Source organism: Miscanthus floridulus, chromosome 2, assembly GCF_019320115.1.
Source record: "Miscanthus floridulus cultivar M001 chromosome 2, ASM1932011v1, whole genome shotgun sequence".
Lineage (NCBI taxonomy): Eukaryota > Viridiplantae > Streptophyta > Magnoliopsida > Poales > Poaceae > Miscanthus > Miscanthus floridulus.
The window spans coordinates 2,897,698-2,967,270 of NC_089581.1; the positions used below are offsets into that span (position 1 = coordinate 2,897,698).

Below are 69,573 nucleotides of genomic sequence, written 5' to 3' on the forward strand. Positions count from 1 at the left end.
CTTCAAATGCAGGTATTGCTCCTGGAGGTCCAATTGTAGGAGCTACAGGTGCTGAAATCACACTGTTGGTCTCACAGTTGTCATCAGAATCATCATTAGAACTGCTACTCGAGGAACAACAGTGTGATTTCAGCACCTGTAGCTCCTGCAATTGGAGCTCCAGGAGTAATACCTGCACTTGAAGCCCCAAACACTATTCCTACACTTTGGAGCTCCAGGAGTAATACCTGCACTTGAAGCCCCAAACACTATTCCTACACTTGGAGCTCCAAGTGCAATACCTACACTTGAAGCCCCAAAGTCAAACATCCATGCTAGGCATCTGAGTCCTGTTTTCTACTTCCGATGTCACTAATACCAGTACGCATTATGAGCCTACAAGAAGCCATGATTCTATGGACCACTCCATGAATCAAGCTGATTAGGGGTCGCATATCCACCTATGGAGGATCACTGACCATGTTTCCATCCCAAGATCCCAGCTTTGACCATGACGATCCAATAAAAAGAACCATCATGGAAGCTTCCCTACATGGAAGCATCCCTACATGATCTTCTTTTGTTTATGTTATTCACCTCTCTTTAGGGGTCTGCTATGTTGTTCTGTTAGTTGCCTATCTCTGAATCAGAGATGCTGGTTGCCCGGTTGGTTAGGGTTCTGGTCCTAAACTTTCTGCTATCTTTCTAAACAATTTCATGCATTTTGTAATTTTCGTGTACAATTTTTTCTATCTATCGTCTAATAATAAAACTAGCGACAAAGCTTTTGCCATCCTCTATGCATGGGCGTGATCAGAGCAAAACAGACCTGAAAATAATCGGGCTGGCCCGAGCCAGCCCAAACAACTTTGGCCCGATCGAAGCCCTGCCCAGCACTTTTATTGAGATTAACTCCTCAGAAACATCCTATTGACTTCAGCACACCTGTCAAAAGGAGCACACCTTGTAAAAGCAGCACGTAGAGCAAAAGGAGCACCCCAGCAACATGCATGGGCGTGATTAGAGCAAAACAGGCCTGAAAACAATCAGGCTGGCCTGAGCCAGCCCAAACAACTTGGCTCGGTCGAAGCCCTGCCCAGTACTTTTATTGAGATCAACTCCTCAGAAACATCCTATTGACTTCAGCACACCTGTCAAAAGGAGCACACCTTGCAAAAGCAGCACGTAGAGCAAAAGGAGCACCCTGCAACATGCAGTTTTGATCTAGATGTTTCTTTTCTTCTATCTACATATATAAGCCATCACAAGTCACATAAGCTCACGGGTTCACGGCAGGATTTTACACAAATATAAGTTACATAGTTGCACACGTTGTTAGCATAGAAGGCCATAGTTCACATAGCAAGATAGCTAATTCATCTAGTCAAAGATGAGCCTAAGATTGATTCCTCCAGGTTATCCCTTTTTGATCAATTGAACAATTTCACCAGGCACGGCTATAGCGTTTTCCTCGTGCTTCATAACGTATGACAAAAGCCCTAACTTGTAAGCTCTAATGAATGCATCCTTCCACTACAAATTGAAACAAACAGAGAGAAATGATGTTATACAACATTTTTAGAACTCCATAGTAGGTTAAAAGGGAAGTTCTTTCAACAGACCTCATCATCCTAGGTGAACTTCTTAAAAAAAATTTCTTCAGAACTTTTGAAATTTTCAAGAAAAAACATGGATGCAAAGACACTGGCATTGTGCTTTTATAGAGGAAGGAGTATGTGCCAATGAGGTTTCAGGAAATTGTACTTCTTTATATCCGCATTTTTTAAGGCTTCGTTTAGTTTGTCTCTCAAAGACAAACAGAAACTTCTAATACTGCGGAAGGAATCAATGTGGCAAAAAACATGGATCGGTTCACATCTATAAGCACAAAACATACGATAATCCATTCACCGCAGAAGAAGATAGGACAGTATATCTATAAAAACACACATCTTGGTTTAGTTTTGGGGAATTAATAGTTCCAAAAAAACAAACATGTATTGATGCACAACTTATAATTCTTGGAGATAACTTGGTGGACCTGGTTTGGCAATTTGGCCGAATGGGGGGTGCATGCTCAATCTTTTTCTCCAAATCTTGGTTGTCCTACACTTAGGGGAAAACAATAAGTGCAAGATATTTTGCTATAGTTCTTAAATTTGCTAGCAAAGCAATGACCTTTTACCTTATCTAGTGGTGGGACAAAGGTTCTGGTGCTACCAGTCAAATCTTTCTTTAGGCATTGAATTAATAATATCATAAGATCCCTGGCACCCTCACCTCCCTAGAGGGACTGTTCTAATTGAGAACCAGTCATTGAGATCTCTCCAAATCTCAATATAACATGTTCCTTACTTTTCGAATTGAAAACATGACACATATCAATATAGCAAGTTTTACAAGAATATAATCATAAGGTTTCTAGAAACATACCATTCAATGACAAGCTTATAAACCTCTTCAAGTATTTCATCCTTAAGTCACACGCGTGCTTTAGTAGACAAGTTAGGAAGTGGTCATTGCCTCACGCAAGCTGATGGTACCATTTCTGAGGAAACTGGCTTCTGCCTCTTCCTCCTATTATAATATATATCAGCCTTTTGGCTAGTCCGCTCTTCTTTACCAGCATCCTTCAACTTGTTGCCTCGAGCCTCGGCATTTTCTCCACATGCAGCCTTCTTATAGTCATCTAGAACATTCACTGATGAGCTTCCTGTATCCCTCTCCATGCCTTGAGTTTGGGTGTCTTCCTGCTTGTGATCATCACCCAGAGTCTTTATATCCCGAGCTTCCTTATTGCCTACGATTCTCTCCATGAATGCAGATACAGACAAAGGGTTGTCACTCATTCTGAACAACGCATCCTCTTCCCTTTCCTCATGAAGAGCAATGTTGAAAACAACGTTGTTATATGAGAAACTATTTTCCAAGCACTCAACATCACCATCATTATATTTAGTTATGACCATATCTCTTTTGTTAAGACAGTGGCAGAGAAGGTCTATGGAAGTTTCTATGCGACATTTTTTCACCATATCCTGCAATTTTAATTCATAATTAATTCTATGGGATTTGCATGTAGGAATATAACTGTTATAATTGTTGAATTACCTTGTTAATTCCACATATCTGCTCTATGTCATCAAATCCTTTGATATACAGTAATACATGAAAACCACAATCATAGCTGAAAAAAAGCAACCACAAAAGTGAGGAAGCATTGCAACAATCAACTGTTGGATCTGATTACAGCGTCGAAGTACTACGGGTTCAACCACAAGAAAACACGTATTCTTCAGCTTTACCAAAATATTCTTTGTTGCTTCTGCTGCTGCTTTCTCACTTTTGTGGTTGATTTTTTTCAGCTGTGATTGCGGTTTCCATGTGTTACTGTATATCAAAGGATTTAATGACACAGAGCAGATATGTGGAATTAACAAGGTAATTCAACAATTATAACAACTATATTCCTACTTGCAAATCCCATAGAATTAATTATGAATTAAAATTGTAGGATATGGTGAAAAAATATCGCATAGAAACTTCCATGGACCTTCTCTGCCATTGTCTTAACAAAAGAGATACGGTCATAACTGAATATAATGATGATGATGTTGAGTGCTTGGAAAATAGTTTCTCATATAACAACGTTGTTTTCAACACTGCTCTTCATGAATAAAGGGAAGAGGATGCGTTGTTCGGAATGAGTGACAACCCTTTGTCTGTATCTGTATTCATGGAGGGAATCATAGGCAATAAGGAAGCTTAGGATATAAAGATTCCGGGTGATGATCACAAGTAGGAAGACACCTAAACTCGAGGCATGGAGAGGGCTACAGGAAGCTCATCAGTGAATGTTCTAGATGACTATAAGAAGGCTGCCTATGGAGAAAATGTTGAGGCTAGAGGCAACAAGTTGAAGGATGCTGGTAAAGAAGAGCAGACTAGCCATAAGGCTAATATATATTGTAATAGGAGAAAGAGGCAGAAGCCACTTTCCTCAGAAATGGTACCATCAGCTTGAGCGAGGCAACGACCACTTCCTAACTTGTCTACTAAAGCATGTGTGTGGCTTAAGGATGAAATACTTGAAGAGGTTTATAAGCTTGTCATTGAATGGTATATTTCTGGAAACCTTATGATTATATTATTGTAAAACTTGCTATACTAATATGTGTCATGTTTTCAATTCGAAAAGTAAGGAACATGTTATATTGAGATTTGAAGAGATCTCAATGACTGGTTCTCAATTAGAATAGTCCCTCTAGGGAGGTGAGGGTGCCAGAGATCTTATGATATTATTAATTCAATGCCTAAAGAAAGATTTGACTGCTAGCACCAGAACCTTTGTCCCACCACTAGACAAGGTAAAAGGACATTGCTTTGCCAGCAAATTTAAGAACTATAGCAAAATATCTTGTACTTATTGTTTTCCCCTAAGTGCAGGACAACCAAGATTTGGAGAAAAAATTTGAGGATGTACTCCCCATTCGGCCAAATCGCCAAACTAGGTCCACCAAGTTATCTCCAAGAATTGTAAGTTGTGCATCAATACATGTTTTTTTTGGAACTGTTAATTCCCCAAAACCAAACCAAGATGTGTGTTTTTACAGATATACTGCCCTGTCTTCTTCTGCGGTGAATGGATTATCATATGTTTTATGCTTACAGATGTGAACCAGATCCATCTTTTTTGCCACATTGATTCCTTCCGCAGTATTAGAAGTTTCTGTTTGTCTTTGAGAGACAAACTAAACGAACCTTAAAAAATGCGAATACAAAGAAGTACAATTTCCTAAAACCTCATTGGCACATACTCCTTCCTTTATAAAGCCCAATGCCAGTGTCTTTACATCCATGTTTTTTCTTGAAAAATTCAAAAATTCTGAAGAATAAAATTTCAAGAAGTTCACCTGGTATGATGAGGTCTATTGAAAGAACTTCCCTTTTAACCTGCTATGGAGTTCTAAAAATACTGTATAACATCATTGTTATTTGGTACATCATCTTTGTAAAGGTAGAAGGTTGCATAACTCAACTGGAAAATATGTAGGCCGCTTTGGCTTTCCCACATTGATACATGGAAGATCACCAGAGTATTGCAGCTCTATGCCATGGTTCTTTACAAAGTAATCAAAACAGTGATCTCTTTAGAGTCACCATCGTTACCATTTTTACGTTTTAGTGTGAATAATTGCTCATGGCAAGGTCTGTCGCTGAGACCAATAGTCTTTTGTTCTTGGTTCGCTGGACTTATTTTTATCCTTAAGTTCTTTAGTGCACGCTTGGCCTTTGCCCAATCAATCATGCTTGGATCACTAACTTTCTGGTTAGCAAGCAGAAAATCAATGACAGGACTAGGTTTCACTATCATTGTGGTGGACACATCAACATTGAGTGAAAGTCCACTCTGGGTTGCACGAAAACTTGAATGAAACCCTCTATAGCCCACTATGCCACCACCCAGGTCAACAAAGTTCTTAGGATCATTGTGGAAGAATGATTGCCTTACTAATAGGCAACCTTGCTTAGCTGAGTGTCGCCTCAGAATGATGTCAATTACTCGAATTGCTTCTTGAGTGTGCTCTGATTCTTGACCTCTCAAGGCCTATGAGGTTGCACTCATAGGAATCTTCGCCGCATATAGAGACTTTGACCTTATAAGTCTTTGTATTGTAAGGCCTTCTGACCCTTTTCCTATCACTTCCAGGTGGACTGTCATTGCCTGGACTGCCATTTGTAGGAGTCTTTCCGGTTGAAACATCTTCAACCACGACAGTGAACTCATTTTTAACTTGAGGAAGAGCACCAATTGTGAATAGGCTCTTCTCACCGTCATATGCAAAATCTTTATTTGCAAGTGAACAGGCTCTTCTAACCGTCATATGCAAAATCTTTATTTGCATGTTCAGCAGCATAAGTTTGCTGCAGTTTTTCGATCACTTTTCTTCCTGACCCTTTGCGATCAACCGGTGCATCATCTTCGTACTTCAAGTTGACATAGTAATGATAGAAATAATCTTCTACTTTTGTGAGAGAAACTTTGAAGTGATTTGTTAGTAGCTTTATCGGCTGCCCTTTCTAACAAAGCCATTTTTCTAGACTAGACTCCAAGGTTTCAATGGCATCTTTGTTTCTTCTAGGCAATAATCAACATGAACTTGGGATTTCATTTTTCATCAAGAAACTTGCAAACCTCGATGATTTGTTGTAGCTCAATGTTCAACACCTTTCGCTAACTCCACCCCTAAAGATGATGACTTGGTCGGGCTTTCTCTTCCCAGAGGTGGTGTAGAAGTCAATCAAACACTCCCGGATCAGACCATCATCTTCAGATTCCCGTGGCTTAAACAAAGAGTCAATCATTTCCATTTTAGGGGACTAGGTGCGAACAAAGGCTCTATATTTTGAGATAAGAGGCCATTCATGAGAACTAACAACAGCAGCTATGGACGATACATCAGAATGTCCAGGAGACCCATGGCTGACGTTATCTTCACCTTTCCATGCGTACTCTAACACCATTTTGATGACTTATCACGCGTTTTTGTGTTCTGAGTGCCACTCTACTTCACATCAAAAGTAGGTGCCAATTATTCAGTTCATTTACAAGATGCCATTTCATCATTGGTTCAGTTAGGATAAAGGATATAAATGATGTAGGCATAGAGGAGTGGCTGCTGGGTCTCCCTTGGTTGGAATAAACTCACGCGTGGTTAGGAGAGAATCTGCTAGCTGGATAATCCAAGCATGGTTAGGAGAAGCGTATCCAAACAGGGCAAAGGCTCCCGGCTGTGTGGGTAGTGAAAGCACGGAGAGAGACATGGCCCTATTTGTTTGAGGCTAATTAAGAAACATTCGATATGCCACTTACCATCCCCGTATGGACCGAACCTTGGACTTTTCGTGTGTGGCCACCTTGGGTGGGCCCCTTAGGCCCGTGGGCCACCTCGATGGGCTCGTGACCCATGGCCCGTTCCGTCCCGTCCGTGGCCCGTTTTTTGGCCGTTTTTGACTCGTTTTCGCGTCGCATTACCTGTTTTGGCCCGTTTTCATTGGTTTTGGCTTGTTTTCTTCGTGCCATTGACTTAGACCGACTTAGGCATTTCCAACCATGCCTTGGGGCCTCTCATCACCCGTTTGCACCTCCTGTCACCTGGTTTGGGCCTGTTTTGGCCTTGCATGGCCCGTACTTAGCCCATCACGAGCCGTTTTCGCCTCGCGTGAGACATTTTTGTCCCAATGTCATCTTTTCCTTCTCTCATGACCCATTTCTGTGACCTCATCAGGCATATCCATCATGCTTGATTTGAGTCCTAGCCATTCCTCGGCATCCATCCAACCAACCATGCTGGGAAATCAGAATCAAATGAGCTTACTTTTGCAAGGTTTTTGCTCAGAAACGCTGGTTTTCACCTCGATGGCGCACAAGGGTCATTGTTTTTCATGGATGGATGGAATCTTGGAGGCTAACCTTGGGTATAGATACATAACATCATTAGTCAAGCAAGGTAATGTTTGGTACTTCTGATATTTTGCATAACGTCATGTGACCAACAAGGTTATATGTGGCACCTCCGCTATATACAAATAACATACTTATCAAATGTCAGTAAGATGTATTACCATATTTTATCCAACAATAATCATGGTTATCCTTGGCTAACCAAACCCTCACTCCCTACTATACCTAAGGGGAATCCAGCCCTTCCAGATATTCTAGAAGTTTTTTGTATGGTTCCTTCAGGTGTTTCGGAGGACCTCGGGAAATCCATATGATATGTAGTTTTGCTTGGATTTTGCTCAGAAACTATGGTTTCTGCCTCGGAGGTGCACGAGAGTTGTTGTTTTTTCGTGGATGGGGCAAACCTTGGAGGTAGAGTCATTGTTTTTCGCCGATGGACCAAACCTTGGAGGCTGGCCTCGGGTATAGATATAGCACATTCAAATAATGGTAAACTTGCAGCCATGGATCCAAGACCATAGGAGGACGCACGTATGGATGGCCTCCTATGCCGGCAGGAACGATAGGATCTGCATCCGAATCTCCTCTAGAAGCTTGCTGAGATGGTCGATAGGGTAGATCATTGCCACTAGAGGTATGGGTGCATACAGATAGTAGTACTTATAATCATTCCTATGTATTAAAGTTACTTACATGTACCACGAGTCAACATTCGGTATGGCACTTACCATTCCTATATAAAAAAGTTATGAGAATGCACCGACGGTATCAATTTTAACCGTTCCCATGTACCAAAATTACTTTCAGGTACCGCAGCGCAAGATACAGTACCGGACTTACCATTCCTCTATATAAAGGTTATTAGATGGCACGAAGATAAAAGGTGTAACCGTAGGTCTCTAAAGCAGGTATTGGTGAATACGGACGGTTGTACTCATAACCGTTCCCATGTATGAAAGTTACTTACATGTACCACGAGTCAACATTTGGTATTCTACTTACCGTCACCATATAAAAATGTTATTAGGATGCACCGACGGTACCACGTCTAACGGTTAGCATGTACACAAATTACTTTTAGGTACCACAGCACAAGATACGGTACTGGACTTACCGTCAAATTATATAAAAGTTATGAGAAAACACCGGAGATATCATGTGTTACCGTGGATGTCTAAAGAAGGTATGGGTGCATACAGACGGTAGTACTTATAACCGTTGCGATGTATGAAAGTTACTTAAATATACCGCGAGTCAACATTCGGTATGCCACTTACCGTCCCCGTATGGACCGAACCTTGGACTTTTCGTGTGGGGCCACCTTGGGTGGGTCCCTTGGGCCTTGTGGGCCACCTCGATGGGCTCGGGACCCATGACTGGTTCCGTCCCGTCTGTGGCCTGTTTTTTGGCCGTTTTTGGCTCGTTTTCACCGTGCCCTTCACTTAGACTGACTTAGCCATTTTCATGCATGTTTAGTGGCCCGATTTGACTCGTTTCCACGTCGCATTACCTATTTTGGCCCATTTTCATCGGTTTTGGCTCGTTTTCTTCGTGCCATTGAATTATCATGAATGATCGAATCAGCGCGCAGAGCCCGCGTTAGCCTTTTATCTAAATGCACCCCTCCCGAAAGTCGGGTTTCTCTTGTATCTAGAGTGATGGCTTGCTTTGAGCACTCTAGGGCGTGCATGTTTGATATCCATCCTGAAGTCGGCTCAGCACGCAGGCCTAGCCTAGGCCAGCCACTACCTATCCCAAGTGGTGAAACTGCACTTGTTTGGTTTCCTATACAAACTGGACCAGGCCCATAGAAGATTGTGTTTGATTCAACAGTAGGGAGCCAAGCCCAACACCAACTAACTGCAATTATCATAGCGAGATCGTGTTTGATCTTAGTGAGGCCAGCAACTAGGGAGAAGAGCACACAAATGAAACAACATATATCATAGAGGTAATAGAAATTCATTGAACAAATAAATTAGTGTTGCATTACAAATAAAATACAGCTTACAACATACAATTAGTGTTGTTGAAATTAAGAGCCTCAAACACAATAATCAGTTAACCAAGTGAGCCATCTCATCCATCATCTAGTTTTAGTGTCATCATAGGCCTAAGTATGGCAGTTGCACTGCCCAGTCTTGCTCACCCTCATCCATGGTCCAAAACCACGATCACAAGTGTGATGATTACCAAATTTTTCCAACAAGTCTTACCATGAATAGGAAGAATGCCTTAACAACAATCTTCTTGGGGCAGCTTAAAGGAGAGGGGAGCTGCTTCTCCCAGAGATGCATTGAAATCTCTCACTGCCTCCTCATAATTCTTGTGCTTCAAAAAAAAACTAGCTTTAGAGAACCTAATAACTTGCCTAGGCTAGCCACTGCCTATCCCAAGTGGTGAAACTACACTTGTTTGGTTTCTTGTACAAACTGGACTAGGCCCATTGGAGATTGTGTTTGATTTAACAGTAGGGAGCCAAGCCCAACACCAACTAACTGCAACTATCATAGCGAGATCTTGTTTGATCTCAGCGATCCAGCAACTAGGGAGAAGAGCACACAAATGAAATAAAAGATAGTATGGCAGTTGCACTGCCTAGTCTTGCTCAGCCTCATCCACGGTCCAAACACCACGATCACAAGTGTGATGATTACCAAATTTTTCCAACAAGTCTTACCATGAACAGGAAGAATGCCTTGACAACAATCTTCTTGGGGTAGCTTAAAGGAGTAGGGAGCTGCTTCTCCTAGAGATGGATTTGCCGACCTAGGCAGACGACAACATAAGGCAACCCCACAAGCACCCTGGAGCCGACGAACCACACCCAGAGGATGTGCTCGACATAAATATGTTTTGTCCTCACAAATTCCCATGCAACAAGTAGCATCTCACAAGCACTTTTCAACATAGCAAGCAAAAGGTGCTCGCACAAATGAAGGGACACTGGCATCGGGAGTCGGCCGCACATCAGCGGGGGTCCTCCAAGCAGTCACAGGTCTAAAACAACTCATGTGCTAGCGTATCCATGATGGTTTAGCCATCCAAAGCATCCCTCCTCGCTAGGCATGGTGAGTCTACTTGCGAGGACAACAACTGAAAGTCCATAGAGCACGACAGAAACCAAAACTTATCCAACAACGGGCCAAAAGCATGCAACCAAAACTGTTCCAACAACACGTACTCCTCCCAAGCCAGTCAGGTGCCCACAGAAGCCCATAGAAGCAAGCCACCATAGGCTACTATGCAGCAAGAGAGACTGCGAGTCACCAAAATAGTTCCAACAACACGCTTGCCACCCTAGCCAGCAGCCACCTGCAGCAGCCCGCCAAACTAGGCCACCACAAGCTACCGGCTAGCCAAGGATGCCACGCATCATCAAAATAGTTCAAACAAAAAGCTACCCACCCTACCTAGCTAGCTGCCCATAGCAGCCTGCTAAAGCATGACACCACAGGCTACTGACCGACTAGGGAGGCCATGAGTAAACAACATGCTGGCTACCCTAGCTAGCTAGCTAGCTAGGGATGTCACGCTGAACTCCTAGTACAGTCACATAGCATGCAGCCACTAAAGGCCACACGTTGGCTAGCCATGGCCAGCCAGCAGTAAGCTGCAGCTAGCCAAAGCTGGCCATCGGCCAACCACGGAGGCCGAGGGGCATGACCGACATTATGGTAGAGCCTTATGAATGGGTCATCAAAAAACTAGTGGTTTCAAACCATTTTACCTAAGGTCTCTGCTAACCGAACCCTCTCCCCCTAATATACCTAAGGGGCATCCAGGCCCCCCAGGAGTTTTGGCAGTTTTCTATATGGTTCCTTCAGGCGTTTTGGAGGACCTTAGGAAATCCTTGTGATATGCAGTTTTGCCTGAGACCTCACAGCCGGTCCTCGTTAGAGCTGCAGCTTTGTCATAGGCTAGGACAACCCCTAAAGTTGTTGCTGCTTTTGCTGAAAGGAGGGAGTTTGACAAGATACTGATATACTCAAAGCAGGTTTGCTATTTGTTTATTTTGTTTTTTAGTTGTTAATTGTTATACCTCATTGGAGCTTTGAATTTTATTTCTACAACTTGGTTCCAGGTCGGGTACATGCTAGATTATCTCTTCCTTCTCTAGACCATCCTGCGTACAAATCCACAGGTGATTGATTGTTTAACAAAATCGGTCATTTATTAATATCGTGCCCATGTGGCCACACGCCACAACGAATGCCAACACTCCATTTCCGTATGATGTGTGGGGGGGGTTGGTTATTTCATTAAGGATAGAAGAATATCATTTACACGTGGCTGCACACCTAATGGAGCACATCAGTCAAATGGAGTAGCTCAGTGAAATGGAGGATGTGCTATTGAAATGGAGCACATCAACAAAATGGAGCATGTGCTGGTGAAATAGAGCACATCAGCAAAATGGAGCATCTGACTCTCTAATGGAGCACATCAGCAAAATGGAGCATGTGCCGATGAAATGGAGCAGCTCAATGAAATGCTCCATTTCATTGACTAGCACATGCTCCATTTCACTGAGCTGCTCCATTAGAGAGCCAGATGCTTCATTTTGTTGATGTGCTCCATTTTCCCGGCACATGCTTCATTTTACTGATGTGCTGCATTTCACCGTCACATGCTCCATTTCATTGAGCTGCTCCATTTCACAAACACCTGCTCCATTTTGCTGATGTGCTCCATTTCACCGGCACATGCTCCATTTCCTTGAGCTGCTCCATTAGAGAGCCACATGCTACATTTGACCGATGTGCTCCATTTGACCGGCACATGCTCCATTTCACTGAGCTGCTCTATTTCACTGGCACATGCTCCATTTTGCTGATGTGCTCCATTTCCTCGGCACATGCTCCATTTTGCTGAGGTGCTCCATTTGACTGGCACATGCTCCATTTCACTGAGCTGCTCCATTTCACCGACACATGCTCCATTTCCTTGAGCTGCTCCATTAGAGAGCCACATGCTTCATTTGACCGATGTGCTCCATTTGACCGGCACATGCTCCATTTCATTGAGCTGCTCCATTTGACCGGCACATGCTCCATTTTGCTGATGTGCTCCATTTCCCCGGCACATGCTCCATTTTGTTGAGGTGCTCCATTTGACCAGCACATGCTCCATTTGCTGATGTGCTGCATTTCACTATCACATCCTCCATTTCACTGAGCTGCTCCATTTCACATGCACATGCTCCATTTTCTTGAGCTGCTCCATTAGAGAGCCACATGCTCCATTTGACAGATGTGCTCCATTTGACCGGCACATGCTCCATTTTGTGGATGTGCTCCATTTCACCGGCACATGCTCCATTTCCTTGAGCTGCTCCATTATAGAGCCACATGCTCCATTTGACCGATGTGCTCCATTTCCCCATCACATGATCCATTTTGATGATGTGCTCCATTTCATCGGCACATGCTCTATTTCATTGAGCCGCTCCATTTCACAGGCACATGCTCCATTTCCTTGAGCAGCTCCATTAGAGAGCCATATGCTCCATTTGACCGATGTGCTCCATTTCACCGGCATATGCTACATTTTCCTGAGCTGCTCCATTTCACCGTCACCTGCTCCATTTCATTGAGCTGCTCTATTAGAGAGCCATCTGCTTCCTTTGTGGAGAGAAGCGAAAGTATCTCACCAAGGACAGCGTTGGGAGGCCACTGATGCGGTCAACGCCGTCATCATCGTTGCCGCCGCCACCAGCAGCATTAGGCAGTGGTGGTTCCTTGCTATGTGTTATAGGTATAGGATTCCCCGCCTCCGTGGTTTCCGTTGTCCGCGGCGGGGCTCATCGGCTACTAGGTCCTTGGATCTCCTCCTCTTGGCATTAGGCCCAGCAGCTCCATCTCCGCGGCCGGCACTTGGCGCCTTGTGGTGGAGGCAGCGCCGCAGCACAGTGAGGATCCATGGCAGTGGCAGTGGAGACTGTGGCGGCCGAGAGCAGTGAGAGGGTTAGGGTTTGGGTGCGTGCTAATGCTGTGGGTGCTCAGACCAGACGTTGACGGCGATAACCGATCCCCCAACTGCACAGTCACGCCAGCGCCCAGCCCAGTGGTTGGTAGCCTATGACTTGGCATGGCTCTGGCCACGGTCCGCCGTCACCTTGTGACTTAGCCAAATTCTTGGTTGGTTGCCTTGCCTTGTGTTGCAGACGAGCGCCGTACGCTGTTTGAAAGGGTCGGCCAGGGTCACGCGGGGTTCAAACCTGACCGAAGCTGGCCTTATTATCATCATCATCCAGAGATGTAGAGCTGCTACTGGAACAAGCATTTGGGGCTTCAAGCGAAGGTATTGCACCTGGAGCTCCAATTGTAGGAATAGTGTTTGGGGCTTCAAATGTAGGTATTGCTCCTAGAGGTCCAATTGCAGGAGCTACAGGTGCTGAAATCACACTGTTGGTCTCACAGTTGTCAACAGAATCATCATCAGAACTACTACTTGAGGAACAACAGTGTGATTTCAGCACCTGTAGCTCCTGCAATTGGAGCTCCAGGAGTAATACCTGCACTTGAAGCCCCAAACACTATGCCTACACTTGGAGCTCCAAGTGCAATACCTGCACTTGAAGCCCCAAAGTCAAACATCCATGCTAGGCATCTGAGTCCCGTTTTCTACTTCCGGTGTCACTAATACCAGTCCACATTATGAGCCTACATGAAGCCATGATTCTATGGACCACTCCACGAATCAAGCTGATTAGGGGTCGCATATCCACCTATGGAGGATCGCGGACCATGTTTCCATCCTAAGATCCCAGCTTTGACCATGACGATCCAATAAAAAGAACCGTCATGGAAGCATCCCTACATGATCAAAACAGCTCGATCTGGGAGGACTTATAGGGGAATGCGAGTTCCGATGGCTAGATCTCGGGGAAACTCCTGTTTCCGCTGCTCATGGCTTCCTTGCTCGGTCCCTGATCTAACGAGCATGGTGGCGGGGAGTTGGGGATGAGTGTGGCGACGGCAGGGAGTGGTGAACCTAGGCGGCGGAAGTCGGAGGCAGTGACCGGGATTTTTCCTAGAACAGAGCATGGGGATTAGAATGCAGAGAGAAGGTTCTGTTCGATCATAGGGTCAACGGGTCGCGACCCTGTGTGCCCCCGTATCATTTTGGTTCGGTACGTCGCGACCCGATGGCATATTTCAGGAGCGGGCTGTGTTAAAGAAAGGTTCGAACCGAACCCCGCAGGTCTAATACATACAACTCCTCCATCTTCTGATTAGATTTTTTTTATAAACCCTCTAGTTGAATGTCTATAGTAGGGTTGAAATCCATCATCCATGTCATCCCATCTCGAGATCCCCATTGTCCAAATAAACCTAGTCAAAGCTTCATGTTCGTTGCATTTTGATTACTCATTGAAATCTGTTTGTCCATGCCATTGGAAATTGTACCAAATGTTTTTCTTCCATAGCTTGTTGCTAGCGAGATGGTGCATTGCAATGCAAACAAGCTCCATGTAATGTACTTCTATTGATGTTTGAGTGCATTCACAATCAAACCAGCTAATTTTTTCAATATGCACTATAAGACAAACGATAAAAAGACAAATTAAAAGGCCGTTTCAATTAAGATAGATGTCAAGGAACCATTGATATCGCTACAAAAGTACATACATTTTATCATGTATCTGAAACAACTTTTAAAGTACACGATACATGAGCAAGAAAAAATCATTTACAAGTTGGTATAAAACATGCGCAAGGATTAAGAGAAACAGCATTTGTATTAAACAAAAAAAAAATGTTATGGGTAGATTGCCTACGTTGGATGAGCTTTCAACGGTTGAGATCAGCAAGAAGCGGCATCAGTCTAGTCAATGTCCCATTCGCACCAACCGCGGTTGCCCCCCCTGACCAGCCTTTGATCCCCCCGCCGCCCGCCGCCGCCGAAGCCCCAGACCATGGAGCACGCCTCCGCCTTCCTCGCGCGCGCGCTCACCACTCCGCTCCCGGCATCCGCCGCTCTCCCGCGGCGCCGCCCGGCCCGCGTGGCCGTCGCCGCCGCGGCGCCGGAGCGCAAGCCGCCGGGCGCGGTGGCGTCCACCACCAACTACGTCGTGCCGCTCGACTCCGCGCCGTCCGGGATCACGCGCCCGCTCGTCGAGATCCTCCGCGACCTCAACAAGCGCGTCCCTGACGCCATCGTGCGGCCCCCCTCCCGGCGCGCCTCCGCCTCCGACCCCGTCATCCCCTGGTGCGTGCGCCGCCCCACCTACCACGTTACTAGCTCTCTTGCTCTTCTCATGCTGGGTCTGGGCTAAAGCGTCGCAGATCTTAATCCTAGGTCAGAATTCAGGCGGATCTAGCAACCCAGGCGTGATGCTTGGAGCATACTCATATTTTATCTGACAACTCTTCCTTGTCCTGATTGTTCACAGGTACCATGCCAACAGGATGCTCAGCTTTTATGCTCCAGGTGAGGCTACAATCCAAACTCATGCTACTGATAATGCCCACTCACTATGATGTGCTCTTGTAACAGCTGAGGCTAGTTGCCATTTTTCTGCCTGTTATTTTTGAATTGTGCATGGTGCATCCCCATCCAAGCAGCTTGCTTTCATACACATACACCATTGAGCTTGAAACTTGAAAGGTTGTAAACTTGTAATGAAGCGTGAAGGGTGGATCGGTAAGTAGTAGTAGTATACATGTGCTGCATAGGATTATTGTCATTTGGGTGTCAGCAAAAATCCATTTATCATGAGGCGAATTTTCAACATTTCCTTTTCTTTCCCTTGTAAAACTGCTCCAGCCCCTTGCTCCACTGATCTTGTGTGCTGACTCTCGACTTGAAATGTGCTGGTTGTGCTTCATGTGCCAACTGTTTGCTTTTCATCATTTCACTGGGTTGTTCTCTTTATTCAGGTTGGTGTGGGGAAGTCCGTGATGTTATTTACACTGACAGTGGAAAGGTGACGGTCATATACCGTGTGACTGTACGCGGAACAGATGGAGAGGTACCTCCACTATCATCTTCAACTGTGATAACTGATTGATATTTGTCTCAGACCATTAGTTGAATGGATAACCAATCTCGCTGTTGCTTATAACTTTATTGTGTAAGAACATTTTAGTATTTTTTCCTTTCTTTTTTTGTGGATAGATGATAGTTGATAGGTGGGGTTGGGCCTGAAATCCATGGGACAGCTCAGGCAAGAGAGGCTCTTTTTTGTGCATTATAGATTTATAGATGTTAGGTTACCATGAATTCTGCTAGTGCTAGTTCATCAGTTTTGTCAAAACGATTCCAGTGGCAGACCATTCCAAATTCTTACTCGATCTTAGTTTGTTCAGGCTTTGCCTATTTTCCCGCCCAAGGCATAACTGCATTGCTGTGTCATTTTTTGGCCATTAGTAAGAAGTATTTTTTTTTTTGAAAGATCCGGTTGCCCGGCTTGATCATATTAATAAGCAAGGTAAGCAGAGGCAAGCGTCTTTTACATGCGCGAGGGGCGCAGCCTACGCAGTAGCACTGCGTAGGTGGAGAAAAACCAGAAAAGCGATTACTCACTAAACATTGAACTACCAGGTAGAGCTAGAACTTTTCCTCCTGCAGAGATCCAGAAGGAGCACGTATCTTTGATCTCTGTGAAGAGCGATTGCGTCGATCTTCTAGAATCTCTGAAAACCACAGCATTCCTCTGCTTCCAAAGACCCCAAAGCGTTAGGATTGCAAGTGTATGCGCCCTTTTAGTGCCTTGATTGGCAAGCCGGCAAAACCAGTCCTCCATGTCATGTTCAGGTAGCCAGTGAGAGGGGTGCAGGTTTAAACATCCAGCCCAAATCGCAACAAGGCTCCAGACTTCTTGTGAGTAGGGGCATTCCACAAAGAGATGCATAGCTGTCTCCAAGTTCCTTTCACAGAGTGCACAAAAGTAGTTGTTTTTACAGCCTCGTAGCTGCAAACGCGCCGCTGTCCAGAGCTTATTTGCAGCAGCAACCAGACAGAATGTGGTTTGGTACATGCATGTTAATCCATACCATTAAACAAGGAGAGCCTAAAATGGCATAAGGAACTCCCAGTCTGTTCAGTTAGCCTCATGGGTGCCAGTGAACTATATGATATATGATATGAGCAGAGGGCATAAGGTTATGTGATTCAGCACTGGATCATAACCCTTCATCCTGCCTCGGACACCTTGGCTTTAACATTGTACTGTCCATGCCCAGTTAGGTTCTAGGTTATGCAGTCCGTGTTCTGATGGCTTTAATTTGCACCATGGTTTTAACAATCTGCGCTGTGGGCCATGCCCGATTACATTTTAGGCTATGCAGTTCGTGTTCTGAAGGAGATGTTGAATTTGCAGGCGTCAAATGAAATGTATTACTGGCACACTAAAACCGCAGAGTTATTTGATAGACCTGTCTGGTGTTGTTTCCACTGATGCAGGTTCATAGGGAGGCTGCTGGAACAGCATCACTGAGCGATGCACGGTTCGACGATCCCGTGTCTGCGGCAGAAGAGGCCGCGTTCTGCAAAGCCTGCGCGAGGTTTGGTTTCGGCCTGTACCTGTACCATGAGGACGAGACGCCATAGAAGACCAACATTTCTCCACATCATCTACGCCGGCTCTGTTCAGATTTGCGCTTGAGAGGCTGTGGTGTACTGGTGTTGATCAGTCAGTCTATCAGATACCCATCCATACTGCACTGCACGTCAAGTTACCCCTTGTTGCTAGGGTCCTTGAGCTGTTGTAAACTTGTAATGTTGGTGCGATGTTGTTTGCTCATTTTCGTACAGTCCTGTATTGCAAAAATGTTGCCAGCTGCAGTTGGTGTGGATTATGGAATTATGAATATATGCGTGGTACCTTTTTTTTTCCTTATCTCAAGCATACATATTCACTCTGTCCAAGTTTATAGAAAAATACACGTAGCATCAAATTAGTTTCAATGAATCCGCCATAAAATCTATTACCTAATGATAAAGATGCAAAATTTCAATCTATTTTTTTTTGTCTGTCTATTTTTTTTGTCCGTCTCCCTCTAACTATCGGACAATAAAGAGTTTTTTTCCGGCTAGACTTATATATATAATTCGTGTTCACACAAGTTAGAATAGCTCTTTATCTAGCGCAATACGGAGTCCGATTTAAAAAAGGTATAGATCTCTCCAATCGTGAGTAACGTGAATAGAAATCCTAATTCAAATAGAAAAGAATAAAAATAAACTTCAGTGCTTCCTGTTTCGCAAATCTTGTCCGTTCCGCATTCAGATTCTACTGTGGACTTTTGTTTAAAGTTTCTCCACTTCTGAGTTTGGTTTTATTTCCTATTTTTGGTTTTCATGATTTTTTATTTCTTTTTTTTTTTGTTTCTGGTGGATTTTTAATTTTTAATTTATTTAATTGGCTAAGTCTGTTTGGGTTTCCGTTCCCGGTCTATTTTATGTTTCTTTTTTCTTGTTCTTGGGATCTTTATTTTTAGTTTCCATTTTTCTGTCCGTTAGGTCCGTTTATATTTTTTATATTATTTCAATAGTTGACTCTCTCATTGCAAATAAAGTTTGTAACCAATTCTTATTAAAAATCAAGATCAGGCAATGGTCCAACTAATCAATCCGTAAATTGAAATATTGGGTAGTTTGTTATCCAATGCAGTTTAAATAAACATGGCTGCGAGGTATACGCATGTTCCACTGCAATTCATGACAAGGGCTACCATATAGAAAATTGAGAGAGTTCTTGCATCGTAATCATCAGGGGACATATCAGTCCATCCCCCCCTTTTTTTTTTGTCCACTCCCCTAATTATCTGGACAGTGGAGAGTTCCTTCCGTCCCGCCTTTTTTTATTTCACACATGCGGACTTATGACCCATACACATATGAGTTAGAACAACTTGTGCCAAGCGGTGATGGAAGTAGGGTCCGACTCTAATACGTATGGAATTGCGCCCTCTATACTCATGTATGACCCGGACTTGTGACCGACGCTATAAAAGATAGAAGTACTTGTGTCTAGCATTGATATAGAGTCAGATTTCTATACACATTGGGTTCACACGGTCATGTTTGCTAGTATTTCTTATTTGGCAATCTAGACTAGATGCTGACATATGGTTTTCTAAAATCTTAGTCGAAGTTACTCAATGGCTTGACACAAGCTTTTTCTTTTCCTATAAAATCTCATATGTCATTTTCACACCGGCGAACCGGCTTGTAATCGTACCCCTAAACTTGCCATCGCACTAGTCGTCGTTGGCTGCGACTGACGGGCTGAGTGTGCATGCGGGCAGGCGAGAGACGCGGATACACACACAACGACTCGCGGGGACGCGGGCGGCCGAGACGAGGTCGGACACCCAAGAGATGCGCGGCCGCTCCGCTTCGCTGCCCAACCCCTTGTCTCCGGAGAAAATGGGAATTTTGCCCTTATGGGGAGTGGGCTTCGCTAAAATGCCCTTAAGTTTGTGGGCTTCGCCAGAATGCCCTTATGAAAGATGTGTTTCACGTTATTTTGCCATTTCATGTTTTTTCTAACTTTGTAAATTTCTGACGCCATCTTTTTGACCAGGCGTGATCGTTTTACCCCTGCCCGCAACTGGGGAAAGCGAGCAGATGCAATCGAACCGAATCGAGCAGAGAGAGAAGTGCGGGCGGTGGTGCTGCTTGCCGCCGGCCACAGAGAGAGACGATGGGAGACAGAGAGGGGCTTGAGCGGTGGAGCTACTCACCGTTGACCAGAGCACTTGGGCGAGCGGCCAGTCGCTGGACCTAGGCGTTTGGGCGAGTGCCCACCTGAACCGAGCGCTGCTCTGGCGCTGGGAGCACGCGGCTCCTGTTGCTCGGCCTCCCACGACGAACAAGCAGGAAGAAACGAAGAACAACAGGTGTTGCCTGCCTACTACATGTGAGTGATCGGGGCTTCTAGCTAAGGACGAGCGGCGCACTGCGCTGGCCCTGTTGTCCGACCCTGTGTGCAAGCAGAAGAACAAGAGACCGATGCCTTCAAGAACAGAAAAAGGGCGACAACAAAATCGACGAAATCCGACTCAAAACTCCATGATTCGCTCCCAAATTTTGCGAGAAATTCAACTACCTATGAACTCATCCCCAACAAATCATCTCTTGGGATTAACCCAAACTCCAAAAAAATCTAGAACAGGAAACCGCCGACCACAAAATCGATGAAAAACTAGACCAAATCAAAACAAATCGCGACCAAACTTTTCACAGGCCATCACAAGGGAGTTGGTGAGCATACTCTAAGAGATCATCGCCCAATTTCAACCCAAACTCCGAAAAAATTAGGTCACGACCAAGAACATGAAAAACTCCCCAAAAACGAAATTCGTTCAATTTCTTCGTGCTCGACTCGATTCAATCAAATTCACTTAAGGGGTAGCATCAACTCATGTCATAGCACGAATCTGAGAAAAAAAGAACGAACTAAATCGGTCTCAAAATGAAGAATCAAAGCAAGAATGGGGGAGGAAAAAACTAAGAAAAAAAGCTGCAAAAATAAAATCACAGACGCAATCCCTAGAATACGAATTGGTAGTGTCATTATCAATCAGTGTCGTCATTTCACAGATAAATACAGAGAAGGCAAACATTGGAACAACATGCATTCTAGGCGAAATCCTAGAACACAAATCGAAGTCATCGAAGGGACGAATCAGAGAGGCAAAAGCAAAATCCCAAAATACAAGAGGAAACGAGAGCACCTGAGACTGCTCTGTGCCAACTGTGGCACCGCCAAGACCCACCGGCACCGGGCACGAGCACCATGAGCGGCCACAGTAGGAGAGAGGAAGAGGGGGAAAGATGAGGACGACTGGCCTGCAAGGCCATGGCTCTGCCCTGCCCTGCGCCGACCGTGCCACGCCCCGGTGGTAGATCGAGATGGAGGGAGAAGGAGAGGGGAGGGGGGCCGCCCGCGCTGTGCCACCTCAGGAGAGAGAGGGAGAGGGAGAGAGAAAGGGGAGGTGACGGGAGTGAGAGAACGAGAGGGGGAGAGATGAGAGGACAGGGTCAATGAGCTCAGGGGCAAAAGGGTTGGTTCAGGCTAAAATTTTGGATGAAAAATATTAAAAATAGATTTAAATCTCGAAATAACATTATAACGTGTTGGACTTGTTTTATAAGGGCATTTTAGCGAAGCCTACAAATTTGATGGCATTTGGGCGAAGCCCACATGGCATGAGGGCAAATTTCCAATTTTCTCCTTGTCTCCGCGTTCGACATGGGCGACCCACTGGCGCTCAAGAGGCCCAAGCTTGAGAAGGACGACAACGGCTCCACCTACTACCCCCGCACCACCTCCAATGGCACGGGTGCCACCGCCACCAGTGTGGCGCCGCCGTGTGACGACGTGGAGGAGGGGGATGACATCTCGGAGGAGGCAGTTGTCGCCCTCGTCGCGCACCGCGAACGCGACTTCAAGCGCTGCAAGCTCAAGCTGCTCCACTACCAGCCCTTGGTACACGCTCGCTCGCTCCTCCTCGCGCTCGCCTTTCTGACATGGCGATGATGACAAGGTTGCGATCTTGGTTGGGTTTCTCAACTCCCGATGCCCGATGGCCACCGCAGTTGGACACCATGGAGATGAAGCTGGAGGAGGCGTAGTTGTGGCTCGCCAGGTTCCGAGATCGCAAGTCGGCGCTAAGCCGGTCGAAACCCAAGCTACCGACGCCGCCAATCCAGAGGGACCCCAAGCCATCCCCGCCACCGAACCAGAGGGATCTCAAGCCATCGCCGCAGCTGCCAATGCCAGAGAAGAAGGCTCCCTTGCCCGCGCCACAGCAGTTGGCGAGGCCACAGCTTGTCATCCCTAGGACCAGCAACCGATCGGCCCCGCGCCCTGAGCCCATGCCTGGGTTGAAGAAGGCTGCCGGCCCATCATTGTCTTCATTAGGGGTGCTGCCAGAGCGGTCAAGGAAAGAGGAGAAGAAGCCCAAGAGGAAGATTGGTACTGTCGGTATAGAAAGTGACCAACTAGTGAATATTTGTAGTTTTGATGTACGTTGTGATCGGAGGTGGCCTAGCACTCAATGACACAGGATTTAGACTGGTTCAGGCAATGTGCCCTACGTCCAGTGTGGGTCAGTCGATGACTTTATCCCCGAGCCTGGGTGCTCGAAGTCTATAGTAGGGTTACAAACGAGAAGGAGAAATAAGGGGTGTACGGGCGGTCCGGTCGGAAGGGCCAAGATCGACAAAAGTTATGCTATGAACGAAGTGTCCAACCCTAAACCTAAACTTGAAGAAGTCAACTTGGGTTAACTACCTTTTGTTTGGAGGGAGCACATCCCCTTTTATAGAAGAAGGGGATGGCTTTACAAGTGAGAGCGAGAGAGAGTACGGACATTTCTAAGCCTTGTTGCCCACGCCGATGGGGATGGGACAATGGTGGGCGCCCGCAATACTGTTGATGTCACTATAGAATGCTAGGTACATGTGGGAGGTTGAGCTGCTTTCTTTAAGACTGGAGGACGTCGGTACCTGTAAAAATGTTGTCTCACCGACTGGAGGCATGGTTTTACCATGTTCGCCTGGTACGGTGAATTCTGGTGCCCACACTACTGTCGATGCCCGGAGGCACGTGGGGGGTCTTACTGTATAGGTGTTTTCGACCGGCGCCTACAATACTATAGAGGTAAATGTCAGTGCCTATAATACTGTTTGTGGCAGGGTGGTTGTAAAATACTGCTCTGCAGGGTATGGTCCCTGGTGTCGTGGTTTGATTTGCGAGCCCTGTCTTACCTTCCTTAGTACGCGTACTGGTTCTTTTCGAGTGGGCGTCCCTGGTCAGATGGCCCCAGTCGGTACTGGCGTGCCAGTCAGAAAAAGCGATGGGCAGGGTTTTCTATGAACCTCGGTCGGAGACACGGGGTCAGAGTCAGAGGTAGTCCTTGGGTCAGGCTTTCCGGGTGGAGGCCATGCCAAGGCGGCCGGGGCTTGACGCTAGCGCTCCGATCGAAGAGGCCGTTCGGAGTTGGCCTGAGCCTGAGCTAGTGCTTCGATCGGAAAGATGGGCCGAAGGCGGCCAGGGCCTGAAGCGAGTGCTCCGGTCTGTTGAATTTAGACTCTCGGGCCGGTCCAGAAGAAAACAAGGCCGTCCTCCTAGGCCGAGCCCTAGCGTGGAAGCTGGTACCCGAGGGACCCTAGGTTTATGAACCCGATAGGAGCCCCCGGGCCCCAAGGCGATTCGGGCAGAATCATCCGAGGGATTTTTGTCTTGCCGGTGGGTGCCGTAGCCTCTGGGCAGAATCACGCGAGTTTAGGAGTCGCGGTCCCAGGAGCCGTAGCCGGATGTCGCCAATCCTATCAATGTGAGTTTAGGAGTCGCAGTCCCAAGAGCCGTAGACGGATGTCGCCGATCCTATCGATGTGAGTTTAGGAGTCATGGTCCCAAGAGCCGTAGTCGGATGTCGCCGATCCTGTCGACGCGAGTTTAGGAGTCGTGGTCCCAGGGTTTCTTTGGAGTGCAGTGAAGCTGTCCGAAGCCATTAAGAAGATGTTGTTAGTTTAGTTAAAGATCAGATGAGGCGGTGCTCGTGGGTCCTGGCATCGGTGCGCGCCGGGGACCGGGCGAGTCGTAGTCGTGGATCTGGCGAGTTTGAGGTCGCCGTCCTTGGCATTTTTCTTGAGCCCCCGAGCCCTATCGGGCCTTTCATAGGGGTCGATGTGAGTTTATGTGCATTACCCTATCTGGTTCCTCACAAACCAGGAGGGCTGAGTTTCATCTCCGATCCCGATCGCTCGGGCTCGAAAGATTAGCTCGATGAGTTGTTAACGGGTGTGATCGAGTGGAATCCAGGTCCGTTGTTTGTGATGGGGTCAGCATAGCCCTCTTGTGATATTCCACTACTCCTTTACCTGCAACCTGATAGATGCCTTGGCCGTTCCGGAGACCAACCTAGGTGGCCTTTCAGCCTTCCCTTCGATAGAGATTCTGTGGGCTTGGCGAGAGGTTCAGGATCGAACAAGAAGGTTGAGATGACCAGTCTGCTAGACCGGGCTAGGGCCGCACGGTGCTCATCTATGGTTTTCTTCCCTGGCTCTATTGGTTACTCATATCGAATGAGGCAACCGCCACTTCGTGACGCAACATGGAGTGTTTTGATGCATTTCGCTGCATGTGCGATGCTTAGTTCCCGAGCCCCCAGGTGGTTCATGCCCTAACCGTCCGGGGGGTTCAGGCGTATGGTATGAAATGCGCATATGGATGTATGAATGTTTTAAATTGAAATAGAGGGGCTTTGATAATGTTTTACCTTGATGACTGGAGTGACGAGGTTCGAAGAGCTTCAGTCGAAAACGTCCGACCGAGACCTACGCTTGTCAATTGTGGGTTAGCCCTTGTGCGAACAGTTTTGTATTTAATGAACATATGCTCACCTTGATGACCTGAGAGATAGGGTTCAGAGAGCTTCAGTCAGAAATGTCCGACCGGAACCCATGCTCGTCATTCGAGACGGAGTCGGCATGGCCCACATGGGGCACCCCTTTGCTTCCTACCTGTATCTTAGGTGTGGATACTGAGCGATTCGATTGACTCAGGGGGCCGGTTGGTCTCTCAATGGAGATTTTGTGTGGTGGTGCCTGTACGACTAGAGTGACGGGGTTTAGAGAGCTCCAGCCGAAAACGTCCGACCGGTACCTACGCTTGTCAATCATGGGTTAGCCCTCGTGTGAACAGTTTTGTATTAATGAACACATCCATGCTGTCCTTGTGACAGAAGCACGATATTCATTCCCTGTGTTTATCTTAGCATAACTTTTGTTTTTTATCCTTTCTTTCTCATACCTGCCCGTTTGTTCCATAGGCTGTGACCTTGTGAGCTCGAGGCGTGGCCCGCGAGGCTCGGCTGTTCGTAACCATAGGAAAAGGTAGGGTGCGTTTGGTTGGGAGTAAGAACAGAGTTACGTAAGGTAAACATAGGGAATGGAATGTGTTTCTGTCTGGGGACACAGTTGCTCTATCGTGCGATAGTAAAAAGAGAGGTAATATTTTAATATTGTACCCTTATGGAGCCCCCGAGCGACCCGGGCTGAAAGTGTTTTGGGCATGGGTGCTCTTACGGGAGCATGCTCTAACTAAAAAGTGGTTTAGACCAAATTTAGGGGGAAAACGATGTAGCTGTTCAATGTTCCAAGTGTTGTTGAGAAGGTTGCCATTGTTGTCCTCCAATCGGTAGGTGCCCGGTCGGACTACTTCGGTTACCGTATAGGGTCCTTTCCCATGGCAGAGAGAGCTTGTGTTTTTTCCTTCGTTGATTGGGTCCTCCGGAGTATGAGGTCGCCGATTTTGAGAATCCTTCCTCTTATCTTCCTTTCGTGGTACCTGCAGAGGGTTTGTTGGTAGCAAGCGGAGCGGATGATGGTTGCTTCACGGGCCTCTTCAAGTAGGTCGACTGCGTCTTGTTGGGCCTCTGTGGCTCGGTCGTGGTCAAAAGCCTTCACTCTTGGTGCGCCGTGGTCGAGGTCGGAGGGCAACACTGCCTTGGTTTCGTAAGCCAGGAAGAAGGGTGTGAATCCCATGGATCGGTTTGGGGTCATTCGTAGGCTCCAGAGGATCGCTGGGACCTCCGCAACCCATCGCCCGATGTATTTGTTGAGTCAGTCGAAGATGAGTGACTTAAGTCCTTAGAGGACCATGCCATTGGCGCGTTCGACCTGACCGTTAGTTCATGGATGTCCAATCGAGGCTCAGTCGATCCTGATGCCATATCCGTCGCTGAAGTTTAGGAACTTTTTCCTGGTGAAGTTAGTCCCATGGTCAGTGATGATACAGTTGGGAACACCGAATCGGTAAATGATGTCAAGGAAGAACTTGACTGCCTCTTCCGACCGGATGTTGGTAATGTGTTTGGCCTCTATCCACTTGGTGAATTTGTTGACCGCTACGAGTAGGTGAGTGAAGCCGACCGGGGCCTTTTTGAGGGGTCCTACCATGTTGAGGCCCTAGACCATGAATGGCCAGGTGATAGGGATGGTTTAGAGCTCTTGTGCCAGCAAATGGGTTTGCCGAGCGTAGAACTGGCATCCCTCACACCTACGAATGACTTCCTCTGCATCTCATAGCGCGGTGGGCCAGTAAAAACCTTAGCAAAAGGCTTTTTCGACCAGCGACCTTGGGGCCACGTGATGCCCTCAAATGCCGGCATGAACCTCGAGGAGGAGATCCTTCCCTTAGCTGGTGAGGATACACTTCATGAGTACCCCTGATGGACTCCGTTTATAGAGCTCGTCACCGAGTGCGACGAAGGTTTTGGCATGTTGAGCGATTCATCGGCCCTCCATCCTTTTGGGTGGGAGAACCTCTTCGAGGATGTAGGCGAGTATCGGTACTCACCAATCGGTTTGACCGGGCGCCAATACGGCGACGCTTGCGGGTGGTGTAGAGGTACTGGGGTTGGAGCCCCTAGGCGCTAGTTGGGCGTCAGGGTTAGAGCCCCCGAGCACTGGCTGGGCATCAAGGTGCGTCCGGGTTGGATCTTCCAAGAGGCGAGCTGACGGCTCATTGATGTCGTTGATGAAGACCCTACATGGAAATCGGCGGCATCGTTGTCCCTTCGAGGGATGTGATGCAGTTCGATCCCTTGGAATTTGTCCTCGAGCTTGTGCACCTCTTGGCAGTATGCCATCATGAGGGGGCTTTTGTAGGAGGACTCCTTCATGACCTGATCAACGACTAGTTCTAAGTTGCCACGGATGTAGAGTCGCGTAGCGCCGAGCTCGATGCGGAGTCCGTTGATAAGGGCCTCATATTCCGCGGCGTTGTTTGAAGCTGAGAAGTGGAGAAGGATGGCGTAACGGAGCCTACTCCCATCCGGGGAGATCAGAACCACTCCAGCTCCCGAGCCGGGTGCCATTATGGACCCGTCGAAGTACATTGTCCAGTATTCATGGGTGACGTCCGAAATTGGTAGCTGGACCTCCGTCCATTCGGTGACAAAATCCACGAGAGCCTGAGACTTAATAGCGGTGCGGGGGGGGTATATCTGATGTCATGGCCCATGAGTTCAAGAGCCCACTTGGAGATTTGTCTTGCGGTGTCGCGGTTGTGGATGATGTCTCTGAGTGGGTAAGAAGTGATGACCGTGACTTCATGGTCGGTGAAGTAGTGTAGGAGCTTCCTAGTTACCATTAGTACGACGTATAGGAGTTTCTGCACCTGGGGGTACCGGACCTTGGGGTCAGTAAGCATTTCTCCGGTGAAGTATACGGGTCGCTGTACTTTGAGCTGGTGTCCTAGTTCCTCCCTCTCTATGACTAGGGCGGCGCTCACCACATGGTTACTTGCCACGACGTAAAGGAGGAGGGGTTCTCCCCGCTCAGGAGCGATGAGGATTGGGGCCGACGTTAGGGATGTTTTGAGGCTTTCGAGAGCCTACTGGGCTTCCTCAGTCCAGACGAAGGCGTCTGCCCTTTTGAGGAGCTTGTAGAGCGGCATCCCCTGTTCACCGAGCTGAGAGATGAAGCAGCTTAGGGTAGCCAGGCAACCTGTGAGCCTCTGCATGCCCTTGATGTTGCGTATGGGGCCCATGCTGGAGATGTCCATGATCTTTTTAGGGTTGGCTTCGATGCCACGCTCGGATATGATGTATCCAAGCAGCTTCCCCTTTGGAACCCTGAAAACACATTTTTCAAGATTTAGCTTGATGTTGAACCTTCAGAGGTTTGCAAACATCGCGGTCAAGTTTGTGATCAGATCACAAGCTTGAGCCATTTTGACCACTATGTCATCAACATAGGCGGCGACCGTTGGTTTTGGCCGTTCGACCTGATCGGGTTGGTTGAGCGGGTCGATTTGGTTGGTGAAGCATTGCTGCATGCACCTTTGGTAGGTGGCGCTAGCATTCTTCAGGTCGAAAGGCATGGTTACGTAGTAGTACGAATCATACGGGGTGATGAATGAGGTTACGAGCTGATCGGACTCTTTCATCGCGATCTGATGATAGCCTGAGTAGGCATCCAGAAAGTAGAGGATTTCGCAACCCGAGGTGGAGTCAACTATCTAGTCTATGCGTGGTAATGGGAAATGATCCTTCGGGCATGCTTTGTTAAGTCTAGTATAATCGACGCACATTCTCCACTTCCCGGTCTTCTTTCTGACCAGGACAGGATTGGCGAGCCAGTCGGAATGGAAGACCTCCCTAATGAACCCGGCTACCAGGAGTTTGGCGATTTCCTCGCCTATGGCCCTGCGCCTTTCATCGTTGAAGCGACGCAAGCGTTGTTTGGCGGGCTTAGAACCCAGGGCAAGGCGTAGTGCGTGCTCGGCGACCTCCCAGGGCATATCCCTAGCATGTCAGATGGCTGCCATGCGAAGACATCGTGATTATCACGTAGGAAGTCGATGAGCTCGTATTCCTATTTAGTTGGGAGCTAGGTCCTAATTCGAACTGTCTTGGTTGGGTTGGTGGGGTCAATTCCCACCATCTTGGTTTCTTCGAGCGGGCAGAAGGCCGACGAGGAAGTTGGTTGGTTACAGTCCGGGGCTGCCGGAGCAGACGACTCCCCGAGCCGTGGGAGCTCGGATGAGTTGACGACCGCAGTAGCGAGCTTGTAGTGTTCGCGGTCGCACGAGAGGGCATGAGAGAATGCGCTACTCATAGTGATGACGCCGTTTGGTCCTGGCATCTTCAACTTAAGGTAGGTGTAGTTGGGGATTACCATGAATCTCGCGTAGCATGACCGCCCCAAGATGGCGTGGTAGGACCCTGGAAAGTCCACCACCTCAAAGGTGAGGACCTCCAAGCGGAAGTTGGCTCGGCTACCGAACATGATAGGTAGATCGATCTGCTCGAGCGGGTATGCGTGCGCTCCTGGGATTACCCCATGGAAGGGGAGCCCGCCGAGTAGAGTTTCGATCAGGGGATGCGCATGGCATCGAGGGTGTCGATGTACAGGATGTTGAGGCCACTGCCGCCGTCCATCAGCACCTTCGTAAGCCACTTCTTGCAGATGATGGGGTCGACGACGAGCAGATAGCGTCCTGGTCTTGCGACGTGGGAGGGATGGTCCCTCTGATCGTAGGTGACTAGAGACTCCGACCAGCTGAGGAAGGAGGGGATTGCTGATTTAGCGGCACATGCCTCTCGATAGCGAACCTTATGCTGTCGTTTGGTCTAGACGGCTTCGGATTCGCCGAAGATCATGATACATTCATCAGCGTTGGGGAAGTCGTCCGCGTCTTTGCCTGCCGTACTCCCCTTCTTGGGTGCTACCTCTTTGCCATCTCCCTCCTTTGGCCCACCGGCCTATCGGAGGAAACATTTGAGGAGCTCACACTCCTTGTAGGAGTGTTTGACAGGGTAGGCGTGGTTAGGGCATGGTCCATCCATGAGTTTGTTGAAGTGGTCAGGCAGTCCCTGATGGGGCTGCTTTACTGTGCGATCGGTTGCGGCGACCAGTGGGGCGTTGTCCGACCGACGCTGATCCTTTTTATTTTTCTTGCCCCTCTACGTGGAGGGGCCCTCGTCCGGGTCCGTGCGCTTGGCTTTGACCTTGTCCCGGCCTTCGCTCAAGATCGCTCCAACCGCTTCCTCGCTGGAAGCGTGGTTGGTGGCTACATCAAGTAGGTCACGGGTGGTATGGGGTTTCAAGCAGCCAAGCTTGTGGATAAGGGACTCGCAGTTCGTCCCAGAGAGGAACACGCTGATGACGTCTGCGTCGATGATGTCAGGGAGGGAGTTACATCGTTGGGAGAACCTACGGATGTAATCCTATAGGGGCTCGCTGGGCTCTTGCTGACAGCTCTTGAGGTCCCAGGAGTTCCCCGGTCGGACGTACGTCCCCTAGAAATTCCTGATGAAGACCCTCTTGAGGTCCGCCCAGTCGTGGATGCTGTCGTGCGTAAGGAATTCAAGCCATGCCCGAACATGTTCCCCCACGCAAATGGGAAGATATTGAATGATGAAGAAGTCATCATCCACTCCTCTGGCCCGACAGGCGAGCCGGAAGTCTTCGAGCCAAATGCCTGGGTGTCTCCCTAGTGTATTTGGTGATGTTGGTGGGCGGCTGGAAACGCTGCGGGAACAACGCTTTCCAGATGTGCCGGCTGAAGGCCTGAGGTCCTGGGCCCTCGGGGCTGGGGCTCTGGTTGTCCGGCCGACGACTGCGCCTGGGGCGCGTTTTGCCGGTTCCCTCGATGGTTTGGTCAGGATTCGTGGCACCTGCTGCCGTATGGTGGATATTATTATTGCATTGGGACCGATGCCGGTCGTCAATAGCGCTACGGGCGTCCTAGTGCAGATCAGGCCGCTCGTGTACCGATGGTGGGTGCGGTGGAGGCACCCGGTCGGACCGTGGCGCGACTACCGCACTCCGAGCCGGTGCTGGCGGCTGTAGCGGCGAACGAACGGAGCGATCCGTCTGGCGCATCCCCGTTCCCCTGGTGGGGAGAGAGGGCGTGCGTCGGGGTTGTGACGCGGAGCTTTCCGCCTGTTGGACGGCGGTGGCTTCTACTAAAACCCAGAGGTTCCGGTAGACTACCCGCTCCTAAGGGTCGACAGGCTCGGGAACACCGCGTAGAAGCATCGCTGTAGCAGCGAGGTTCTAGCTAGCCTGGGTGAATTATGGGACATCGTTTCCCTCATTCATGATGTCGCGTTGGACCTGACGGGCGCGGCCCCGGGTGCCACCCGCCAGGCCATGCGCGTGGGGCACGATGTGCTGGGCCGACTGAGCCAGCGCGGGCGGCGGCTGGCTCTACCGCCGTTGTCGCAATTCCTCGACGTGCGCTTGAGCGGACGCGAGGGCCTCCGCACATGGGTTCGGAGGGGTGTGAGTCTGTGCAGATTTCACAACCACCGGCGGCTGTCCCAGAGCATCCACCATGGCGCACTCCCGGGACGAACAATGGCGCAGTGCCATGTCACTGACGCTGGAATCGTCGCTCATGCCCTCACCATTTAAGGGTTCGTGGGAAGCGGCAGGAGCGCGACCTACCATTCCCATGAATTCGGACATGAGGGGGAAAGGCTCCAGCACCCTTCGGAGTCCCCGGGCGTATGTATCCGCAAAGGACGCGAGGCCGTAGGGGAACCGATTGTGCGGTGTTTGCGGCATGGATGACACAGTCTCTCTGGGTGCTCGATTGGGGATAGTAAATGAAGAGTAAGTAGTGGTACGCGTATTACTTACAACGAGGTTTGAGCAGAGAGTTTGCTCGGATAGAAGCGCAGATGCCGCGCCGTTGATGTCGCGCGTCCTGGAGTCGATGGAGGGCACCCCTTCGACGGGTGCCGGAATGTGCGCCTCCTCGCGGAGGTGGAGTACACCGAGCCGATCAGCGATGAAGTCCAGGCTTCCGAAGTGGAAGGCCTGGGAAGGCTTGAAGATGGGTGGAACCCACATCCCGGCGGGCGAGAGTGCGGGAAAATCCATCAAGCCGAAGCGAATCATATCGCCCGAGCCCGCCACGACGGGGGTGGTGGAGAAATGGGCCATCCAATTACCAAAAAAGAGTTGAACGTACAACATCTTCTCCACGGACGGCGCCAACTGTCGATACAGAAAGTGACCAACTAGTGAATATTTGTAGTTTTGTTGTACGTTGTGATCGGAGGTGGCCTAGCACTCAATGACATGGGATTTAGACTGGTTCAGGCAACGTGCCCTACGTCCAGTGTGGGTCGGTCTGTGACTTTATTCCCGAGCCTAGGTGCTCGAAGTCTGTAGTGGGGTTACAAACGAGAAGGAGAAATGAGGGGTGTACGGGCGGTCCGGTCGGAAGGGCTGAGATCGACAAGAGTTATGCTATGAACAAAGTGTCCAACCCTAAACCTGAACTTGAAGAAGTCTGACTTGGGTTAACTACCTTTTGTTTGGAGGGAGCACATCCCCTTTTATAGAAGAAGGGGATGGCTTTACAAGTGAGAGCGAGAGAGAGTACGGACGTTTCTAAGCCTTGCTGCCCACGCCGATGAGGATGGGACAATGGTGGGCGCCCGCAATACTGTTGATGTCACTGTAGAATGCCAGGTACATGTGGGAGGTTGAGCTGCTTTCTTCAAGACTGGAGGACGTCGGTACCTGTAAAAATGCTGTCTCGTCGACTGGAGGCATGGTTTTATCATGTTCGCCTGGTATGGTGAATTCCGGTGCCCACACTACTGTCGATGCCCGGAGGCACGTGGGGGGTCTTACCGTACGGGTGTTTTCGACCAGCGCTTACAATACTGTAGAGGTAAATGTCGGCGCCTACAATACTATTTGTGGCAGGGTTGTTGTAAAATACTGTTCCGCAGGGTATGGTCCCTGGTGCCGTGGTTTGACTTGCGAGCCCTGTCTTGCCTTCCTTAGTACGCCTACTGATGCTTTCCGAGCGGGCGTCCCCGGTCGGATGGCCCCAGTCGGTACCGGCGCGCCAGTCGGAAAATAGCGATGGGCAGGGTTTTCTATGAACCCGGTCGGAGACACGGGGTCGGAGTCGGAGGCAGTCCTCGGGTCAGGCTTTCCGGGTGGAGGCTGTGCCAAGGCGGCCGGGGCCTGACGCTAACGCTCCGATTGGAGAGGCCGTTCGGAGTTGGCCTGAGCCTGAGCTAGTGCTCTGGTCGGAAAGATGGGCCGAAGGCGGCCAGGGCCTGAAGCGAGTGCTCCGGTCTGTTGAATTTAGACTCTCGGGCCGGTCCAGAAGAAAAGAAAGCCGTCCTCCTGGGCCGAGCCTTGGCGTGGAAGTCGGTACCCGAGGGACCCCGGGTTTATGAACCCGACAGGTACTTACTAAAGATTTCTCCCCTTAGGAGAAGTAGTTTCAGCCGCGGTTTGATCATTGTTGATGTTTGATGTGCTATTTACATCTCTCAGCTGTGCTTATCTGGTTTTGCAGAACAGAAGGAGCATCAGAACTTGATCCCGAATGTCAAGAAATCATCTGCAACTGTGCTTAAATTTCAAGGTGGCAATTTGGTCTCGAGCCAACACAGGAGGAAGCTTAGGTGTCTTGAGCTATGCCCTGCTAATGATCAGCTCGTTGTTATCAGGTACTACAATTCATGGGATATAATAAATACCATTAAATAGGTACCATGAATGCACCAACTGTAGGCAAAAAAAGAGCATGACACACGTACACTGAGGAGCACGTACCATTAGTGTTCAGCTTTGGCATCATTGAAATCGTTTATCCACCAGAATTTTTAGGTGCCTGCAAAAATACACCCAAAAAAGGTTATGTACTGGCAGTCTACAAGCACCGCTCACAAAGCAAGCTTACTTCTAAGTTGGACTATTTGCTTGTACTTCTTTCTTGGACAAAGTTTTGTGAGCAGTAGTATAGGCTGCTGGTTTAGATTTATAAACTGGGATGATGGACTAAGTTCTCAACCACTGTTCCAATATACATGCTGTCAAATGAATGATTTTGTTTACTTTTTTATCTCAAATTGCATGTGAACAAAAAAAATAAAAAAAATAGAGTAAACATGATTTGATAAGTTTGCTTAATTTCCAAAACTTTAATCTTATGCTTTCTTGTGACGCAGTGCGCTGGATGGATTGGTTACTTTATGGCAAGTGGAGACAAGAGGGTATGCATAATGTTACTATGAATTGTCAACATGTTTTCCTTTTCATTTCCTGCTTTTTTTTACTAATCTTTCAATCATATTTAAGAGATATGTCTCTAGTTTCTGGAAAGTTGTAGTGAAATATGAACTAGGTAAAGTGTATGCCTACTTGCAAATGATCTCAGCTTAAGTGGTTATGGTTACATGGTGATGGAAGAAAGAAAAACTTATATCTGTCCAAGTGGAGACAAGAGGGTATGCATAATGTTACTATGAATTGTCAACATGTTTTCCTTTTCATTTCCTGCTTTATTTTACTAATCTTTCAATCATATTTAAGAGATATGTCGCTAGTTTCTGGAAAGTTGTAGTGAAATATGAACTAGGTAAAGTGTATGCCTACTTGCAAATGATCTCAGCTTAAGTGGTTATGGTTACATCGTGATGGAAGAAAGAAAAACTTATATCTGTCCAAGTGGAGACAAGAGGGTATGCATAATGTTACTATGAATTGTCAACATGTTTTCCTTTTCATTTCCTGCTTTATTTTACTAATCTTTCAATCATATTTAAGAGATATGTCGCTAGTTTCTGGAAAGTTGTAGTGAAATATGAACTAGGTAAAGTGTATGCCTACTTGCAAATGATCTCAGCTTAAGTGGTTATGGTTACATGGTTACCTAGATACATCGGCTTTACATTTCTTTGGATCTAATGGTTGGCTTTTACAAAGGCATGTTGGTTTTGTTTAATCAAAAACTTTTTACCTGTTCCGTTAGTCATGTGTGTGGTTGTAAGTTTTACTTCAGCCGAACTTTGTGCCCAGATTTGGAGTCTGTAATAATTGGTCTGATTCTATCCTAAACTTAAATTCATACTCTGTAAAAGCCTTAATGAGTGACTCAGTACTTAATGATAGTTTTGCTTGACAGATATTAGTTTTGTAGATTTATGCCAACAGGAGCCTTAGACAATGCTTTATTCTTGAAGGCTCACTCCCAAAATGATCATATATTGACACTAAGGAGACAATAAATGCATACGTGGGGTTGATATCAATTATGTAGATTTAAGTATTTACTTTATGAACCTCAAGCGTGGATTTTTGCAGTTAAGACTGAAGTGCCCACCTTAGGGCCTGTTTGGTTTCCATAAGTCAGGTGACTGAAAACTAGTAACTTATAAGTTATACCTGTTTGGTTGTAGATGACTTATAAGCTCATTAAAGGTATAGGCCCCACGCAGAAAAGGGTGACTTATAAGTTTTAAGCAGTGGTGAACCAACTTAAAACTTATAAGCAGGGGTGTCGGGTACCTTAGAATGAGGTACCCCAAGCAAAACATCAAATGGGTTGCCCCAGTCCCATCTAAAAAATAACGATGATAAAAGCAAAAAGGTAAGTCGTGGGCCCCTCCCCGTTGTGACCAGGCCCACTGGGTCCTCCTCCTCCTCGCCTCGAGCCCCGAGAAGGAGGTCTCGACATCCTGGCGAGGCTCCCCAGGGAAGGCCTCGGCAGGGAACGCCGTCTCCGCCTCGCCCGAGGCTCTCCACAGAAGGCCTCGGCAGGAGGCGCGTTCTCCGTATCGCGCGAGGCCTCTCGCGCAGAGCCTCGGCAAGGAGCCTGATCTCCGTCTCGCGCGAGGCCCCATTCTCCGTGTCGCTCGAGGCCGGCTCGCCCGCGGTCCATCGCCCCCCGCCTCGGCCGACCCTCCCGACAGCCGATCACGTCCCATTAATGCTTTCAACCACTCCCGTGATCTCAGCCGGACAGCGGCTCAACGTCACAGAAAGACCGACGCGACCCAAAGTCGCATCAGCACCATACCGGCCAGGACAGGGCATGGCGGGGATTACCGGCCACTGTGTCCAAACACTGTGACCACGATCAGCCACCGTCAGCGCCTGGGACAGGATATGGCGGGGATTACCGGCCACTGTGTCCAAACACTGTGACCACGATCAGCCGCCGTCAGCGCCTGGGATAGGATATGGTGGGGGTTACTGGCCACTGTGTCCTACCACTGTGTCCACGATCAGCCGCCCGCTCAAGGCCTCGGCGCTGTACACCAAGGCCTCGGCACTGTACATCAGGGCTTCGGCAATATTGGGGTCCGCGCCTGCCGAGACCCCCCACCGCAGTACCAGCCTCGGCCCCGACCAAGTTTCGGCCTCGTGCATAGTCCGTCCCTAGCGGCTTATGGTCGCCGCCACGTCCACTTCGAGGCATTCCTAGGGCTCCCACGACGCACAGGATCTGATGGGACGACCACGCCATCCCAGTACTCCAAGGATGGGCCACTCCGACGACCATGCCGCCACAGGAACAGGCCACAGGGCTTGGACATGCCGTCCCTGGCGGCACGACGCCGCATAGTAATACATGTACTGCCCTTGTCCCCCCTTCAACTATAAAAGGAGAGGACTTGGGCCACTTAGGGGTGAGGCCCAGAGAACACACACACACGCACACCTTCCAGCCGCTTGAGAGCAACGTCTCAGACGGCCCCACGACACCCTGTCAAGACCTGGGATAAGTTCCCTCTCTCCCTTAGCTTGTAACCCCCTACTGCGAGCACTTCGGTGCAAGGAATACAAGTTCTATCCCTTAGACTGGACGTAGGGCGCCGATTGCCTGAACCAGTATAAACCTTGTGTCTCTTTGCATCACCATCCGGAATCGGGAGCACGCAGAACAAATTCACTAGTCGGTTGAGGACCCCCCGGTCCGAAACACCGACAGTTGGCGCACCAGGTAGGGGACGTCTGCGTGTCAGTTTCGTCATCCTAGTAGGTTTCGGATGGCAGACCCCGTGCGACCATTGCGTCTCGACACCATAGTTTGGTTCGGGAGCCTAGAGTTCATGTCTCTAGGGCATGAGTACGACATGGTACTCCTCGCTCCTCGAGCCCCACCGCCCGACGATGAAGTTACGCACCGGTAGCCCAGGCGTAGGCGGCGCTCGGGCGGCCACTCTCGCCGCGCTCGCCAGGCACGACACGAGCAAGACCACCCCGACGCTACGCGAACCCGGGGCGGCACGCCACTCCCCGCCGATATCCTACGACCAGCTATTGGTACGGGGTCCCTGGCTGGGGACCTGTCTGGCCTGAGCTTGGACAAAGGGAAGTCACCGGTGGCTCGCGATGATGCCCAATCGTCAAGCTCCGCTCCACCACTCCCTGAAGAACCAACCCCGGCGGAGCAGAATCTGGCAACGACATCATCCCCATACCCCTTTGGGTTGAAAAATGCCGCCGCTTCTTACACCTACGCATACGCTGCTGCTCATGAGGGTCCCTTAGAATGCTGCCAGCACTTCGGTCTCGACCTAAGCACCCACGCTGACTCCTCGGGTGAGGACGAGGCATGGCCCGGAGTAGATTTCTCCGAGCTCCACGACCCTGGGACTTTGCGCCAGTTCTTGGCCGCAAGCGACTACTGCTTCAGTTACTCCGACTCCGACGATGAAGGCACTTACGACTCCACTCGCGAGTGTTTTCACGTCGGGCTTGGGATACCGAGGGTAGGCGAAGAGGATGAGGGGGCAGATAGCCGCTCCCCACTTCGTTCAAGGGCGGGCGCCGTCACGCCCCCACGCAATGCCCTGCCGACCACACGAAATGAGAACGTCGCTCTTGCACGACCTCAGCGCCCAGACCTAGAGCAACTCCGTGAGCTCCAGGCCAAGGTCGAGCAAGACCAACTCCTTCTGCAGCAGCTTCGAGACTCTCTCGAACAGGAACAGCGAGGCCGCAGCGAAGGTGGGGGAGCCCGACGAAGAGCTCGCGATGTGTATCATCGTCCGAGGCGACTCGCGGCTCGTCATAGACCAAGTGATAAAGGAGTCAAACTGCCTCGACCCTAAAATGGAGGCTTACTGCAAGATGGTGCGACGCCTAGAAGACAAGTTCGACGGTCTCAAACTAAATCACGTCACGCGAAAGTACAACGAGGCCGCCGACGAGCTGGCAAAGATGGCCTCAGCACGGGCCCCGGTCCCCCCGAATGTCTTCGCCAGAGACCTCCACAAACCGTCCATCGGCTGCACCTCGACAACAGAGGAGGGCCCACCTAGGGAACCCATGGCAAAGCCAAACACCCCCTCTGCTGCCGAGACCCCCTCGACCAAGCCTGAGGTCATGGAAGTCAACGCTGAGCCTCCATAGAATGATCAGGACGCGGATTGGCGAGTCCCGTTCCTCGATTGGCTTGACCGGGGGGAGCTTCCCGACGACCGAACTGAAGCACGATGGCTTGCGCGCCGAGCCAAGACCTACGCCCTCTACAATGGCGAATTATACAGGCGAAGTCCCTCAGGCGTCCTTCAATGATGCATCAGTTCCGAGGCGGGCCAAGCCCTGCTTTGGGACTTACACGTAGGCGCCTGCGGGCACCATGCGGCGCCTCGGACGCTCGTAGGGAACGCTTTCCGCCAAGGGTTCTACTGGCCGACGATGGTTGCCGACGCTACCAAGCTAATACGCTCCTGCGAAGGATGCCAGTACTACGCTCGGTAGACACATCTCTCGGCCCTGGCCTTGTAAACCATCCCCATCACATGGCCGTTCGCCGTGTGGGGGCTCGACATGGTCGGGCCTCTGCAAAAGGCCCCCAGGGGCTACACCCATCTACTGGTATCAATCGACAAGTTCTCCAAATGGATCGAGGCCTGTCCGATCAATCAAATCAAATCCGAGCAGGCAGTGCTGTTCTTCACTAACATTATCCACCGGTTCGGGGTCCCCAACACCATCATCACCAACAACGGGACGTAGTTCACCGGCAAAAAGTTCCTGACATTTTGCGATGACCACCACATCCGTGTGGCCTGGTCGGCCATAGGACACCCAAGGACCAACGGCCAAGTAGAGCGTGCCAACGGCATGATCCTACAAGGCCACAAGCCAAGAATTCACAACCGGTTGAAAAAGTATGGCAAGAAATGGCTCGCCGAGCTCCCATCGGTCATCTGGAGCCTGAGGAACACTCCGAGCCGAGCCACGGGGTTCACGCCTTTCTTCCTAGTCTATGGGGCCGAGGCCATCCTCCCCACCGACCTGGAATATGGTTCCCCAAGGCTGCAAGCCTATAACGAACAAAGCAACCGCACAACCCGAGAGGGCGCCCTCGATCAGCTGGAGGAAGCCCGAGACATCACGCTACTACACTCGGCCAAGTATCAGCAGAGCCTGCGGCGCTATCAGGCCCGACGCGTCCGAGGCCGAGACCTAAAGGCAGGCGACCTGGTGCTGAGGCTAGCACAGAGCAACAAGGGTCGCCACAAGCTGACCCCGCCATGGGAAGGACCGTACATCATTGCCCAAGTCCTGAAGCCCGGGACCTACAAGCTGGCCAATGAGAAGGGTGAAATCTTCACCAACGCTTGGAACATAGAACAACTACGTCGCTTTTATCCCTAAATTTCCAAGCGTTGTATATATCGTTTCTCGAAATGCAATTAAAAAGCGCTCTTTAGTTGGTCTTTACTTTTCGAGAAACCCCCCGAGCCCACAGTAGGTCTCGGCAGTACAATAAACACAATAAGGGAGACTCGGCTCTGCCTTAGCAGAACCAAGCCTCCCTCGGGGGCTAGATGGGGGACTTCCCCTAGGTCCCACGCACCATTTTTTAGTTGCTTTTCGAAAAAATTCCTACGCCAAGTCTCTAGCAGGCTCTGACGAATCATTTGTAGAGACTCCTCGGACCAAGGTCTGTTTCCTAAGCAAGAGGCCGGCTGAGTCGCGAGACGGCCTACGCCCCCAGGCTACGGCACTCCCTCACTACCTCTCGCTCAAAGGACGGCTTAGGCCCCAAAGGGGTGTTTTGCAAACGAAATCGGATCAGGAGCAACAGAGGGCAAAGGCTCGGAAACATGAGAAAAACAACTAAGAAACACAAATACGTCAGAAATAAAAGCCTCGATGGCCACAAACGTTATGATACAAAAATAACCCCTATTCTATCTTTACATAGCCCCCAGGGCCCAGATTAAGGCTCAGGGCCCCCAGCACCGGCAGAGGGTAGGGGAGGAACCACCTCATCTTCAAAGAGCATCGCTAGCGCCATGCCAGGGCCTTCCGCCGCCTCCAGTAGCTTCGCAACCGCCACGTGGGCCTCCTCGTCATCATCAGGCAGAACATAGCCATCACTGATGGCCGGGAGGTCGACGCCAAGGTAGTGAGAGGAGATGACGGCCATCGCCCGCTTGACACCCGTGTGTAGCGCCCCTTAGAGCCGCTCGCGCATCTGGCTGCTCAGCGCAATCAAGCGGCTCCCTAGGGAGCTGCCCAACTGAACCCCCTCGACTTCCAGGGCCTCGCAGGCAGAAAGGGCAGCACACTTTAGCGCCTCGTGCTCCCCGATCTCGGTCTCGAGCACCGTCTGCACCGCGCTAGAAGCCTCGGTGGCCCGAACGACCTCCGCCTCTGACTCTGCACCACAGAAAATGAAATAAGGTCGAGCCAGAGAAAGAACAACCTAAGTTAGGGACGGGAGCCCACGGAGCTCACCCTTGGCCTTCAGCTCCCAGCGTCGGGTCTCGGCCTGGCAGGCCTCGGCTTTCGCCTTCAACCGCTGGGCCTCGACTCGAGAGGCCTCGGCCACCCTAGAGGCTTCACTCCCCAGCTCTGTGTCGTACGAGGAAGTTAGGAAGCGAACATAAGGGGAAGAAAACAAAACAAGGGGACTCAAACTCACCCTCGACCGTCCCCCTCAAAACCACAGCCTCGATTTGCGAGGCCTTAGCCGCAGCAAGGGCCTCGTTCAGAGCGCCTTTGGTCAGCCGGTGCGCACTCTCCTCTGCCCCCAGCTACCCGGCGAGGGCCTTGCCCGAGGTCATCGCTTCTTCAGCCCGGGACCTGAAGGCATCCCGGTCGCTGACGGCGCGGGTAAGCTCCTCCTCCAGCTCCTTGATCCGCACCGCCAAGGGGGCGAGCTACATCTGGGCTGTGGCCGCCTCGACCTTCGCGTCGGCACAGCGAAGGCGGAGGTCCTCCACCTCTGCGCTTCGGGCCGACAGAAGCTCGTTAGCATCGGCAAGAAGGCCCCTCTGCCTCTGAAGCTGGTCCTAGATTCCCCTCTCCCACCGGAGGAAGACTGACTTCTTGAGGGACCGGGTCTCGAGCTCCTGAGGAGGCAGAGCAGAGGTCGTCGATTGCGACAAAACCAAGGAAAGAACAACATCGCGCAAGAAAGGAAAACACGAACCTGAGTGACTCCGGGCAGTTCATCGGCCACCACGGATAGCGCCGTCCGTAGCGACCGTTCCGCCAGCTCGCGGTACTGCTCGAAGGTACTCCAGCGCCCGCCCTCGGCCGTGTCCTCGAGGGCAAACAAAGGCTCCCCCTCAGGGTCGTCCCGGCTCCGCCACAGTACCCGCGGGTGATCCCACCCGCGGGGCTCGGGTCGTACCCGCACAAGGGCTGAGCTTCCCTCGTCTAAGAGCGGCGCCGACTGCTCCACGGCGTCGGTCTCCTCGGCGCCAACCACCTCCCGTGCCCGGGAAGTATCATCGGAGGAGATCGGATAGACCTCCGTCTCCTAGGCACTCTCCCGCAACAACGGCGGGCCCTGAGCCAAGGGCACGGCCGAGGCCTCCGCCGCCGACATCTCCGCCTCCTGCATAGACGGCCTCGCTGCCATCACGACGGCCGTGGTGACCTCGGGGGCTCCGGCCTCTGCAGTCACGGCCTCGGCGGTCTCGGGGGCTCCAGCCTCCGTCATTATGGCCTCGGTAGGCGCAAAAGCGCCGGCCGCGGACACTGCGGTCTCGGCGGTCATGGGCGCCGGGGCCCCCATCGCCTCAGCCCCGGAGGCCCCGGGAGCCTTGGCAACAAAGGGCACGATGGCCCCATCTGACCGTGTAGGGGCCGTCTCGACAACCCTTCCTTGGGCAGCCGGTTCCTGTGGGTCGACCCTCGCCGACGCCGCGCCACGTTGGATGGCGGCTTGTGCCTCCGCCACCCAGTGGGCAGAGGAGCCGGGGCTCGCCTTAAGCGCTTTAAGGGGCGCCAAGGGGAGGTCGTTCGCAGGCCGCTTCTGACTAAAGAAAATCAACCTACAGGGTCAGCACGAGACCAAAAAAGCGAATGGAAGACACCATAACCCCGCCAAAAACACACTTACTTTGAACGGGGTAGCCCCAGCTTCGCTACAGCAAACCTCCTCCACAACGGCGGAGGCGGCGGCAGTGGCGTCGCATCCGTATCCACCGGCGCCGGTCGGTCCTCGGTGGACCCCGACGCCCCTTCGATCCTCTGCGGGGCCGGTGGCGTCGCCTCCACCGCCACCGGCTCCGCCGCGACCGCCGAGCTTATCGGGCTAACGGCGCGTTTGCCTAACGCCCGCGCCTCGGGCGTGTCGGCCACGGCCCCGGAGGGGGCCACCGCCGGCCCCGGGTCCGCTTCCTCTCCCCTTCCCGGGGGTGCCGGGCTGCTTACCGATGCCCCGGGCGCCACCTCCTCGACGTCCGGAAGGTGGTCTAGGGGGCCTCGCCCCACCTCGCCCTTGTCATTCCTGTCCGAGGCCTCCGTCGACAACGACGTCGATGGGGACTCCTCCAACGGGAGACCTTCCTTCCGTTGCTGACGGTGGCGCTTATCCAACACCTCGCGCGCAAGGATGTGCTTCGTGCGCTTCGCCGCCTTAGCATCCTTCCGCTTCTTCTGCGCGTCGGTGTGAGCGCGGTTAATCGCCCGCTGCCCCGCATCCTCGGGAACGGGCGGCGGGGAGGAGTGCACGTCCCTCATCCCCTGAACAAACCACAAACGCGCATAAGGAAACAAGGGATAAAGGGAGATTGAGGAGGCTCAAAGGCTGCAGCGGCACTCGACTTACCAGCGAAAGAAACCCCCGCGACGGTCGCATCGCGAAGGGGGTCAGGTTGCCGCCCCTCAACTTCACATCTACCATCTCCCCCACCCGACGGTGAATTTCCTCGTCGGAGAGGGCGGAGGAAGACATCCGGGTGCCTTCGACGGGCTCACCCGGCCTCATCTCGAACAGCTGCCGCCATCGAGCCATCAGCGGCAGCACCCTTCGGCGGTGGAAGGCAGCCACGACCACAGCGACGGTGAGGCCATGGTTCCGCAACCTCGCCAGCCCCTCCAGGAGCGGCTCTAGCTTGGGCTGGTCGACCTTCAGGACGCCCCATTTCCATTTCTTCGGGCAACTCCCCACAATCCGCCCAGTATAAGGGGGAAGTCCCCCGTCGTCGTTGCGGAGATAGAACCAACTCGTGTACCACCGGCGGTTGGAGGACACGAGTTGGGCCGGGATGTAGAGGTGCAGGCGGTCCTGACGCACTTGGAGAGTGCAGCCTCCGGCCCTCGATGCCTTCCTCTTGCCTGACGTGCCCGTCGGCTTGGTAGTATGCCCCGCCCAGAACAGGTGGAGCCACAAATCCCAATGGGGAGCGATCCCCAAATACCCCTCGCAGACGGCCACAAAGATAGCCGCCTGAGCGATGGAGTTAGGATTAAAATTGTGGAGCTCCACTCCATAGTAATGCAGGAGTGCCCGCATGAACCGGTCCGCCGGAATGCCGAGGCCACGCTCATGGAAGGAGACGAAGCTCACGACGTAGCCATCGCGGGGCCTCGGCTCCAGCTCGCCGTATGGAGCAATCCACTCCGGCATGCTAGGGTCTGTCACCGGGCGGAGGAGTCCACCGTCGACAAGCGACTGGAGCATCTCCTCAGTGACATCCGATGGATCCTAGGGGTCCGCCTCGACAACGACGACGTTGCCGGCCATGAATGCGATGGAGGAATCAGGCACGGCGGTGAGTTTTTCTCTCCCCCTCCACGCTCTCACTTTTTTCTCGCTTTCTCCCTAGACTCGCTCTTCTCTCTTCTTCTTCCCGGCACCCGCTGCTCTGGCGATGGCTCGACGGAGGTGGCAGGCAAGGTAAGATAAGGAGGGGCGAGACTCTTCGGGTATTTATGCAGGGAGGAGGTGAAACGAACGGGCGATGAAATCAGGGAGGTTTTCCCCATCCGGCGTGGTTAACCACGAGCCGATTTCGGCAGCCCATGCGCCCACGTCTCCCGCATTAAATGCGTGAACAGTTACGTCCCGTCCATCACGTCGCGCTCGCCCACTACGGCAGCAGGCGTCATTTCGCCTCCCCGTGAAACCACCTCAAAAGGCATGCCACCCACGGCCGAGCCAATAGGGAGGACATTTCCCGCGGCATGTTCCTTTCATAGGAAGGAATCGGGCTCTGAGCCCGTTACGATCCAGGGGTTCGAAGGCTGGACCCCAAAGGGTTTCGACAGCCGCCCCACGATAACAGAGTCAGGGGCAACTGCGGGTGAGCCTATACGGGGCCGAGACCCAAGCGAGCAAAACGCCTGGGACGCCCAAAATTGTGTCCAAGACCAGCAGGAAAGTATCCGAATGGGATCCCACCGTAGGGAGGCACCGAGCCACCGAGGCCCAACGAACGGCCTCGGCACCCACTAGAGAAATCCTCTGGTACTCTTGGAGTGTGTCTTTGGACCGCTAGCCATCCCCTAATGAATGGGGTTTGGACCTCCACTCGGACTACCCGATAACAGCTCACCGGAAGTGCCACCACTCGTGCCCATCGAGGGTAGCGAGGCACGTTCCACCCCTCCTTCCGAGCAAAAAGGAAGCGCGAGGGTCGCATAAAAAGTCAGGGGAACCCCTGACGGCCTTCTTGCCCTATGCGGAGGCTAGGGGGCTCCTCCTGCAAATATGCCGAGACCTCACGACCCGGGCTCGCGCCCAAAGGGGCCTTGGCAAACAAACCCTCACGCGCGAGGGGCGTATAAAAAGTCAGGAGAACTCCCGACGGCCCTCCCACGCAGAGGCTAGGGGCTCTTCCTGCAACCTTGCCGAGACCAGAATGGGCTCGGCAAACTAACCCTCCGTCCGAACGAAAAGGACACGTGAAGACCAGATAAAAGGGCCAGAACACCCAAGGCAAAGACAAACAGTCCAAAACCGCGCTAGAGGTTTCGCTACAAACACGATAAAAGGGCGCCGAGCTCGTTACGGTCCAGGGGTTCAAAGGCTAGGCCTCCAAAAGGTTTTGACAGCCGCCCCAGGGCAACAGAGTCAGGGACGACATTGGGGCGAGCCTACGAATGGCCCAGACCCGAGCGAACGGTCGCTCAGGGTGTCCTAAGTCGTGTCCGAGACCGGTGGGGAAGTATCCGAATGGGATCCCACCGTAGGGAGGCACCAAGCCACCGAGGCACGTGAACGGCCTCGGCACCCACTAGAGAAACCTCCTGGTACTCTTAGAGTGCGTCCCTGGACCACTAGCCGTCCCCCAGCGAACGGGGCTCGGGCCTCCACTCGGACTACCCGCTAACAGCTCACCGGAAGTGTCCACACTCGTGCCCATCGAGGGTAGCATGGCACGTTTCACCCCTCCTTCTGAGCGAAAGGAAGCGTGAGGATCATACCCAAAGTCAGGGGGCCCCTGACGAACCTCTTGCTCCGCGCAGAGGCTAGAGGCCTTTTTCCCTACAGCCTCGCCGAGACCCCCGCAACCCGAACTTGCGCTTGGGGGCTTGGCAAATGCAATAAGAACTACTCGTTTAGACACGGAAATGAAGAAAGCCCCTAGAGGAGTAACTCCACTCCCCCAGGGGCTCGGGGGCTACATCCGGCGGGTGCGCTCGCGCGCACCCACCAGAACCTCAAAAAACAAGCCCCAATTCCTACGGGGCAGGTATGAACCAAGCCTCGGCAAACCCTCAGGGGGAGTGCGCGCACTCCCCCCGAGGCTCGGGAGCTACTGTCGGGTACCTTAGAATGGGGTACCCCAAGCAAAACATCAAATGGGTTGCCCCAGTCCCATCTAAAAAATAACGATGATAAAAGCAAAAAGGTAAGTCGTGGGCCCCTCCCCATTGCGACCAGGCCCACTGGGTCCTCCTCCTCCTCGCCTCGAGCCCCAAGAAGGAGGTCTCGACATCCTGGCGAGGCTCCCCAGGGAAGGCCTCGGCAGGGAACGCCGTCTCCGCCTCGCCTGAGGCTCTCCACAGAAGGCCTCGGCAGGAGGCGCATTCTCCGTATCGCGCGAGGCCTCTCGCGCGGAGCCTCGGCAAGGACCCTGATCCTCGTCTCGCGCGAGGCCTCATTCTCCGTGTCGCTCGAGGCCGGCTCGCCCGCGGTCCGTCGCCCCCTGCCTCGGCCGACCCTCCCGACAGCCGGTCACGTCCCATTAATGCTTTCAACCACTCCCGTGATCTCAGCCGGACAGCGGCTCAACGTCACAGAAAGACCGACGCGACCCGAAGTCGCATCAGCACCATACCGGCCAGGACAGGGCACGGCGGGGATTACCGGCCACTGTGTCCAAACACTGTGACCACGATCAGCCGCCGTCAGCGCCTGGGACAGGATATGGCGGGGATTACCGGCCACTATGACCACGATCAGCCGCCGTCAGCGCCTGGGACAGGATATGGCGGGGGTTACTGGCCACTGTGTCCTACCACTGTGTCCACGATCAGCCGCCCACTCAAGGCCTCGGCGCTGTACACCAAGGCCTCGGCACTGTACATTAGGGCTTCGGCAATATTGGGGTCCGCGCCTGCCGAGACCCCCCACCGCAGTACCAGCCTCGGCCCCGACCAAGTTTCGGCCTCGTGCATAGTCCGTCCCCAGCGGCTTATGGTCGCCGCCACGTCCACTCCGAGGCATTCCTGGGGCTCCCACGACGCACAGGATCTGATGGGACGACCACGCCGTCCCAGTACTCCAAGGATGGGCCACTCCGACGACCACGCCGCCACAGGAACAGGCCACAGGGCTTGGACATGCCGTCCCTGGCGGCACGACGCCGCATAGTAATACATGTACTGCCCTTGTCCCCCCTTCAACTATAAAAGGAGAGGACTTGGGCCACTTAGGGGTGAGGCCCAGAGAACACACACGCACACCTTCCAGCCGCTTGAGAGCAACGTCTCAGACGGCCCCACGACACCCTGCCGAGACCTGGGATAAGTTCCCTCTCTCCCTTAGCTTGTAACCCCCTACTGCGAGCACTTCGGTGCAAGGAATACAAGTTATATCCCTCAGACTGGACGTAGGGCGCCGATTGCCTGAACCAGTATAAACCTTGTGTCTCTTTGCATCACCATCCGGAATCGGGAGCACGCAGAACAAATTCACTAGTCGGTTGAGGACCCCCCGGTCCGAAACACCGACAAGGGGTGACTTATAAATTGGTGGTGTTTGACAAAATAAGTCACTTATTTCACTTTTTAACTTATAAATAGGTGACTTATTTAGAACCAAACAGGCCCTTAGTATGTCTTACCTTGCCAAGTTCATTAGCACAAAATGACAAAAAACAAGTTCTGCTTTCTTTTATTGTTTGTCTCTTGTCTCTCTTCTCGCACTTAGTCGAGACATGGATACTAAACTCAGCACTTTTCTTGTCTCTCTTCTCGCGCAACCAAAATGTTGTAATGCTATGGCACAACTGAAAATCAGCACTTTTCTTGTGCGCTGGTATCCCCAGCAGGATTTTTACTCTGAAACCTTTAGTTGATTTATTTCCTTTTTAAAAAAAGTTCAGCACAGTTAGTAGCAAAAAAGGATGTGCCAACACTTTCCATTGTGCCATGGCCCATGGGGAACACCATTATGGTCAAACATCCGACAACTCTCCTTCAATACATGTTAGTAAAATTTTAGCATATTGTTTTAATGAAGACAGAACTTGGTATGGGCACACACATGATGGTTAATATACTGTTTTAACATCAGATAACATCAACCTTCTGAATCTTGTACAGTAGTTAACAGTCATGGGACTGGCTAGGCCCAACACGTGAGGCAAGCAGCATGGATGTCCATCCAAGCCATGCAGCAGCAGCTTGATCTTGTCTGCTAGGTTAGTTGGTTTCTTAGTGATTAGTTGCATTAGGAATACCCATCGGTTAGTTGTGAGGCTATTTGAAGGAACCATGTATTCATGAGGAGGCAGGACGGAATGCCATGTCAGATGATGTTTACATAGACGATCACTCAGCGCTGAGTCGGAGAATTTGTGAAATGTTTTGATTTATAGTTAATTTACATAGCCAGAGCATATTTGCAAGACATGCTCATATGAACAGAGCACAAATATGTAGTTATTAATTTACATAGCCAGTGTGTATTTTGAAGACATGCAGAGCACAACTACGACCTGAAAGGAACCCAATTGGAACACTATAAAATTTTACAAATCAACACCTTCATCTGACCGTTGAACCTTGACACGATCAAGACTGGATGTTGCAATTCGAGCCTTCATTATCTAAAGCTAAACACATCAGCTGCCATCAAGTATAAAAAACATGAGGTAACCTTATATTAGTTGGTGGATGGCAGGTACAAATGGAAGGCATGCTGCGATCGAACTTAATGGTCAGTTCAATTGGGTAGAGAGTAAAATGTTGAAGCCGGCATACTCATGTTCCCTATGTGCTTGCTATAGGCATGTGCATGTTGCATCTTGCATGTGACCACCATGGCAACCTCTGTACTAATGACATTTTACGGTTGCAATAAATAGGCGTTTAGGATGGCCATGACAGCAACAATGCATTACCTGCTTGTATTAATTATTTCATCAGGCTTGGATTCCCTGTTAGAACATCTGTGACTTGACATGTCCCTTTGAAGTTGATCGTCATCAAAGTAGCTATTGGCATGCGTACAAATGATTAGTTAAAACATTGCATAAGTTATTTTTGTGTCACGTATAAGGCCAATGAAAAAACAGAGGAGATTTTCGTAAAAAAAACACAGAGAAGATGCTTAGCTGTAGACGAAAGGAGAAGAATCAGCCATCACCATGCCACTCAACTGTAATACTGTATATTACAGATGGGACATGATGAGATCATCTATAACGTATGTAGCAGAAATAAAGTGGGAAAAAAACATCAGTGACAAAATTAGAAGTTAAATATTATACACATGGTGAACCCTTTAGGCAACAGGAGAACAGGTTCTGAAAAACACATCTCAGATACGTGCATTCCACAGAGCGTAACAAATGGTTGTTACTTGCCATATTGTCAGCTGTCTAACAGATTTTGTCAATCCCGCTATAGATCTCATAAACACACATATAGTGAAAAATAAGTGTTCGATCAAAAAAAAGTGAAAATTCAGTGTTCAGGCAGGTCAGTATTTTGAACCATATTAAGTAGTCCTTTGAAGGAATTGCTAATACAGTAATTCATTTTGAACCATGAAGCTACACAAGCAGATTAGAATGAAGACAACTGCACGGATAGGAGTTGATTAACATCACAACTAAGGGGAGAGAGAGAGAGAGAGACAGGAAGAAGCATACCAAATTTCTTGATGATCTGGGACTAAATTTCCAGAGTAGCGTATGGCAGGCCGGAGCGTTTGCAACTTTGCATTACAGCAGAGGCAAGCATCTCGACGCCATTAACCACATGCTTCGGCGGTGGAGCCGACGTGACGTGATTGGATCTATGGGCTCGGTTGCCGTTGGCCCTCAGCACACGCCACCAAAACTCACATCTTCTCGGTGTTGATGGCATCCATCTCGAGCAGGTCGTGTACGACGGCGGCCACAGCGGGCGGGAGCGGCAAGGAGGTGCTTGACGGACGCCACCCCTCATGGTACACCGCACCCCCATCCCCGTGCCGAGTGGTGGCCCCGACCACGAAGACGACGACGTCCATGTGCGGCGTGAGAATGAGGATTGGGAGGGCCACACCGGGTCTAAATCGATCGATAGGATCCGGCACATGTAGATGGTGGCGGAGATGGTCGAGGGCAGCGGCTGTCGACGTGAACCGAGCTGGCCCGTTTGGTAGAGCTGATAAACTGCTTATAGTCAGTCAAATGTTATGTTTTTCAGCAATTTATTCTAACCATACTTATTCCTATAGCTCATATTTATACGAAAAACAGAAACTGAATCAGACCATCTTATTTTGACCGTCGTTTTTACTCTATCTATGCAGCTAATGTGTGAGCTGTACGGGGCCCATGTGTGCTGAAAATTAGCGGAATCCTTACGCTACAGTGTGCAGGGGCGCTAGGAATCAGCGGAATCCATACGGCATAAGGATGTACATATTTCTTACAAGTTTCCACTAGAATTGCTTCCTCTTCATTATTTTTTTTAAACTAGAATTTGCTTCTTTAATCATACCAGATGAGGTGTTGCTTGCAAGCAAATGCCATCTGGGAGAGTGAGAGCAATAACACTTTCACCCTTTCTTTGTATTATTGTAGATATAAATAAAATAAAGAAAAATACTAACACTTTGGCGGTTTGGCCTGCTAAGCAACGTAACGTGTTCTCTCTAGTCTCTACCAGCAGCTGTTGGTGGCCCGTTGCTGTGACTTGATACACTTGTCCGGCACAAGGACGTCGAAGCCGCTGAGCGTCCACTCCGCCTCCTCGGCCTTGTCGCTGACGTATATCTCCGTGCCGACGTCGAGCGACGTCCACCGCCTCCTGGCCGGCGGCGTGCCAGGGTCCTGGTAGAAGTAGAGCGCGTGCGACATGGCGCCGACGTCGAGCTCCCACGCCCTGGGGTCGCCGACCCAGCCCTGCCCTTTCGCCGTCGGGTAGCCGAACTCGCCCCACACAGGGTGCGGCAGCAGCTGCAGGATCTCCTGCGCCTGCGGGTTGCTGTAGGGGTCGCAGTAGGTGGTGGGCTTCTCCGCGCGCGCCGCGTTCCCGGGGGAGCAGTACACGTGGTAGGCGCCGTAGGGGAAGCGGGCCCCGTCGGTGCGGTGCACGCGGCTGCCGTTCCGGAACGTGTGCCACGGCGGGCACTGGTCGATCCGCGACGGCGAGCACCACCCCGGCGTCGACGGGTTGATGATCATCTCGCTGTACCGGGTCACGTCCGTCGCCGTGTCGCCGTCGCAGGCGCGCCCGTCGTTCTTCCAGCAGCTGCCCATGTCCATCAGGTAGAACTGGCTGTTGCGCCCGCCGCCCTGCTTCACCTCCAGGGTCAACCGCACCTTGAAGTCCGGCGACACCGGCACCTGCTTGGTCATGCCTCTGGTGTCGTAGTGGTAGCCTCCGGAGAACCCCCTGGTGGCGTCGGAGCGCAAGTACAGCATCAGCCACGGGTACTTGCTGGACGTGCGCAGCTTGTGGTGGAACGCCCACCCGCCGCCGCCGGTCGCCGCCACCTCCTTCTCCCACGTCACGGAGTAGAACGACACGTCGTCGGCGCCGAGGCGGTTGCCGGCGTCCAGGTCGTAGGTGCCGAACAGGCCGCCACGGAGCCAGCGGCTGGCGTCGTCCAGCGCGGTGCGGTTGTGGAATACCAGCGGCTGGTTCATGCAGCCGGCTCCACCGGGGCACGGGAAGCGGGACGTCTGCGGGAACGGGCGCGCGGGGCGGCCGTTCTCGGGGCATATGGCGGCGGTGGTGTCGAGGTTGCCGTTCTTGAGCATGACCATCCAGAACTGCCACGGCGCCGGGGTGTCGGCCACCTGGCAGCGATCGCCGAGGTAGAGCTCTTTCGCCGGCGCGTAGAGGTCGGCGTCGGTGATGCGGGCCGCGCCCGGCGGGGACCCCGGGAACGGGTCGCCCGCGCCCAGGCTGTTGTCGGCGTCGCTCACCAGGTGCGCCACCGAGTACACTGGCTGCCCGTGCTCATCGGAGCTCGTCTCTGCGGAAGAAAGATTCACGCATGCAATCCATCGTCCTCAGAAAACCGAATCGAATCTTGGTGGCATGGCAACCGACCCACCGGCCACCCCGGGGATAAGCGCGGGATCGGCGATTCATTCTAATGTGTGCACGGGACGAGGGAGGGAGACGGACCGAGATCGAAGCAGTCGGCGCCGCGCGGGCTGCCCATGCCGGGGGCCTCCTGGCCGACCTCGTTGCAGAAGTTCCACGCCTCCCAGGCCACGCGGAGGCCGTCGCGCCGCATGCCGGGGTCCCCGACCGCGGAGACATAGCCGCCGCCGCCGTGAGTCCGGATGGCTCGTGCGGCCTGGCAGCAGCACGCGAGAAGGGCGACGAGGAGGAAGGTGGCCACTGCCGGTGCCGGGCACGCGGACATTTGGGGAGTGGAAGGAAAGGGAATCGTTGCTTGTTGGACTTGGACAGCAGCGGCAGCTGATGTGATCCGATGCGCAAGTGCCAGTGCCAGTGCCAGTGCCTGCCGCCTGCCGGCCGGTGGACGACGACAGCCTGCCGGACAGTGGTTGGTACTGGCGGTTGGCCCCGCGCCGCCGCGGAAAAAAATTCTGTGGGCGATGGGTCCAAAGCCCCGTCCGCTAGTGACTTGGGGTGAAGACAAGGCAAAGCTGAGGGGCCGGGCAAGTGTGACTGTACTGTACGAGTAGGAGTACGTGGGCCGGCCCGGGCCTGCTGGCCTGCTGGGCTGGGATACCCGACCGCGGACGCGGAGACACGGGCCCTTCTCAGTCCATCGAAGCATACAGTCGGAGCTCCCATTTCACAGTTCTCAATTCATTGAGCCAAGCAAGGTGAACAGAGGAATGCACTTCCATTCTCTGAAACTACCATTCACACACATCCTACTCGACACGGTAAGCAACTGTAATTGGATAAACAAATGTATTTTTTTTATTTAAATCATAGCTGCCTTCACATATATAGTCCACAAATACCAAACAAATGCTTTTTTTTTTACAAAGACATGGCCGCACTCGCACAGTCCAACAAATATCAAACAAGTGCAAATTCTTTTGACAGAGTCATTAGATTTGTTTGCCTCAACTCCAAAGAAACAATGCATGGTTGGAGCAGACTGGGCAATGTATAGACCTTTTACTGGAGTTGATCATAAACAGGAAGTAAGAAAACCCCTACAATTTTTAAATATAGACCTTGATTTGAGAGTCTAAAGATGCTTTACCTACCCGATGTGCCGTTAAGGAGTTTGTATGCACAGATGGGCTTTAAATAGAAATGCAGAAATATGTACATAGAAATGACTGCAAGAAGAAAAAAAAAGGCTTTCACAAAATTATCAGGTTGTAAATAGAATAGGAGGAACAAAACAAGCAGACGAAATGATGCGCAGCCCTCCGCGCGAGAGAGAAAGAGAGGGCTTCAATGCGGCAGCGATGCAGCTGAGCTGGTTGACGAAAACATTTTCACCTTTTGAGCTGCTGCGATTGGGACCACATCATTCTCTGATTCTCTCCCATTGTGCGTTGCCACAGCCACAGCCAGTCTGAAGACGCTTGAGCTGATTGCCTGATTATTGTGCCCCTGTTACCTGGAAGAAAACATTCAACTATATATAGGAGCATGCCATGCGCGCAATGTATTCGACAATGCCGTAGCCTTTATATGCTACTGCACTTTTGCAGTGGTTCGGCCGTTGTTGGGTGTTTTCCAGGCCACTTTTTAAGGCCAAAAAGACAATGGAGTTCTTCCATGTTTGGAGCTCTTTTCTTGAAAGATCCATGTTTGGAGCTCTTGCCGCACAGATTCTATCGGCCTACAGAGGAAAGGTAAATTTTTTTGTTATGCAGAGAATTATTATTGTTTTATTAATTAAGGGGCGGATCTAGCACTGAGGTGGGGATTACAGCATGCTTCACAATGGCGCCGCCACATTCTGCAGCCATCGGCTGGTTGGGAAAACCTGGGCACCGCTGAGAGTAAGGATCTTCTTGTGGCTGGCAGCTCGGCGCAGACATTGGACAGCAGATAGGCGTGCGAGACATGGGCTGGAAGCAAGAGAACAATGCTACCTCTGCGACCAAGCTCAAGAAACAATAGATCGGGCTTATTGACAGTACCCTTTATCCATTTCGTCACCCAGTAGCTACGACCGTTTCGCAGCCTGTCCATTCGCAAGGGAAATTTAGCACTACGTGCTACAAGCGCTTGGCCTTCATCTACCGCCTGGAACGCCTTCAACTCTGACCTAGTGGCGACGATTGCGTGGGCTAGCCAATGGTCAGCAACTGAAGGGGTTGGACTCGCTGTTCGCGTTGATCTCTAAGGAACGAAATGCGAGGTGTTTTCACAACTCATCCGCTTCGATCGCTGACCTGCTCCAGATCATCAAGATGGAGGTGGATCGCTGGATTGAAGCCGGGGCAGCCGGGCTTCAAATGCTCAAAGCAAGATAAGCTCTGCCTTCAGGTCTAGCGACTCTAGGTTGTTTCTTTTCATAATGTAGCCTCTATCACTCAGCCGACATTGCTGGCAATTCTTGTACCTTTGACTGCTCTTCTCCTTAATGAAAAATGATATGCAGAGCTCCTGCATATTCGAGAGAAAAAAAACACTGAGGAGAGAAAAAAAACCACTACTAAGCATGAAACTTCTCCTAAGCCCCTACACTGAGATGCTTTAACTACTCGATGAGTCGATAATGCAATAAGCTCATTTTAACTTATGTTTCTAGATCCGCTCTGATGTAACTCAAAATAACAATAAGTGGCTGTGTGCTCTTAGAAAAAAGTAAGTACTAGAAGAGTACAAGTACAATGCCATGATGAGAGGCTAAAAAAACGGCAGAAGCGCAGCGTTATTGGTTTTTAGTCGCAACAGCAGGGGAGGGAAGGTATTGCATCCGCACATTTGCTATCCCAAATCCCTTGACCCGGATTCCCCCATGCTTTGGTGGGCCCTCCATTGCATGCCATGCTGCAAGCTTGGCACCTCAAGTCCTCAACACATCTCTTTCTCTTTGGCCCACGCCACAGGGAGAGATGCTAAAGGTTTGTCAAAAGAAAATCCCAAAAGCTTCTCAATCTTTCAATTTAACTTGGTTTTTGGTTTTCTAGAGAGAGATAGCTAGTTGCTAAAAAAAACTACTGTCTCAGCCTCACCGATTTGATTATCTTTTCCTCCCGAAATCACACAAGATTGTTTCCTTTTTCCCCCTCTTGAATGAATGAACCGTGCGCAGCTTTGTTGTATTATACAGTAGATAGAAAAAAGTAGAAGGTCTCCATTTCAAAAGAGCAAACTTTTTCATTTCATTGACAACTTAAAAGAGCAAGATGTGCACCAACAAATCCTGAAAAAAAAAACGATTTTCTTTACCTGCAAAACCACCCTGAAAAAAAAATGCAAAAACACTGAAGACTTGCAATTGCAAGGAGATCTACCTGTGGTGGTGGTGCTTTTACCTCTTTTTTTTTGTTATTATCTGTGAAAGGAGATGCTCCTTGCAGCATCCATCATCCATGTGTACAAATTGCAATCACTCAACAAACGGTATATAAGCCAAATCACGGCGTGGGCGCCTCTGGTTGGTCGCCTTCTCTCCTCAGCTCAGCTCCTCTCTACAGCTGCCGCCAGAGGCACCCACCTTATCGTCATCCTCGCTCGCTCGCTCGGTTCATCGCCAGAGCTTCCTTCTTCCCCGCCCCCGTCGACATGGCTGCGCAAGGTCAGGGATTTGATTTGATTTGATTCTTCTCCATGCCATGCTTTCTCTTCTGTTCTGTTCATCTGTTCTTGGCGTGCGCGATTTGTGGCCATGAAATGAAGTAATCGAGAAGCTCAAGACGACTTGTGGTGGGGTTTGTGCAGAGGAGAAGACTGCTGCTGCTGTCACGACAGAGGAGCCTGCGCCGGCGGCGGAGCAGCAGCCTCAGCCTCAGCCTAAGCCAGCTGGGGCGGCGCGCAGGGCAGGGCCGTCGGTGCCGGCCAACCCCTTCGACTTCTCCACCATGATGAACCTTCTCAATGTACGCTGCTGAGTCGTCTTCCTCCTTTTGCTCATCAGATGCTTTTGCAAAACTCGAGATGTTCCATATGAAACTTGGTAGCAACAATTATACATATAACAAACTTAACTTAAAAAAAGGAATCAAATTTTGTGACATGTAGCCGAGTTTGATCTTATTATAGTTGAAAGAGGTTGATTAATTGGCCTACCGCCTACCTTGTGAATTTCCGACGATGGCCGGCCCTCGACATCTTTCTTGGTTGACAAATGTTGAGTTGTCGTCGGCAGGACCCTAGCATCAAGGGGATGGCAGAGCAGATTGCCAAGGACCCGGCGTTCACGGAGATGGCGGAGCAGCTACAGAAGACGGTGGTGTCCCCGCGGCAGCAGCAGCGGCAGCAGGCGCCGGCGGCGCAGCTGGACCCGCAGAAGTACGTGGCGACGATGCAGCAGCTGATGCAGAACCCGCAGTTCGTGGCCATGGCGGAGCGGCTGGGCAGCGCGCTGATGCAGGACCCGGCCGTGTCCACCATGCTGGGAGGCCTCACCAACCCGGCGCACAAGGAGCAGCTGGAGGCCCGCGTCGCGCGCATGAAGGATGACCCCGAGCTCAAGCCCATCCTCGACGAGATCGAGTCCGGCGGCCCCGCCGCCATGATGAAGTGAGCTGCTGTGGCTTGCTTTGTTCCTTGAACAAGCGATGATCGAGTACGGGAAGGAAGAACTTACCATGGTGGACGAATGATCGAATGCGTGTTTGATGGTTCAGGTACTGGAACGACCCCGAGGCTCTGCAGAAGTTCGGGCGCGCGATGGGCGTCGGCGGCGGCCCGTCCGGCGAGGCCGGCGGCGCGGAGCACGCCGAGGCGGAGGACGACGCCGGGGAGGAAGGTGAGTACGAGGACGAGTCCATTGTCCACCACACCGCGAGCGTCGGCGACGTCGAGGTCTGTGCCGCTGCCACTGCCACTGCCACGTGGTTAAGTACGATACGTTACGCCTTGCACATTTGATCACCTGACACCTGGTCGTCGGAGCTGCACGCAGGGCCTGAAGAAAGCGCTGGAGGAGGGCGCGGACAAGGACGAGGAGGACTCGGAAGGGCGGCGTGGCCTCCACTTCGCGTGCGGCTATGGCGAGCTCCAGTGCGCGCAGGCGCTCCTGGAGGCCGGCGCCGCCGTGGACGCCGTCGACAAGAACAAGAACACCGCGCTGCACTACGCCGCCGGATACGGCCGCAAGGACTGCGTCGCGCTCCTGCTCGAGAGCGGCGCCGCCGTGTAAGCCGCCCGCCCGCCCCGCCGATCTGCCATGCCGGCTCACCTGAAAGCTAAGCAGCCTGACTCTGAGACCTGCTGGTTTATTGAATTGCTCATGCAGGACGCTGCAGAACCTGGACGGGAAGACGCCCATCGACGTGGCCAAGCTCAACAACCAGGACGACGTCCTCAAGCTGCTGGAGAAGCACGCCTTCGTATAGACGCCACCGGCCGCCGGCCCGTCCTGCTCCTGTCGCCGCCGCCTCCACGTTGCTCTGCTTGCCATGCTTTGCTGATTTCTCTCCCGATCCACCTTCATCACTTAGTTGCATTGGGTGTGTCTGTATCGAGAGTATCGTCGGTCTCAGATTTTGCTTGCTGTGATCACGGTGCAATTATATTTTTATTTATCGGACTCCTCGTTCATCAGGATGTTTTCGTAATGAATAAGGAACAAATTTCCATTTCACCGTCCAATCCAATCTGTGTTTAGAGTTCCAGTTCAGAAAATTTCATTTTCAATTTAGAGATCGCTGCCAAATAGGACGAACACCCACACGCTCCACTCTGTTTCGCCACAGTGACACGAGGGGAAGGGGGCAGCGCCTCCAATTCGAAAGGACCCGTCCGCGACGTCGTATGGATGTCCTGCCAGCACTGGGAGGGAGACACACTAAGAAGATGCAGCATAAGGCGAAGAGGAGAGATGCAACCCTGATCTGCTTTTGAAACATCTAAATACAACAGTTGCAATGTACGTCTGAAGGCAGATAAAACATTTGAAACGTGCTTCTAAAACACTTGAAAAAAAACACCTGAAAACACTTAAAACCATTACAACCATATGCAACATCCAGATAAAACACATGCAACTTATGAGTGAAACATATGCAACATCCAGATAAGCACACTTACAACATGTGTCCGGAAAACACAGATGAAACATTGGTAACAGACCTTTGCAACATACGTGTACAACCATTGCAACATATGCAACATCCCGATCAACATCCATCTGAAACACTTGCAACATACCTCTGAAACACTCGAAACATATGCTTGTAACATGCGCTTTCAGTAAACCACGGCAGTCAGGCAGGCAGAGCACGACACAACGGAATCCTGGTTGTGCGGTCGCGATGGAGGAGGATGACAGCGGGCGGGCACTTGTGCGGCCCTTGGCGATAGGGCGCTCGCGGTGCCGGCGGTGGAGACGACGATAGCGAGCGGGTGGTGAGGTCGTGGGGGAGCATGCCGCGGCAGTGGTGGAGAGGAAGGCCGGCGGGAGACGGGGTAGAGAGGGAGACGAGCGGGAGCGGCGACGGAGCCGGTCACGGAGCGAATGCATCATTTTTTTTAATCTACTATTATTAGAGCGGAGCAGAGGGAGCGGATAGAAATGGCAACTTCTGCACGTCGGGTCCAACAACATGGCGTCCGCGCGGTGACGGACGTCAGGCTCCCAGCATTACCCGGCTGAATCCAATGCAATTTGGGTGGGGGAGGGCGTGTATGACGGTAATCTAAAGTGTTAGGGCCCCACGCCATTGCGAGCCTCACAGAATCAATCGGACGGTTGAGAATCGTCCCAAATTTGATCCTGGCTATATATTTGAATAACCCGAGGGACCGGCCGCAGAATTTCGCGCCACCGCGCCCGGCGGCGTCATCTTCCTCCCTCCCAATGCTTCGCCGGCGCCGGCGCGTCCTCCCTCTCCTCGTCCAGTGCTCGCAGCTCCGCCGCCACAGCACCATCCCGAGGCCCCGTCGGCCTCCGCAGCGACGCGCCCGCGGAGACATCCGTTACACCACCAGCGACGACACCCACGCCCTCGGCCTCGCGCGGCGGAGGCGCGACGCCACCGGCACCACTGCCCTCCGCTTCCACGGCACCGTCGCGGAGCCCGGTAACCCGCCGCGGCACCGCGCAGCCCACGACGACGTATGCTCGACGACCGGCCAAGGCCCCAGGCCGCAGCACGGCGCCGCGGCCACTCGTGCCGTGCTCGATGACTACGAGACGCCGGGCCGGGACGCCGCCGCCTACGCCGCCATGGTCGCCCTCCGACTCAGGGAGCGCGACCTGCCGCGTGCGGAGGCGCTCTTCGGCGCGGCGCCCTCGGCTGCTCGGGGGCTCTATCTGGACACCATCATGCTCGGCGGGTACGTCAAGGCCGGGCGCGTCGACCGCGCGCGCGAGCTGTTCGACGGGATACCGGTGAAGAACGTCGTCACTTGGACCTCCATGGTCTCCGGGTACTTCCGCGCCGGCCGCGTTCGCGAGGCGCGGGAGCTGTTTGACGTCATGCCTGATCGGAATGACTATTCGTGGACGACGGTGGTGCAGGGGTACACGAGCAATGGGATGCTCAGGGAAGCGAGGGAGATGTTTTATCGGATGCCTCACAGGAATGTGGTCGCTTGTACGGCCATGGTTAAGGCCTATGTTGACAGTGGTCAGATTCAGCAGGCGTGGGAATTGTTTGATATGATGCCGGAGAGGAATTCGTATTCCTGGAATGCCATGATTTCTGGTTTTCTCAGCATTGGGAAAGTGGCTGAAGCAGTTCAGTTGTTTGAGAGGATGCCACACAGACACAGGAATGCTGTTTCTTGGACTACAATGGTCACTGGCTTGGCAAAGAATGGTCTTGCTTGCAGGGCAAGAGAGTTCTTTGATTGGATGCCAGCGAAGGATACAGTGGCATGCAATGCGATGATCACCGTTTATGCCAACAATGGCCAGCTGAATGAGGTGCAGAGATTATTCGATTCAATGCTTGCAAAAGACCTGGTGACCTGGAGTACCATCATCGAGGCATATTCTAAGAACGAGTGTAAGCATGAAGCCTTAAACATGTTTCTTCTTATGCGCCGCTCAGCAGTATCTCCTAACATCAGAACACTAATCAGTATCCTGGTTATATCTGAGAGCACAGGTGAAGTTAAGCAAATTCACGGGTTGGTTATTACGCTTGGATTCCTGTCAGAAACTTCCTTAGGAAATGCTCTGCTCACAATGTATTCGAGAAGTGGGGATCTGATGTCTGCCTGGTTTGCCTTCCAAAGATTGGAAGAGAAGGATGCCATAACATGGACGTCGATAGTGCAAGCTTTTGCGAACCATGGCTGTGGTTACCATGCCTTACAGGGCTTTGCTCAGATGCTGAGACATGGGTATAAACCAAGTTCGACTACCTTCACTGCTGTGCTGTCTGCTTGTAGGCATGCTGGGTTGGTTGAGAAAGGTCGCAACATGTTCAAATCCATTTACCATGTTTATGGAGTAGAACCAACCATTGAGCACTACTCTTGCCTTGTGGACCTTCTAGGTCGAGCAGGATATGTAAGGGAAGCCAAGCAACTTGTTGATGGTATGCTGCCGGGTATGCGCGATGAGGCCATTCTTGCGACGCTCCTGGGAGCCTGTGTGATGCATAATGAGGTGGAGGTAGCAAGAGAAGTGGGTGAGGATCTTGTCAGATTTGACCCCTCTGGTTCCGGAGGCTATAGGCTCCTGGCCAATGTATTTGCATCACATGGAATGTGGGATGAAACAGCAAAGGTGTGGAAGGTCATGAGGGGCAGCAAGGCGAAGAGGACGACTGGTTTTAGTCAGATTGAGGTGAACATGAGGAATCATGTGTTCTACTCTAGGGATCAAGAGCATCCACAATGTGCTGAAATATATGAGATGCTGAATGACGCAGTTGTTCCTCAGATGAAGGGTTCATCATGCATGGGATTATGGGAACCGACTCTCTTGCCTGATCCACTGGTAGATCCACCGTCCCGGCGACCTTGGTTGCCTGGGCTTACTGGCAAAGTTCAAAAGAGATGTTTCTTTGTCGCAAAAGGGTAAACATGTTTTTTTGGGGGGGCTAAATACTTTTCGAGTCCAAAGATCTCCGCGGCTCTGAAAAGTTTATGGATCAGCCGAAACTGATGCAACCATTTACCAATCGTAGTGACCACAACAGGCCAGTGGTGTGGTACCTGTGTGTCATGGTCTGTACTCATTGTTGATATGTGTAAGAATCGGGTGGAAATTCCTTTTGGATATCAAAGGGCTCGGCAAGAAATTCAATTCTTCAAATACTGTCCCCCCTTGCTGAATTGTAATAATGCTGAGCATCTTCTTAGTATAGCAGCATTGCTTGTCCTGCTTTGGCATACAGTAATGATTAATGAAGAGATCTCCTTGACCTTGAAAGGAAACTGTTTATCCATTGTTCTCTCCTAGCCTACCACAACGACAAGTGGATGCAGCAGACGAGATATCCACCCTGTTCTACTCATCTACTTTTCAGCCGGCTCATGCTTATTTCGGCTTATTTTCCCTCATAGAAACACTATTGAATCAGCCGAAATACCACCAGCGGACCATCCAAGGGGATGTGGTGCAACAAATTTTTTTTGAGCAGCAAGGGCAAGTGCTCTGCCTTTTCATTTAGTAGAAAGGAGTGTCAAAATGTACAAGGAGTTAAAACTAAAAAGGGAATAAGAGCAACGAGAGAAGCAGACTAAAGAGGAAACCGAATAAAAGGAAGTTAGAGAAAAAGGCACAACGAAATCAAAGTCCACATCTACAGCTCACTCCTCCCATGCGTTCTGAACTGCCTCAAGGTCTTCTCTGATTGTCGCAAGCAGTTGTTCTGCAGTTCGCGCTGTGTACTCAAACACTCTTCGGCATCTTTCTTTCCGTAAGTTCCAGGCTCAACAATGTGGTGAGCGCGGCTTCCACGTGATGATAGAAGCCCCGTTCGCCTTACCCGGCCTTCTTTTTTTCAGCCGGAACAGTGTTTTTCTCCTACAATAATTTAGCCAGAACAGTATTTTTTTTAGCCAGTTTCAGCCAAAATTCATCAAACCGAACGGAGCCGGCCGATGATTGGTGCACTGCTTTAACCAACGCAATGTAAAACTGTAGCAGCTATGATTCACTAAAATGTTTATAAACTACATGGCTATTTGAGAGCCAATCACGATCAGGGACGGAGCCAGGATTTGACCATAGGGAGGGCCGTTTTGGTATACTAATGATAACCACATATGATAAAATATGTGTGCGCACATACACATATAGGTATATTGAGTTAGCAAGAGTATAAATAATAGCCAAATCAATATTTGATTTGCGATACAAAGAAGAGATGATACAACATTAATTAGTAATTTTTATTAGCTAATTAAGGGGTTATATAGTGGGTATTAGGAAGGTTTGGGGGGGGGGGGGTGTTTGCCCCCCTCTCCCTCCGTCCCTGATCATGATTAATATATCTATCAGGTGGGGGATTCTCTCCCCTCCCGTCGACTTATCAAAAAAAAAAGTTCCAGGCTGTGTAGATGATGATTGTTGCTCAACAATTTTAGCATGGACGAGGGTGTCAAATACAATAGAGATGCATTATGCATACTAGTGGACATGCACGGCACGTGTCTGTTAGAAAGATTTATTCACAATCAAGCAAATTATCATGTGCATGTAATATTCTATATATTGACCTTATGTCCATGTTAAGCCGCCTTCTACACTTAAACTATCATGTGCTACTACAAACAAGGAATATGACACAATACATCGAGTTGCCTAGCAAATGTATTAGTACAGATTGTGTTAAAACTTAGAAATCGGTATGCAAGTATACACATTGTAGTACATGTTATGATGGAAGTTCTGAACTAAAATAAGTATTAAATTAATGAAGATTGGTATTGACAGTTGGCCGATTTATTTTAGACTTCTGATGCAGCTATGTTCTGAAGCAACAGCCTACCAGCTTATGCCTTCTTAAGGGTCTAGGTGTCCCTTTTTTTTTTCTTCTATAAACAGCTTAGTTCATCTGGGCTGAGCTAATATGTAAAGAAACAGTAGCATGTTAAAACAAGCACAAAGCTTGGTCATGTCGAGACTAAAGCATTTTAGCCAACTATATTTTACAAAAAAAAAAAAGATCACACAAGAATGAATTGGAAATGAAAGAATGCCTTTATTGACCATCCCAATAAAATAATTTTATTTTCTCATGATTCCCCTGATAAGATCATGACAACACAAATTTTTTGAGATTTCTTGAGCAGGACAACCTTCTCGGTTATTTTGGGCCATGATATAGTCTGAATCTCAAGATCATTGGCCTCTAGCCTGCATGAAGGTAAACAGAGTAAGGGCAAAGTCATTGCGCTGAGCTAAACAGAAAAAAAAAAGATTAAGCATGAAAAACAAAAGCAGAAAAGTTACTTGTCATAATAGAACTAGCGAACATTGAGTGTACTTCTTAACTGTACAAAGAACTTGAGGAAGTTGGAGAAGTCTAGATGGGCTCTTACTTCCATAACTCGGCAATCTCCGGTAGTCGGACAACTCTATTTCAGGTGGAATATTCAAAGGACCTCCACGACAAGGCGGCGATGCGGGCTTGGTCGCGCCGCCGCCGCGCGGAGGGAAAGGCCGTCGCTTTAGTCCCCACGATGGGCTTCCTCCACGAGGGCTACCTCTCGCTCGTCTCCGCGGCCGTGGCGGCCTCCGCCGGCCCCGTAGCCGTCGTCGTCTCCATCTACGTTAACCCCAGCCAGTTCGCCCCCACTGAGGACCTCGCCACGTACCCCTCCGACTTCGCCGGCGACCTCCGCAAGCTGGCCGCCACCGGGGTCGTCGCCGCAGTCTTCTGCCCCCCGGACCTCTACGTCCGCGGTAGCGCTGACCGCCCCTCTGCGGCCAGGCGTGTCCGGGGGCGCGGTGTCGTGCCTGGAGGACTGCCGGTGGGCATGCACACGAGACGTGGGTTCAGGGTGGAGCAGCTGGAGAAGGGGCTGTGCGGGAGCAGCAGGCCCGTCTTCTTCCGCGGCGTGGCCACTGTGGTCGCCAAGCTGTTCAACATCGTGGAGCCGGACGTCGCTGTGTTCGGGAAAAAGGATTATCAACAGTGGTGCCTCATCTGCCGGATGGTAACAACTTTGACATCGATACACAAACATAATTTCTTCTGTTTACAATCAGCAATTGTCAAATTTCAATGGTTCAAGTACATATCTGCAGAAAAAGACAGCCATGGCAAATTGAAGCCAAATAGGCCTTAGACCATCAACCATTCAGACAATTACTTTTGCTCTAGACCTCTGGTTTATTGCTGCTTTCACCAAGCTGAAAACCTGGCACCAGTCCCCCTAAAAGAAACAAAAAATTGGCACCGGGTATCTCTTTAGAAGCCAACTTTGCTTGTTTTCTGTTTTCATGTTCACTTCCACTCTAGCCCCATGTAATGTGTCTTAGCTATTTATCTCAGATCAAGTTTATTTGATTTCTTTGTGTTACTGATACAAGCTCTTGCTGTTTTCAGGTTCGCGATCTCAATTTTGCTATACAGATAGTTGGTTCAGAAATAGTGCGTGAAGCTGATGGTCTTGCCATGAGCTCTCGCAATGTAAATCTGTCACACGAGAATAGGGAGAAGGTCTGTCTTTTACTGGAAGTTGCAATTTGTTTTTTGTAATGTACCTTTTTTTTACTATGTTGTACAACAATCACCAAAAAATAGAGAAGCGAGGTTTAAGCATTTTGTAGAAAAAAACTTATTGTCCAGTTTCTTCAGTGTTTAATTTAATCAGGTTGGATTCATGCAGCAACTTTCCTGCAGTAGCCATGGTTGTAAACTATACTCTGTTAAGTTAAGACGACTAGTAAATTGCCATTACCGTTTCGGTTCTGCTTCGCTGTCCTTGTGCAGACCCAAAAGCTATTGTCAGTTTATCATCACAACAATCTTAAGGTAGTTCATAGAATTAAATAATAAGGGAAGAATGGGAATTAATCTGAAAATGCAAATATGATGATTTTAGGTCCTTTCAAAAAAAACATGATGATTTTAGGCTAAAATGTGGTAGTCGACTGCATGTAAAATTTCTAGAAGAAACCATAATTTTCAAACTGTTACTTATTATGCTGATTTTCGCATGTACTAGATTACCCTTCCCTATGGTGTTGCTTCCAGGCTATAGATCAGAAGATAATGGTAGCTTTGTTGTTTCATTGTTACAACTTAACAATTTGATTTGTTTGTTAATAAAGTTTTGCTGCATATGGATTACCTTCGGAGGTAACTTTTGTAAACATCTTTGTTCCTTCTCACAATAAACCTAGCTGTTAACTGTGGTCATTCCTTTGTTAGGCGTTATCAATTAGTAGATCACTGGTGGATGCTAGAACCGCCGCCCTCAGTGGAAGCAATCATAGCCAACATATAAAAGATCAAATAGTGCAGACACTTGCTGAAGCTGGTGGCCAGGTTGACTATGTTGAGGTAATATGTTGTACTATGTCTCTGTGCTGCTCCTGAGCAATACTACGTTTCGTAGCTATTCCATTAGCGATTGAGTTTTCTGCTATCTCACCGATCATAGGTTTTTCATCGTACTGTGTTTCTTTTAGTAGTGTAGTGGTGCTGGGTTCCCCCTGGGGAGGGGAAACTGCTGAAATATGCATGACTGACATGTTGCAAATTTATTGCCTCCAAATGACAGGAGAATTCAGTACAACTAAACCTACCCTTTTTTTGTTATGATGAGAACCCAGTGCTTACCTGATATGATGACTACTTCTACCTGTTTTGATTAGGCTATTCTGTTAGGTAAAGCATATATCGATGATGATCAAGTGATTCCATATTTATTGATTCAATTCAAAGTCGACCTCTATTTGGTGTTAATGCAGATTGTGGAGCAAGAAAGCTTGGTGCCTGCGGAGAGGATGGACCGTCCTTGTGTAATTTGTGTCGCAGCATGGTTCGGAAAGGTCAGGCTAATTGACAATATCGAAATCCAGTCCACGTCCTCTGATGGATAACTCTGCTGTTTGTCTATCTGCTGAGCCTTGATGAATGGAGATGCAGACACGGATTCTTGTTATGTAACGAGTTATACCGACACGCTTTCTTGTCTCAAACACCTTATGCCTGAATGGCTAGAGTTCTCTGAATAACAAATACTGAGGCTGTGTTTGTGCACTGCTTGCTCTTCTACGCTGTAATGCATATGCTCATCTAGACTTTTACAACAGACTAGTGTATATTAGCCGGTGAACATTGTGGTCCATAATATCTCTCCTCAGCAAGCTCTAACAGCAAGTCCCATGAACGGATTTCTGTTGGAAATGATGGAGGTCCTGCCCCAGTGGAACCGTTGAGTGATGTTTTTGATGAGGCTAAGGAAAGGAAGCTATTGATGAATCAATAGAATCAGAAAATGGACCCCTGGCACATTTTGAGGCAGTTTCTTTATTGGAAATTTAGCCTGCCTTTTTCCTTCCGGTGATAAAATTTTGACTGTTTCATTACACATGCAAAATGGTTGCTGCAAACTACTGATGGAATTTTGTGGTGGACCCAAATACTACTAGCATTGAATCTGATCATGTTTTCTCTCATTGGATTATTGCTTTCCGATTCGCTCTGTTAAACACACCAAATCTAAAGCTCTGTTGCGCTGTCTACAAAACTTGGACGCTTGGCCTCTTCAGACTGCAGAGTTGAGCTGAGTACTTTTTTTTATTTGAGTGGAACTCCCCCTAATTTTTTACTATTTAACCTTTTTTTTAATAAAATTTACATTTGGCCCACTGAGAAACTTAAACTCATATTTGGACCCTAGGGGTCAACGCCATGAGTTCTGGCGCCGAGATAACACGTCTCGGCGCCACCACGTGGCCATAATACATGGCGCCGACTTCGACGCCACGGACTCTGGCGCCGACTTCAGATAATTAAAAAGCTAGCGTGTAGCAGTGCCCTTGCGTCAGTGCCCTTGCGTCAGGATGGAGCAGCCGCACCACGTGCGTGTCAAGGAGCTCAATGACCAGGTACGCAGCATGCTTCGATTCGCGCGGACGGCATCGCTTTGCAGTGCGCGCACAGAGGCGTGGGCGACGGAGTGGGCAGTGATGGGACTAAGGTGGGACGGCGTGCGGGGCTCATGCACTTGAAAGGAATAAAAAACAGCAGGCCATCGTTTCGTGCTTCACGCACTGTCAATCGTGCTCGTGTCATGCCTGTTTGATAGGAGTAGTAGGAGGAGGAGTACGTACACTGGCGGAGCCAAGGGGGGGCTGGCAGGGGCCATGCCCCCCCCCCCCCCCCCCCCCCCCAATATTTCACAATAAAAAAAAATTAGTAGTATGACTTAATAGTTTTTATTTATATTAAGAGAGAGATTATATAAAATTCTTGTCATATATACCTATTAATATCTTCTAGATAATATAATCATACAAAACACAACTAGATAATAAAATTATCGCAATGAAAAAGACCGAGTCGATACTCAAAAGTCATCATATACGTCTTGCTGTTAACGGGCATATCACTTACCACTGAAAAAATAACGTCTTAGATCCTAGAATACATATAAGAAATTGCGAGCACCCGTTCAAGTCAGTGAATTAATTTCGATAGTCATCACAAGGAACCTAAGGAGTTGAGTTACACTTAGTTTTTACATGTTAGCTCTTTTGGCCGGCCTCCCCCTAAGTATAATTCCTGGTGGCCGGCCTCCCCTAAGGATAATTCCTGGCTCCGCCACTGAGTACGTATCAGGCTATCAGCTTAGCTGCTGCAGTATTGGTTTTATAAAAGAAAAGTATTGGTTTGCTTACCTCGGCCGTGCGTGCTCAACATCACGTACGCTCTGGTTAATTTCCTCCATGGAGCTAGCTAGCTATAGGGGCTTAATTTGGTCGGGCCACGCTGTGTGCGTCCGATGCACCCTCTCTCTACTTACTCCTACCAGTGGTGTTAATAAGCATGCATGCAGCGAGACACGACGTCGTTCGAGCTGTGGATCATATATATCGGAAGGCTTCTTCGAACTGATGGGGTGTTTGGTTCTCTAGTAACTCCTACAATTTATGTTACATCAAATATTTAGATACTAATAAAGAGTATTAAATATAGATTAATTATAAAATCAATTATATAGATGGAGGCTAATTTGCGAGATTATTTTTTTAAACCTAATTAATCTGTTATTAGCACATGTTTACTCTAGCACCACGGTGTCAAATCATAGATTAATTAGGCTTAAAAGATTCATCTCGTAAATTAGTCGCAAGTTGTGTAATTAGTTTCGTAATTAGTCTATATTTAATAATCCATACATGTGTCTAAACATCCGATGTGACAGGAATTTTAAGAGCGTCAGTAGAAAACCAAACAGGGCCTGAGTTTGTTATTATTTCTTAATTATTGTCGTCGTTCTTTGATAAGCTGTGTGTGTTATTCTCATTACAGGTATGATAGATACAGCAAACCAATTATGTACTGTTCTCCATTTTATAAAAGGCGTGACTTCTCATCGCGTGTATAATTTTATAAAAAAAAGTATTGGAGTAGTTCTCTTATCATTTGTCTTCTTAGCCACGGGAGAAGGAGTGCATGCGCGCTGAACTACAGCTTAAAAGCACAACTGCTGGTGCCACCTGCCGCTATGCTGGCTGGTTTGGTGTGAGAGAAAAATACTGTTCCGGCTGGAAATTTACGATCGTTTACGACCAAGCAAACAGGCTGAGCTGATAGCCTGATACGTACTCCTCATACTACTACTCCTATCAAACAGGCACGACACTAGCACGATTAACAGTGCGTGAAGCATGAAACGATGGCCTGCTGTTTTTTATTCCTTTCAAGTGCCTGAGCCCCGCACGCCGTCCCGCCTCGTCCCATCGCTGCTCACTCCGTCGCCCACACCTCTGCGCGCGCACTGCAAAGCGATGCCGTCCGCGTGAATTGAAGCATGCTGCGTACCTGGTCACCGAGCTCCCTGACACGCACGTGGTGCGGCTGCTCCATCCTGACGCAAGGGCACTGCTACACGCTAGGTTTTTAATTATCTGAGGTCGGCGCCAGAGTCCGTGGCGCCGAGGTCGGCGTCATGTATTATGGCGCCGAGGTACCGGCCACGTAGGATTTTCTTCTGTGCACGGCCTGTTACCTCGGCGCCAAGATCTGTGGCGCCGAGACGTGTTATCTCGACGCCAGAACTCATGGCGCCGATCCCTAAGGTCCAAAGATGAGTTTAAGTTTTTCATGGAATATGTAAATTTTATTAAAAAAAAAGGTTAAATAATAAAAAATTAGGGGAAGTTGAGCTGAGTACTTGAGTCAGTGCAGTGCAGGCCTCCCGGTCCTCCACAGAGTTCCACAGGGCACCTCCCTCCACAGAAAGGCTGCGGGCTGGTACTAGGCCTTGGCCTGCTAGCAAAGCCCGCAGCAAAATGGAACGGAAGGCCTACCTACCCTGCTCCGCCTCCGCCCCGTGCTTGCGCCGCTGTGGCCGGCCTCCCGAGCTGGAAGGCACTATGGAGGTGCTGCCGGATGACGTCGTCGGAGAGATCCTCCTCCGCTTCCCACCGGCCGACCCCGCGAGCCTCGTCCGCGCCGCACTCGTCTGCAAGCCCTGGTACCGCATCGTCTCCGGCCCCAGCTTCCGCCGCCGATTCATGGAATTCCACCGCGTAGCTCCACTGCTCGGCTTCCTCTGCAACACCTCCAACCCCAACGCCCGATTCGTCCCCACCTCCTCCTTCCGCCCGCCAAACGCCGACGACCTGATCGCGCTCCATGACTGCGAGGGGGTGGTGGAGGAGGAGGTGGTCTGGGACTGGGACTGCGTCGCGCTCGACGCACGCCACGGCCTCGTCCTCCTCTACTTCGTCGTGGGTGAGGACCAGGACGACC

General features: G+C 50.4%; 6 protein-coding genes and 2 pseudogenes across 7 annotated transcripts in view; 6 read left to right on the top strand and 2 right to left on the bottom strand.

Annotated features, from left to right (window-relative positions):
• Positions 1 to 4,982: 4,982 nt before the first annotated feature.
• Positions 4,983 to 6,351, bottom strand: LOC136535967 (protein argonaute 4A-like; annotated as a pseudogene).
• Positions 6,352 to 15,292: 8,941 nt separating this feature from the next.
• Positions 15,293 to 18,312, top strand: LOC136537646 (DNA repair RAD52-like protein 2, chloroplastic). The gene is made up of 4 exons (XM_066529600.1): positions 15,293 to 15,658; positions 15,843 to 15,880; positions 16,330 to 16,421; positions 17,855 to 18,312. The coding sequence occupies exons 1-4, from the start codon at positions 15,366 to 15,368 to the stop codon at positions 17,999 to 18,001; spliced, it is 570 nt and encodes a 189-aa protein (XP_066385697.1). The 5' UTR covers positions 15,293 to 15,365; the 3' UTR covers positions 18,002 to 18,312.
• A 3,338-nt stretch (positions 18,313 to 21,650) lies between these two features.
• On the top strand, positions 21,651 to 33,999 carry LOC136535968 (uncharacterized). Its single transcript, XM_066528414.1, has 4 exons — positions 21,651 to 21,887; positions 22,034 to 22,376; positions 33,249 to 33,402; positions 33,904 to 33,999. Exons 1-4 carry the CDS (start codon positions 21,651 to 21,653, stop codon positions 33,956 to 33,958), a joined length of 789 nt encoding a protein of 262 aa, XP_066384511.1. The 3' UTR covers positions 33,959 to 33,999.
• Positions 34,000 to 50,011: 16,012 nt separating this feature from the next.
• On the bottom strand, positions 50,012 to 52,004 carry LOC136537647 (uncharacterized). The gene is made up of 2 exons (XM_066529601.1): positions 51,740 to 52,004; positions 50,012 to 51,584 (listed from the first exon to the last, which is right to left on the bottom strand). Exons 1-2 carry the CDS (start codon positions 51,981 to 51,983, stop codon positions 50,263 to 50,265), a joined length of 1,566 nt encoding a protein of 521 aa, XP_066385698.1. The 5' UTR covers positions 51,984 to 52,004; the 3' UTR covers positions 50,012 to 50,262.
• Positions 52,005 to 55,150: 3,146 nt separating this feature from the next.
• On the top strand, positions 55,151 to 57,325 carry LOC136537648 (ankyrin repeat domain-containing protein 2A-like). 2 transcript variants are annotated; one of them, XM_066529603.1, is made up of 6 exons: positions 55,151 to 55,307; positions 55,451 to 55,608; positions 55,878 to 56,251; positions 56,359 to 56,536; positions 56,637 to 56,869; positions 56,970 to 57,325. In XM_066529603.1, the coding sequence occupies exons 1-6, from the start codon at positions 55,295 to 55,297 to the stop codon at positions 57,067 to 57,069; spliced, it is 1,056 nt and encodes a 351-aa protein (XP_066385700.1). In that variant the 5' UTR covers positions 55,151 to 55,294; the 3' UTR covers positions 57,070 to 57,325. The 2 variants fall into 2 exon arrangements, with proteins under 2 accessions (XP_066385700.1, XP_066385699.1); XM_066529602.1 differs by having other exon boundaries at positions 55,169 to 55,307; positions 55,409 to 55,608.
• An 855-nt stretch (positions 57,326 to 58,180) lies between these two features.
• Positions 58,181 to 62,987, top strand: LOC136515060 (pentatricopeptide repeat-containing protein At2g35030, mitochondrial-like). The gene has a single exon (XM_066508747.1). It carries the CDS (start codon positions 58,533 to 58,535, stop codon positions 60,708 to 60,710), a length of 2,178 nt encoding a protein of 725 aa, XP_066364844.1. The 5' UTR covers positions 58,181 to 58,532; the 3' UTR covers positions 60,711 to 62,987.
• Positions 62,988 to 63,096: 109 nt separating this feature from the next.
• On the top strand, positions 63,097 to 66,391 carry LOC136515069 (pantoate--beta-alanine ligase-like; annotated as a pseudogene).
• Positions 66,392 to 69,045: 2,654 nt separating this feature from the next.
• Positions 69,046 to 69,573, top strand: part of LOC136537649 (uncharacterized) — a 2,215-nt gene continuing 1,687 nt past the window's right edge. The window contains exon 1 of the mRNA XM_066529604.1: positions 69,046 to 69,573. This exon is cut by the window's right edge and continues 753 nt beyond it. Coding sequence (XP_066385701.1) covers positions 69,111 to 69,573 — 463 coding nt within the window. The 5' untranslated portion in view covers positions 69,046 to 69,110.

Bases quoted from the DNA above. Each gene is read 5' to 3' on its own strand.
- LOC136537646 (XM_066529600.1), top strand. From the start codon at position 15,366: ATGGAGCACGCCTCCGCCTTCCTCGCGCGCGCGCTCACCACTCCGCTC. The intron at 15,659-15,842 runs GTGCGTGCGCCG...GATTGTTCACAG, and splicing joins TCCGACCCCGTCATCCCCTG to GTACCATGCCAACAGGATGC. The intron at 16,422-17,854 runs GTACCTCCACTA...CCACTGATGCAG, and splicing joins TACGCGGAACAGATGGAGAG to GTTCATAGGGAGGCTGCTGG.
- LOC136535968 (XM_066528414.1), top strand. From the start codon at position 21,651: ATGGGCGACCCACTGGCGCTCAAGAGGCCCAAGCTTGAGAAGGACGAC. The intron at 21,888-22,033 runs GTACACGCTCGC...GAGGAGGCGTAG, and splicing joins TGCTCCACTACCAGCCCTTG to TTGTGGCTCGCCAGGTTCCG. The intron at 22,377-33,248 runs GTACTGTCGGTA...CTGGTTTTGCAG, and splicing joins GAAGCCCAAGAGGAAGATTG to AACAGAAGGAGCATCAGAAC.
- LOC136537647 (XM_066529601.1), bottom strand. From the start codon at position 51,983: ATGTCCGCGTGCCCGGCACCGGCAGTGGCCACCTTCCTCCTCGTCGCC. The intron at 51,585-51,739 runs GTCCGTCTCCCT...TTTCTTCCGCAG, and splicing joins CGCCGACTGCTTCGATCTCG to AGACGAGCTCCGATGAGCAC.
- LOC136537648 (XM_066529602.1), top strand. The intron at 56,252-56,358 runs GTGAGCTGCTGT...TTGATGGTTCAG, and splicing joins GGCCCCGCCGCCATGATGAA to GTACTGGAACGACCCCGAGG. The intron at 56,537-56,636 runs GTCTGTGCCGCT...AGCTGCACGCAG, and splicing joins CGAGCGTCGGCGACGTCGAG to GGCCTGAAGAAAGCGCTGGA.
- LOC136515060 (XM_066508747.1), top strand. From the start codon at position 58,533: ATGCTTCGCCGGCGCCGGCGCGTCCTCCCTCTCCTCGTCCAGTGCTCG.